The sequence below is a fragment of the Galleria mellonella genome, unplaced genomic scaffold (assembly GCF_026898425.1).
Source record: "Galleria mellonella isolate WM207_F2 unplaced genomic scaffold, CSIRO_AGI_GalMel_v1 utg310, whole genome shotgun sequence".
Classification (NCBI taxonomy): Eukaryota; Metazoa; Arthropoda; class Insecta; order Lepidoptera; family Pyralidae; genus Galleria; species Galleria mellonella.
This window is the reverse complement of record NW_026442071.1, coordinates 960,516-1,019,251: the sequence shown is the minus strand read 5'-3', so window position 1 is coordinate 1,019,251 and position 58,736 is coordinate 960,516. Positions and strand designations below refer to the sequence as shown.

General features: G+C 31.3%; 1 protein-coding gene across 2 annotated transcripts; it reads left to right on the top strand.

Moving 5' to 3' along the window:
• The first annotated feature begins 41,138 nt into the window (after positions 1-41,138).
• On the top strand, positions 41,139-57,553 carry LOC113523449 (uncharacterized protein DDB_G0271670-like). Of its 2 annotated transcripts, none has more exons than XM_026909430.3 (8): positions 41,139-41,275; positions 42,701-42,800; positions 43,250-43,298; positions 52,267-52,347; positions 52,944-53,003; positions 53,230-53,310; positions 54,465-54,566; positions 56,928-57,553. In XM_026909430.3, the coding sequence occupies exons 2-8, from the start codon at positions 42,727-42,729 to the stop codon at positions 56,982-56,984; spliced, it is 504 nt and encodes a 167-aa protein (XP_026765231.2). In that variant the 5' UTR covers positions 41,139-41,275; positions 42,701-42,726; the 3' UTR covers positions 56,985-57,553. The 2 variants fall into 2 exon arrangements, with proteins under 2 accessions (XP_026765231.2, XP_052751739.1); XM_052895779.1 differs by lacking the exon at positions 41,139-41,275 and adding an exon at positions 42,479-42,588.
• The last annotated feature ends 1,183 nt before the right edge of the window (positions 57,554-58,736 follow it).

Genomic DNA, 58,736 nt, shown 5'->3' with positions numbered 1-58,736 from the left:
AATAGAATATAATTATAAATCTTGTCATACAAACTGTGCGGTCACGTGATTGATTTAGGAATGTATAAAATATTATAAAACATTTCATACTAGTTGTATCTCGAACTGGGTGACAGTTAGAATATAACTTATGTATGTATAAAAGAGTAACGAAAATCCTTTCAACCTCACAAAGTTATTGCATTTATATTAATAATATAATTTCGATTACACCACTCGGGAAACGTTGTTCAGTTTCATGAATGTTCTAATATTTCGACTTGGTATCTATATACGACTAAACCTATATGCCACTGCAAATAAACAAACATTACGTTTCTTAAATAATGATGAAAAGTGCTATTGCAAAGGCTTTCAAGCAGCACACAGGGCAATATTGAACTTGGAATGTAGTTCACATTAATTTTCACTAGACTGTCCCGCGGCGCGGCCTTCGTGCGGTCCCTACATAAATTCCAAGATAACTTGGACAAACATGTGGAAGTCCAAATAAGTAGAGCCCTTTAGAATGTGCCCCAAGTGACTGACTCGTTTGTAAACTCCAATAAATAATTAAGCGACGTATATGGGGCAGGCATATTAGCACTAATGTAGATTGCTCTAACGATTCATAAATTAAAACTTAAATACTTAAGTTGTTTTAAAATGCTGTACTCAACAGTGTGTTACCTATTATGGACTGACGATGGAAAGAGGAAAGAATAGAAAGAGAATAAACCATTGGCGTTGAATCTAAAATCAGCAGGTCATACAAAATAAATCCTATTATGATTCGTATACAGTGGACTTGCAATTGATCCCAATTCAATAGCATCGAAAGTAAATCGAAGTTCGAGTATTATTATCACGTATAAAATTTACTGTTTATATATCTGTATAAAATATTTGGACTTTATTTATCTAGAGTAATCTAGAGTCTAGACTGAACTCGTTCAATAATTTCAACATGTCAGACAAAATTTCTATAAATTTTATTCTTATAGAGCGTGGACACAGTTTTTTCAACTATTTTTTTTTTTTGATCTTGAAGATCGAAATTATTATTTCTATATCACGTTTAGAATATGAAACACACTATTATACATTGTGAATACATAATGTTCACGACATTAGTTGATATCAACGTTCACAAATGTAAATTCGGAATTAACATTTACATGTCAATAACACATTTAGATTAGAAGATCCAATTATCTTAATCCCACTAATATAAAAAGTAGTTATATTTAAGCATATAAACATACAAATAATACTTGTTCCTAATTAAATTTTGTTACTGGTATCAAGTTCTTTAGCTAGTGAATAATTAAGTATGTATATATAGTGCAAGTTGTAATGAGTCAAATTCTAAATTCTAGTTCAAATAAAACTTTGGCTTAAATTATAGAAAATTTTCATCGCACGGTCATATTTCACGTAGATATTAAGCTTCGAGTTTGGAATTATTTTCACGTGATTGTTTCTCATTAGTGTGTGCAAAGTCGCAACTGACGCATAGAATTGTAGAGACAAAAGTGAAAATTCATAATTATAAATCACAGTTCATTTACCTTTAATTATATCACAAAATAAATACTCTTATAAATATTTATTTAGACCATATAACTTAGTTAAAATTCTAATACTATAAGAAATGTCGCTTTTATTTTTATATACTGGTTTATTAAATATTATCATCATATTAATCTCAGTCATTATCTATTTACTGCTGAACATAGGCCTCACCCATAGACTGCCATAAGGAACGGTTCTGAATCACCAGCAACCACTGTCTCCCTGCAATGCAATGTTGTTAAAATATAGTCTAAATTAATAATATAGACAAATTTTCTGCGTATACATTACTTATTGAACATGAGCTATTTTAAGTAATAAAAGTGTAAATTTATAGCAAAAGTCAAGTTTGGATATTTCAAGTCAGCACGAAGTCGCGAGCGGCAACGCCATGAAACACTATTTACGTAAATAAACTCGTTTCGTTAAGGCAGTCTACATCAGCGCAGCTTCGTTTAAACTTTTAATCGCTTTCGAGCCGTGATAAACAAATTTTAATTAAGTTTTAATATCACCGCGTAATTGCTGAGGCGAACGGCTATCACAATATCTTTGTTTATGAATATTTAGCTTTGGTTTTGATTTAACAGATTATTAAACAGAACGAATTTCGCTTTGTTATGATTAAATTATTTGTTTTCAAGCTATAATCTCAACTGCATAAAATATTTTCACAATCGAATAGACAATGTTGCGTCAACTGTCTTCAAGTGCAATAAAATAAACCACATTTAAAATATTTTGGAATATAATGACCGAAATTTTCTTCAATTCAAAGTTTTCGAATGTTTTCTTCTCTATTTGTCCCTTGGTATATTTTTTATTTATCAACTTAGATACTTTCTTTGTTTTTGTTATAGTCCTTGTTAATTTCATTATATTATGGGTTCACTGAAAAAGTTTTTATTCAAGATTAGCTTCACCACAAATTGTTGACTGCCGTAAAAAGGTCACTTAAATTTTTTGTAGCGTATATATTATCAAAGTTTTAAAAATAATTCTTATGACAGTGGATTTCATGGAAAAAAAGGTTGTTATTTTAGTACATCTCATTTTTTGTTTTCTAGAAATAGCGCTAATATTATATATTGTGATAGAAATAGATAAAATCGATCAATCAAATGTTTTTTATTTTTCTAAATAAGATAACATCTAGATGCCAATCGCCATGAATTTTCTCAATAACTTTTCCTTATACCGTTATCAGCAATTGAAGATAAAGAATTAAAATACTGTAAAATTCTTTGTATTCGCTGTGACAAGTGAAATCGAGATAATACTTCCATTTTTCATCTCGAGGAGTGTGGACGATGCGACGCTGTTCTGAGCGAATTGTACCTCGGGGCATGAATTTAATCTTGGAATCCGGCGTGTCAGATTCATAAGGACAGTCACTTTTCGAGATATTTGCGTTCCACTCAATTCACGAGTATATCGCGTATTGTTGTGCTACAAATGTGAACATTTATTGACATAATCAAGAAAATAAAAGAGGAATTGTTGATGTGACTTTTTCATTTCGTTTATAATTCTTTTGATTTTATACTGGTCCAATTGTTTTATTCATTTTTTAATAAAAATACCTCATACATGTTGTACGTGTATATATGTATGTAAATATAAATTAATTTTGAAATACTAAAAGTAGATGGAAATGCCACGACTTCGCTCACCCGAGACTTAATTGTTTCTAAGCTAAATCGTGTATTTATGAAAAAAAAAATTGTTATCGATTGATCGATACATCATAGATCGTACTTATATTTAACATAGCATCCGTAAGATTACAAGCTTTTTTATATAAATGCATTTATTTTAAATTGCTTAAACATGATGAATAGTTTCACAGCATTTTGATTGATATTTTTTTTATTTAATATAAAACAAATTGGGTATTTAATGCTCAGCATGCTTTATGTTCCGAGTTTCGCTGTGTTATAAAATTAATAATGACAAGAAAACCAAAGAGTGTTTTTAGTGATACAATGTAACTGATATAGTTCGGGAAAACTGACTAATACAACTCCAAGAACACGTGGCAAAAACATGTGGCGACCCCATACAGTAAACGTAGTGCTGGACTAGTTCTTATTAGATGGAAAGACAACCTTAAACGTATTGAAATAAATCAGTAGATGAAAGTTGTTCTGGATTGTTAATTATAACAGTTTATGGAGACTTTGTACAAAAGTCGATCGCTTGGGTACCTCTGTCTCATTCGTGTTTCAACCGTGAAGCAGTTGTGTTTGCATGGCTGTGTTTCGATTTGAAGGGTGGGATATGGCGTGTATTTACTGGGTACAGAGGAATAACACCTGAGTCCTCAGGAATGGCAACGCATGGGGGGTATCATGGGCGAAACAGTATACTCTGTTATGTCCATGGTACTGTTCATGTCTATAGGCGACGGTTACCATTTTCCATCAGGTGGGCCGTCAGCTTGATTGCTATTCTAAGTTGTATAAAAAAAAAATTGCAGTAGATAAAACAACTAAAGTAATTGAAGATCAAACACTAAACGAATATATTAACGTATATACGTTTCAAACAGTTTAATGAAACTTATTGTATTGTGTTGTTTCTAATATTACAACTAATATGTACCCAGCTTATATCACTGAGATAAACGCTTGTCGGCAGGTGACTAAGAGGTATTAAAAATCGGCGCTGCAGCAAGCATTTGATGCAATAAATCATAAGCGCATTACATAATGTACTAAAAGAGACGCTTCGTTAAGTAAAACAAACCTTGCTCACAGGAGCTACGGATTAATATTGTCTTGCGACTAGTTTATTTTGTAGTGAAGAAGGTTCTCTTCAAAGTAAAATTTTGTAAGGCAAAATTCGTTGTTAAAAATTAAGATATCCACTATCTTTTTCAGTACCTTATGACTATATGTTTCTTAGTGTGTTATATGAATGAAATATGAATGAATTATATTATTATAATATAATAATATTATATATTTAGTACTTTAAATAAAAATAAATCAATTTTTTCCAGAGTTTATTTTCTATAATAGTAAATAATATCTATGTAATAAGGCAACCTTGTGATCATTATTAGCAAACTATCATTTATAAAACAATCAAAGTATCATAAAAAATGGTTATTTTTGGAATTAGGTATAATTGTTATTAATTATCTATGTAATGCAATACAATAATTAACATTATCTGTGGTATAGACAGTTAACATGTTGGCAGCATTCCTTACGAATGTTGACGGTATAGACAACTCTAAGAAATTCTTCCTTCCTTTGCCTTTCTTACGTATACTGTGTGTGTAATGTTGTTCTGTTTTTATAAAAATACATCTTTCCTTTTGTTATTAAAATCTGTGTGTTTCAATTATATCCGCTTTAATTTTAAGATTTCATAAATATTTACCTATATTCGCACTGGGTTATATCGTTGAAAATGTATAATATAGATATACATTTATATATATTATACATTTGCAACAGCTTACACAAGTAGATAATTCAGAAGTGGATAATTACGTTTGATTCAGTCCTGTGATCAGTAGTAGATGTTATATAACTATTTATAAATAAACTATTAAAACTATAAATATACTCGTATTCGAAACTGTTGTTAATGCTTGAACGCCGAAGCTAATTTACTTAGTGACAATCAAAACTTTATAGTAAAAATTAAAATTTCATCCCAATCATCTGGACGAGTGGCGGTCTTCCACCGAGCATTTTTCAAGCCACTTTCTTCCACACACAACCATTCTTAGGAATCAACTTCCAGTAGCAGTATTTCCGAAACGATACGACATCGTAACCTTCAAGAAAAAAGCATATTCCTTTTTAAAAGTCCGGCAGCACACCTGCAATGCCGCTGGTGTTGTGGGTGATCATGGGCGGCGGTAGTCACTTACCATCAGGTGAGCCGCATGTTCGTTTGCCCCCTGCGTTGTAAAAAAAAATACTTAAAGTATAAAATGTAGGTATTTCAAGGACTCCATTCCGATTGCCTTTTTATTTTTTTATGTAAAAATAATCAAGCTACAGTGGCGTAGACAGGGGGGATTATAAGTTGCATTTCCATCGGCTTTAATGAATTCGAGGGGATTACCTCGCCGTTCGGGCGCACGGCCAATTACATAAAAGTTGCTTGACACCGGGAATCCCGCACGATACATTATCCGACATTCAGTGGAGTCAGACTGTAGCCGGACAAAACATTTAGTAAGTATTGTAAATAAGTAATATCGATGTTGTATAAAGATGGTACAAAACTGGGATTTCGTAGTAAAAAACTAATTAGTTATTAATAAATGTATTTATAATACAACAGTAGATGTGAAAATAGACAAAGAAGAATTTTCATGGATTTAAGGAACATGTACAAGTACTAGTATAGTGTTATAAATCTATTACCCAGTCAATAAACAATCATCATCATTTTCCTACCCTTAACCTAATTATTATTTGGGGTCGACGTAATATGGTTCTATCCATATTACTAAATGATTTGGCTTGTAGTTTTACGATCGACCGCCTGCTTGACGTCAACCCTCTTCGGGAATAGTCAATAAACAACGTAATTAAAAAAAGAAAACAAATTTAAACATATTCCAATTTAATAAATCTTTTCTTTGATTTGCATTGTGATATAAATAAAATTCATAATTCAACATTGGTAACAAAGTCAAATGTAGTTACTTACGTAGTAATTAGGTATTTATTTATTTATTAAATACAAGAAATTTACAACAGCGAGTACAATGGACCCCGCACTAGGCGAACCTGTATCTGTGTCCATAAGAGATTACCAAGACACGGTGATTTACAAATATAAATTAAATTAGTGAGCCAATTTTACGAAAACAACAAGGTATGTCATCAATGATGCAATATTGATATTTTTGACTGCTGTTAGATGTAGCAATGATATTCTGCAGATCTTCGCACTTAACAATCATCAAATATAGTAAATTTCTAAATTATGTTCCTATAATTAGAAATTCATATTTGAGCCTTGTGCAATTTATCAAAAAATATGTTATAAAGGAATAAAAAATTGTACTAAATATTGTTATCTGAACTACATTTTTTATATGAAATACATAAATTATATTAAATTTTGCAACAGCAACGATCGTAACATTAACAAAGATTGCCAATTTCTACAAAATATAATTATTAAGTTGCATCATGTTCTTTGATGTATTAGCAGTCTTACTTATGATATTTAGATACTCCAAAAATCACATCTTCTAATTTGTATTGTGCTACCTATATTTATTTTTTAAAAAGGTAAAATTCAATACTAAGTTTCATATTATCAGTAACAAATCCGATCTACGTGCCTTTGTATAATCAAGAGGATAAAAGAGGCGTGCTCATCTCATTCCCTCCAAGTTTATCTAATCTACTAAGATTTTATGAAACATTTTAATAAGTACTTAGCTATCGCGATGAAATTAATTTATTTCTTAGTCAACTTTATACGAGTATAAGTGAAACGATATTAATTTTGAATAAATAAATATTAAAAGTGCTTGTAAAATTTTGCTAGGTCTTTTTCTTTTATTGAGTTAATTTGTGAATAAAAGTCGATTCAAATTATGTTGTGGTTTTATTATAACTTATGTTTATTATTAACTTAATGTTATACCTAAACACATTCGAGAAAATGTGGATGGAATTATTTATTACAGCCGGAAAAAATGTAATATAATGAATATATAATAACTTTGGAAAACAGTTTCAGTCAAAAATAATAGGCAAGAAAGCTGATAGTAATTTTCAAACAAGCGTCGAATTTTACATGTTTATAATTCCGATAAAATAAATTAATAGAATAAAAATCAATCAAATCTAACATATACAGGTATATTATATGAGCATGGTATGAACTATCTACATAATTAGGTACATACACATATTAAAGTTAAAATAATTATGTGTTGCAACTTTATTTTATTCTAACATGGAAATATTTTTTTAACTTTATTATATTACTATATTATGCCCATTAATTCTTCTCTTTCCGCGTCTAGGGAAGGTAGATAAAGTTTTGTTGGAGAAATCAGTTCAGGGTACAATAGGACTGATATACCTGAAGAAGGTAAAAGCCCTTAAAACATTTAAAAAAAAAAAAAAAAACTTTATTATAGGTAAATTTGAATACATAGTAATTTTAGTAGATAATATTAATTTTATGATCTATGAATATGTATGTATGTATGTATTACTGTTTTACAATCCAAATACATGTAGGTAAGTAACATGAAAAAAAAATATCTTTATAATATTCGCAATTGTAATTGTAAATCACTTCTTTATATGTTTTAATTTTTTAGAGAACACAATAGATACTTAATCTTATTAAGGCTGACCCGGTACAAGTTTTTTTCGATATGTTGACAACAATATATGTACACACAATTCGTGACCGTACTTACACGAAGTTCGTAAAAGTCTGCCATGAACGCAGTCGGCAAGTATAAAGTTCGCAGGATGGCGCGGACCGCATAAATAGTTAAATCTACTACTCTAATACAATTTGTAGTAAACCATGATCCCGACGCTAAGGTCGCATTATCGGATTGGAAAAAACTGTTACAAAACCATTATGTAAGCGGAAAAATGAAACTTAAGTCTTAAGTTGTTGAGTTGCGATTAGGTTGTGAGCTCGGACGTGAGTACGAAGCAGAGTTTTACAATGTTCATGTGACGGGAGGACCTTTTTGTTGGGCCTTTTGTGCAGAGAATCCGCGATGCCCTCGGGGCCGTGGGGCACGATTTCCATTACACGAGAGAGTTTTTCAAGACCTTTACTTTCCGAAAATTTTACACCGCACTCTATTATGATTTTACACATTTCTAATCAATTCCAAATTTACCTCGAGAAAAGTTTTAGTCCAATGTTAACATTATATATATTCATTATTAATTTTAAAATGTTATTCAGGATTACTGATTCAGTTCAATTCTAATGTTTTCTATTGGTTAAATTTTTTGATAATATTTAATATTGTAATTTTTTTTCTGTAGATTTGTGATTCAGCATACGAGTATAGTATAGTCTACAGTTATTTATGATATTGATAATGGAAAACAAGTTGGAGGCCTACTTGATAGAAAGTGGTAATTATCGCCTACGTACATGAATACTACCATGGATATTAAATGTACCATTACTCGACTACTTTAAATGCATAATAATATTAAAGAAATAACGATTTTTAACTACAATTACTTAGTTTGTAGATTGTAATATAACAAAACCAACGAAGTGTTCAAAATTATATCAATATATTATGCACTCGTATGTGTACGGTGTGGAAAACGATGCAATATCGGTCAGTCACGTTTGGACAGTATTTCGCGCGAGTTTGGCACCATCTGCCACCGCCGACTGTGGCCTGCTACTCAGAACTCTGCCTCTTTGTTTCCGTCATAATGCATTGTTTGATTTATCAAGACTTTGTCTATTACATTAGTAAGATGTGTTTATAATTATTTGCAAAATGTTAAGCATATAGAATGACTCGAGACAACATTATTTTAATTCGTAGTAGATGATATTGTGAGTAAAATATATGTAACACTTTCTTCTAATAATAGTGGTCAGTGCTCAACACCTAAACACATTAATAGAAAACAATTTAATGAATTATTATTTTTTACTATCTTCTGGAAGTCAATAAAAAAAGAATCTGTAATAAAAGGTTTTCCGAATATAATTAATAAAACGTTATAATAAACAAGAATTTTATTTTTATAATTATAATTATGTTACATATAAAAATACAATAGAACTGAGAACTTCCTTCTTCGTGAAGGTCAGTTAAGAGATAGAACCTTCTCAATATAGATTTTTTTTGGTAGATGAAAATGGAATGGTAACCCTTCCTGCGCTAACGGGATACGCTGGCGGAGCACCAGTGAAGGGTGATCGATGAGAATGAAAACAGGCCAGTTAGCCCATCATGATGAATTCATCAGGAATTGACCATGATAGTTTCCAGGGGGAATCACGAGGAGGTCGACCTGGTTGGGTATATTGCTAGCAATGGGGTTTTTAGTCTCCATTACTAACAATCCCTTTCCCCCCTCAATATAGATTTATAGACTATCAAAAAATTTATTTTCAAATTTTGCCCTTTTTAAATAGTCGTCATAGATATGATTTCATTTGTGTTGGTATAAATAGACTCTTCAATAAATTATAGATTTATTGAAGAGTCTTTAATATACCTGTTATTATTAAATCACATAGCTGTAGAAGCTTCTTATCTTTCAAAGACATTTCGGTGTAATGATAAGCAACGGAAAAAGATATATAAAAATTAAACAGAAGGACTCCATAAAAGAAAAGTTAAGTAAACTCATGCGCGTTGCCTATTCAAAATATACGGCCACGGCCATAAATATAAATGTGATACAACGTGAGAAACAAAAATGTTTGATACTCTGTAAGTACACACACGCGAGAATACATGACTTACTCGGAGACAAAAGTCACGCAGAACATCTGTTAACCAAGTTCTTAAACTTTTGTGTAAGAACAAAGTGGGATGTGTGTCCTTAGGGCGTGGGGGACAGGCGCCGCGCTAGGCGCGCCAGTGCGGCGAACTTTCGGTATAAGGCCCACTCAATATAAAGACACCGACGCAATTTGTATTGTAACATGGATATGTCCCTGAACACTTGATTTGTTCTTACTACACTTTCAAATACATGATAATAATTGTGTGCAACTTAAATTTTTATTTATTCTTATTATTTGAAATATAACTGTGTCTCATAACTTATACAGAGTTAATCATCATCATATCAGCCCTAGCCGTCAACTTCTGAACATAAGTGTATGTGTGTGTGTGTGGGGGGGGGGGGGAGGATTTGCTAGTAGTCGCCAGGCGAATTGGCGAATTTTAGAGGGACACTGCTTCAGTAGCAGTGTCCCTCTAAAATGCGCCAATCTCTCGTCCTTCCTTAGTTGCCTCTTATGACACCCACGGAAAAGGAAGGGGTGGCTTATTCCACGCCGAGTCCACACGGCCAATACAGAGTTGATAATGATTCGAAAATATTTTTAAAATATTATTCGGGATAATTAATACACTACTTTGTTAATAACACAGTTAGCACTGTCTTTTTGAATGGATGGTGTTTTAGAATACAGTTAATATTGCCGTTTCTGTACTTGTCAATAATTATGTAGATACATTTTAATATCTTATTCTCAATTTTCTGTTCTTAACTTTCATTAAGTATTCACAAGTAATCAGTCATTGAAACAATTTTTACAGTAATGAAGCCTGTACAATAGTATTTTTTGAGTTGGAGAAATTAGCGGCAGCTTCGTAATTTAAGAGAGCAGGGCTTTTTAGGGTACTTCCATCTTAATTTTGTGCCTATTGAAGCTACCGTTTTTCCTTTAGGATATACGATTTCACGTTGTAAATCTAAATATAATTTCAATTAATGTCTACAAAATGTTTTATAGTTCATCGATGTGTTTTATTTATTTTAAAATATAAAAAGGGACATAAGGTACTAGTAAATATTAATTTTATCACGATTATAATTATCCTTTTTATTACAAATGTATTTATATTTATGTTATTATGCTAGTTTTTAGCTGTATGCATATACTTATAGGTAGCGACCTTTAGGGATTAGTATGATTTTTTTAAAATAAAATATAACCAATGTTAATCACTGATAATGTAGCTTTCTATAGATGAAATTTATAAATCGGTTACCTTTTATTTTCTCTTTGAAATGAATTTAGTTGAGTAAATTCTTAGATCGAGATACTTTTATATCTGTACTTTAATATCTTTAATTCTGTTTATGTTGTAGGACGACAGTTAATATTTGTTCGGCAATTCACCTGTTTACTTTGCATTCACGCTGGTATATAAAAATAGAAAAAAGAAAAAATATAGGTGCCTAAATGCCTAAGTAGGCGTCGCAGTAAAGGCAATATCAGTAGAGCTTCCCTCATAGACCTCGATCCGTCTTTATTACCGGACATTCCGACAAACTCACCAGTAACTTTCTACTGCCGCTGAGGACTTAACGCATTTCACACGTTGTCTTGTAAGATTGATTGGTTTTTGGCTAATTAGTGTAATTTAGTATCTACTATTAATTTTTCACATAAGACTTTAAATTTTATTGTTATTGATTTTATATGCCTTATTGATAGACTAAAATGGGAGCTGTCTCTAAAATATTATTTTTGATCTTCTTAACGAGATACTTCCAGATTGAAACGATTCAAGGGGTTAGTCGGATAGTGCGGTATTGTGATTCAACGATAGATACAAAGCTGAATATAGGCAGTGCAGCCGTAACAGATAACAACTGTTTTTATATTTATAATGTTATTAAAAAAATTACCAGATAAAGAAAGCAATGTAAAAAAAAAACCAGCTTAGTCTATTGACTCTATCGGATATAATTTGACAAGAGAACATTTTGACATTCGTTATTATAGAAGTTATTATGTCTGGTACTTGGACAAATGAGCCCATTTGTTGAAAATATTTTCGCTAGGGTAATGCCAGGTGATTCCGGGGACGAGGGCTGCCAACAATGCAGTAAAAACGCTTCGCGTAATTACCGTCATTTCACTTCCCATTTCATTAACGTTAACGCTGATCGGCAGTTTGCATTGTATGGATACGCTACATCTAGATCATATATATCTAGATGGAGCGTTAGGTATATAAAATGGTTCCTAAGTACAGTCAGCCAACTGTTGCCTGCCGCGTTTTTTTTATACTATACGAAACTCTTAACATATACTATTGATAATATTATATAATAGTTATAAAAAGGTTTGTGTAGTAGACGAAACCAACTATAAGTTTAAGATAAGGTTCAATTCTCTTGTATTTTTTTTAGCTTGTTATGTCAAAACTCCATATTTTTTTGTGTTTGTGAAACAATATATAATTGTTGTCGAAGTATTTATAGAGAGACACTCTATCTAGATAGTGTCTAGCTCTGTAAATTATTCTAATTTATAATCACAAATATATTAGTTACAAATTATTTCAAACGGTAGAAATAAAATTGAGTGAATTTTCTTTTCTAAAAGTTTTTAGTATACAACTGAGATATATGCATATTAATATAAATTTCTTTGATATAATCATTGTGACTTGATATACTTTTACGAATATCAGTATCACATTATTAAATAATAAAATTTAATATTAAAAGTACCCAAAAATATATAAAAATAAATGAATATTGTAATTAAATTATTCAAAGGATTAGTTCCTGGCAGACGGGTTGAGATGTAGGCAGCCACGTGTGGAACGAGGGTAGGAGTGAATTTTCTGCTCCGCCGCTCTGTGAGATGAAGACACTCTGGAAAACTAATGCTCACTAAAAGGCTGCAAGCTTGTTCGACGGCCATGTTTATAAGTATTTTTGTATTTATACAATATACATTCAAGTTTTTTGTATTGAGCCAATTGGCGTTTCAATAATTCTACTTACCTATTGTAATGACAGACAGACGTGAACTATATATATATTATATATGTAAAATAAGATAATTATTATTAAATATTTGACAACCACCATAGGGCAGTGATGAGCACGTTGCTTTGCGGAACAAATGAGGTTCTGGGTTCAATTCTCGATTGGGCCAATTTAGGAAACCAACGTTTCGTAATTAACTCTGGTCTTGGTGTTTTGGGTTGTACCCCTCAATGTTCGTTGCCTGGCTCTTAAACACAGGGTATTCTAGCTTGAGAAACAGGCAATGGGTGCGATTGTGTGGCATTTACCTATATTTTAAAACTTCTAGGTATGATCACAACAAAAAGCATAGTCATTGAGCTATGTTACGTCACAATATGGTGTTTGTAACGTAACGTAGCTCGTCATATTTGATATTATAATTTCAATTGCTCTTCTTTTTTTGTTTTGTAATAGTCCGTGACAATATAGATAATATTTTCTATTTATTAATATTAATAACATTTTACAATTACTTCCCGCGTTAGGCTTATTGTAGTATTTGTGGGAAACTTGAAAACTACACAATTATACTTATTTATTGTAGTTTTTTTTTATTATTATTTCAACCGTTAACTGTCCACTGCTGAACATAAGCCTTCCCCGTAAGGAAAGTATTGCCAATAGTTGCCACGCTTGGCAGGAGGGTTGGCAACCGCAGTTAAGTTTTTAGAGATGTTTTGAGAGGGTCACTGCTACCGATCCCTCGCCCTCTCTTAGTTGCCTCTTACGACACCCACGGGAAAGGAAGAGGTAGCCCATTCTATGCCGGGGCACACACGGCAACATTCATTCATTGTATATGGAAACTAAAATCAACAATAAACCATAATAATTCACGTTATTTATCTAATCAGCAAATATCACATGACTATTATTAATGTACGCTAGTTCGAGTTGATCTATATTCATATTATGAAGCCAACTATCCAATTAGCCTTTTAACGTCCCATTTAGTATGAGTCCAACCGATCGACTCCACCAATTGTGTTCTTTATAGACGCTTTAAAATGTAAATATTTTCTAAATTTGTACGTAAATCTTTTTCTTTATTCTCTTGGCATCTTAATGGTTTAACTAATTTTCATGACATTTTTTATACATTTAATATGTGGGACCGGAAGGAATCAACCAATATACCCTGGTCACGTGAATAATATTGAGGGAAATACTATATACGAGTTGAATATTTTTAAGTGAGAATTTTTTATATTTATATTACCAGTTTATATATATAATAATATACTTAATTATATATTTTTTTAAAATAGCCAATTAGTAAAAATTTTTAGTTCTGTACCCAATTAGTGAAAATTTAACTTTATCCGTACGTAACAGCAGCATAAATTTTGTAGTTATAGTCAATAGTTGTTCAATTTTAATGAAAGATGCCAAACCTCACTGACATAATGTTTAAGTATTTGTATGAATAAATAAATAATCTTACGACTGTAATCCTAGGTATAACAGGCATAATCATTTGTAAAAAAATCATTGTCAAAAAAACTCATTTGTTTTTTTTTCAAAGTTTTTATTATTAAAAATACAACTATAAATCCAGTAGTAGATTCTTAATATATGGTAGATACCATTGAGAATTATAAAATCGGTTTTGTCATAAAATAAAACCTCATTATATGATAAAATAATAGAAATAAAATAAGGAAAAATTACTTACTTTTGTTAAGAACTTTTTTCATTCATCATCATCATCATCATCTCAGCCATTATCCATACATTGCTGAACATAGACCTCCCCATAGACTGTCATAAAGAACGGCTGTGAGCCCTGCATCCACTTCCTACAATGCATTTGAGGTTGTCATTACATCTAGAAGGGGGTCGTGTAAACTGTGTTTGCTTGTACGGGGTCGCCACTCAAGAGCCCTTCTTCTGTATCGGTTGTCGGATCTTCGAAATATGCGACCAGCTTATTGCCACTTCAGCTTGCTTATCCTTCGGGCTATGTCAATCACTTTGGTTCTTTTGTAGATATTCTCATTTCGGATTCTGTCACGCAACGAAACTTTTTTTTCATTATTACTCTTTAAATACTATCAATCCAAAAATAGTATTATATCTTACATATGACAAAATAATAAAAGTTAATATACATTTCACAATCATAATCTGTAACAGTTAATATTTTATTATTCTAGTGCCTGCCTACAGTATGCATGCAGCCCATCATTCATTACAAGGGATTACACACAACTGAATGCCCGACGAATATTTGCGTACGTTTCAAATTCTCTACGCATTCAGACTCGAATGTTTCACCTGTCATAGTTTATTACCTATTCAGCGAAATCGTACAAATAAAATTGTATAATGCATAAGCGAATGGCGAGTTTGATTTACGAGCCGGCGGCTAGCGCGCCCCCTAGCCGCCCAGTCACGCGTTGAATAACTAACATAGGGCCATTTAAATGCTATGTTGCGATGCGTGTAATGTTGGATTCAGCTGAATGTTTCTATTTTCTCTGTTCTAAAAACAAATATTTAAGTTACAATAACACTATCGGCGTCAGTATTTTTTAGGTAATTGATATACATTTATTTATTTACCAGAGGGAGACTTTGTACAAAAGTCGTTTGCTTGGGCACCTCTGTCCCATTCGTGTTCGAACCGTGAAGCAGTTGTGTTTGCATGGCTGTGTTTTAGTTTGAATGGTAGAATATGACAGTGAATTTATAGGATACAGAGGAATAACACCTGAATCAGGAATGGCAACGCACGGGGGATGTCATGGGCGAAAAAGTATACTCTGCTATGTCCATGATACTGCTTGTGTCTATAGACGACGATTACCACTTTCTATCAGGTGGGCCGTTAGCTTGTTTGTCATTCTAAGTTGCATAAAAAATATACATACTTATTTTTTTTTATGAAATAAATACTAACTAAACTCATACTGATGAAAACAAATGTTCGTATACTACAGGAATCAAATCCGTGACTATCTAAATTGGGTTACAGCGTGCAAACGGTGTTTGATGGATTAATATTGTTTATTAAATTTAGTACAGTAGGTATAACTGATAGGGACTCCTTCTCAGTAGATATAATTTCACTAGCATCCATTGTTAAATTTGAAACGCTTGTCGTATGGTCAAACCTTTCAGTTGACCCTCAGGATGCGGTTACTTAAAATCCCCGAAGGATCGTACTACATGGTTTCGCTTTCAGGCGAACGTTATTAGAAAATTTTAGTCTCGGGCTTTACACGAGATAACTGAAGTTGTATCGTGAAATAACAAGAAAAATACGGCAAATAAAATTTTGTTCATATCTAGATAGATTTGTAATGATATCATTTATTATTTTGTAAACAAACACAAAAATAAAATTTTAATGTAACAACTGATCAAGAAAGCTCGACTAGTTTCGGGACCACTACGGGACTCTTAATCGTGAGCGGCTTGACGCAAGCGCAAGCTTGACTGTGCACTTCAGTCCGTTAAGGGCGTTCGCGGTACCGTTACAGATAAGAAAGACAGCGTTCGGAAATCGGATAATAAAGGCTGGGCTGCAGCTCCTCTTCAGAAGAAGCGTTTGCGCTCAGCGGGCCGAGGTGCGTAGTTAGGGTCACCGCCGCTCACGATTAAGGGTCCCAAATTGGTCCCCAAATTAGTCGAGCCTTCATTCTCTAATGATACGTAAGTTAAACCGGTAGTTATTATATTAAAATATAGTTTGTGGTTACAAAACTTTAAACGAATATAATTATTATTATTACAGTATGATAATTAGGATATTAAAATATCATTTTTATTTTGCATTGTTATTCTGGAGTAGACACTACAGTAGCATAACAAAGCTCGGATTAAACTCCAAACGCACAATATAATTTGTACTTCTCTATATAGATCTCTCTCTAATCATATTAGTATTTTCTAATTAAGGCTATGGATTTAAATATATAACTGAATTACATGTACTTTATGTGTAGTTTTTTGCCTTAAGCTATAAAAATTTAATTAGGAAAAAGAATTACTTGCACTCTGTAATGTAAACAAAATAATGAAAAAAATTTAAAGGATTAAAAAAAAAACAGTACTTCAAGCGGTATTTTGGATACAAAAAGAAATACTAATAAAGAATAAATTCTAATCCGTAATGTTAAATTATCAGATTGGTTGATTCAGTGGTTAACATACCTTCTTAGTAATAGAAACATTAATGTGATCAGAAAGAAAGCCAATCAGCTAATGGAGTTAGCCGAGGTGCCGTTACATCCATGAAGATCACAATCTTGCTACACCCACCTTCAGATTTTCGTGTTCGCACATATATTACCTTATCTCTTTATCAGTTCGCCAAATTGAATATGTTATTTGTAAAACTTAATGTTGAACCTTTCGCTATTTAAATACAAAATAAGGAAAAGTAATAAATGCGGAGTGCTCTGATTGCATTATTTTGGCACCTAGGTACCTACCTTCACCGGGGAACGGCGTTGAGTTTCTAAGTGCACATAAAAACGTAAGCAATCAAGGGGCCAGATGTTTTTGCCAAGCACATAAACGCGAACGGCGTAAATTGACAATTAAGCTCGAATTTCGATACCTTGAAAATATATGCAATAAAATTTATACTACGCGCTCGAAACAATAACGTGGAAGAGTATAAACTGATTCAAAGGCTTTTCATGGCTGATACAAAGACTCGGCCGGCTGTAGTTAGAATTTGTTTATTCAATTTATCTTTTATACGTTTGCATATTCCGTTTGTGGTACATTTGTATATACATTAGGATATAAGAATAAACTTTTAAACTACTGACGTCTGTTTTATTGTTTATATGTATAACCTAAGTTACTATTTACTTTAATGGAACTATATAATTGTAAACTAAGTTGATTTATATTCCGCTGACCATTTATATGCTATAAAACTTATAATAGAAGTTAAGTAGGAATATAAAGTTTTAAAGTACTTACAAGATCTCTCTGAAGAGTATCTATTGACGTGTACTCATTATTTTTTTAATACTGCGCAAGTTTAGCTGGTATTATAATAAAGTCTAATTAAAATATAAAGATACATATATGTATATTTTTTTAATATCCTCACAATTAAATATATGTATATGTATTGTATAGACAATATAAAAGTGTTATATTTTACTAAAAGGATTTATTATAATTATTTATTAATTTTATTATTCTACAATAAAACAATTTAAATTTTTATTGTGTTTTCTACACGTAACCAATTATTTTGGGATCATTTGTTTCATCTTTTGTAATAGACAAGAAGGGTATCAATTGTTGGCAATCTAACATTATTGTCGTTGAAGCACTAAAATTTTATAACCGATTTATTTTTCTTTGACATCAGAGATTTCGTAATGTTTGTGTTTTTATGAGCTTGTGAACAGTTTGTGTAATCGCTCTTTGATAGCGGCTATTTATTTCGGGCCCGCGCCAAAGTAGCGATAAAGTGTAATGACGTTGAGCGAGCAAATGTATTAAAGTGCTTTTGTTTGTCACTTATGTTTCATCTTCGTTCTTTTTATGTGCCTCCAAAATTATATACGTCCATCTTTATTCTAGACAAAAGGTGTTCGGCCACGAAACGGACACAGAATAAGCCGCTGCGTTGCCAAAACTTTGTGGAAATGAAAACAAATTATTATTGTCTGGTGCGTGTTATTTTCTTTCGTGCAACTAAGTTAATTGAAATAAAACGATGATATTTATTTTGATTGTACTGAATTAACTAACAGAGAGACTATGACAAATATTTTGTCATGCACTTTATAATTTCTATTTAAAATATAATATGTATATATACAAACATTAATATGTAAACTGAAAATAACAATGTTTCTTACAAATGTGATTAGATAAACAGTACAAACAGTCTGGGAGCAGATGCTAACCCGCTTTCAAAGAAAAAAGGGCAACATTGTGCTAACGATACTCCAAGGAAGATACAAATACTGTAAGAAATATTTATGGAGGTTTTTCGCAATGGAATCCCTGTGGATAGCGGGGTGCGACGCCTTGGCCTCTGAAAATAGGGGAAAACACGTTTCAAATCCCCCGCCACGCATAACTCTTAATACTGGGATTATAGAATGGCTTCTTAAGTCTTGGGTGCCAAAAGAAAGATAACAAGCAATTAGGTTACTAAATAAAGACATATAAGTATGCTCATGTTAAGCTTTTTCTTTACCTTATTTTTAGAATATTCTAAGACACGATTAAGGTATGTCTCTCCTGAAAATAATGTAAAAATCAACTCCGATGAGGTGCTTACTTTCGTTTTTTGCGTTCACCTGGGCCTCGTAAATATTGCCAGCGACCATAAAATGCATTAGTAAAGTCTGCCTTTGAATAATGCCAGTATCGCGTTCTTTCCTGCGATGAAAATAACATGATTCAAGATCGTGATCTAAGCGCTTCAGTACGGGCTTGATTTTATAGCGACGATACTTGTGGATATTTGATTTAATAAAAATTTTCACATAAATTATTTATAAAACAAAATTTATTTGGATTGAAATTAATTATTAAAATAAATTCTCTTCAAATGTTTTCATATTACATACATGAAGAAAGGTAGGCTGGTAGGTAGAGTGTACCATTAGTATAAAGCCGTCTTTTGTATTACCTTTTATTGACGAATAAAGTTTATATCAGTAAGGTATAAAGAAACAATACGTTGTTATTTACTAAAAATTAATACTATTTTTTAACAGAAATCTATAATGCATTGAAATTATATTTTACCACTGTACCACTAGGACATGGATACGTTGAGTCCAATAATAATTAACTAATAATTTTATTTTTGTATCAAAATCTAATATTAGACCTAATGTGTATTCAAATTTAACGTTGAAATTGAATATTAAAAGAAAATTATAAAATATTGTTTTGATATAATTATACGTAAAACAGCACAAAAATGTCATGTAAAGTATTGTGTAATAAGAGAATGAAACGTGTACAGAACGTGTTTTCCTTTGAATTCCAATGCATATTTGTGATAGACGCGACGTAACATCAGACAATGTCAGGAATGTTTTACCTTTATGTATATTAATATAAGTCTGTGTACAATAGCTGCAAATATTAATAACTAACAAGCAAATTATAGATCCTTCTAACATTAAATATGTGTATGTTTGTAATATTGTTGTTCAATCACGCTTATTGCTGAATAGACTTTAATATAATTTTATACACGGACAGATAAATGGACTGATATAAGAAAGAAAAAGTTGAGATAAACAACTAGCATTGTCATATTAGGCCGAGTAGTACCGGTATAGAATAGGCTACCCTTTCCTTTCCCCTGGGTGTTGTAGAGGCGACTAAGGGAGGGCGAGGGACGGGTAGCAGCACCCCTCTTAAATCGTCTTCAAAGCCTAACTGCGGTTGCCAATCTGCCAGCCAAGCGAGGCAACTACTGGAAAACTCCCGAGGGGTGGCTTCTATTCAGCAGTGCACAATTAAGGGCTGATATGATGATGATTGTAATATTATACCTTTATTTTGAGCATAGCTATATCCTGTGTAATTTAGTAGACAATGTAATTACTCTTTGTGTAAATCTGGAATATGATCTTCTAGTGTATCAAATATGTCCAACCATTTTAGCATAAAATAATTGAAACTTTTACATTTATAATTATAATTAGCATGATAATAGAAATAGGATCACGTTTGTGACATAGCCTAAAATGAGGCACCTACATACACCTAATACTAATTAAGTAATGGAACCCTTGGGAGACATCGGGTCGGGTTCGTCTTAATTAATTAATGACCATTCAACCCTCTCAATAACTTTGAAATGATGACTTTTAAGTCTGTACGAGTTATTTTCGTTTCTGATATCGAGATTTCATTATTGATAGATGAAGTTAATTAAATTTAATGGGCGCGTATTCAAGTAGGTCAAGTAATTAGTATCTGTATTAAGTAGTATGTATATACGACATGTCTACATAAATATGTGGCGAGTACATTGATATGCTATATCGATATTACAAACCAAATAATAAGTACCTTTTAATACCAATACTTCTAAATGACCGACAAATTACGTAACGTTTGTACCCTGACTCATTTCTTTTTAATTTTATATTTGTTTAAATGAAGTACTTATTTGTTAAGAGAGCTATGCAATGTGTACTATGTACAAAAATATAAAATTGCTATTTTGCTTTATAACAAATGACTATAGAATTGAGAACGTCCATTTTATTAATGCATGCAGATTATATACGTTAAGATCCTTATTATATATGTATAAATATGAAAATGAGTTTGTTTGTTTATTATCTATTAACGATTTAATTAATAATCTTGCAATTTAGTATATATTTTCTATATGAGATGGAAGAAGGATACAGAATACTTTTTATCTTGGTCAGAGGACATATCTCAATCACGCGGACGAATTCACAGGTAAAACTAACTATATAATAACTATATAATCAGGTACAGACCGAGAAAATATATAAACGAGCGTACGTTCTATAATATTGTATGTAACGTTATGACAAAACTGAATATATAATTTAATAAAAATAAATAATTTGTAAAAATTATTTATATATAAGGGTTGTATCACTTGAATAAGATCACCATAAATAAGTACCAACTCGTATATAGAAGTATTACATGATTTTATAAAAATGTGCAATTGATGACCGGAAAACCATATTAATACTAGCATAGCTAAAATATCAAAAATAAATAAACAAATAAATAAAAGGACCGAACATTGTCTATATACGTATATATAACTCGAACACACCGTATTTGTCGTTTCCGTCAATTATTTCAACTACATCCGGAAGTCTTCTTCAGGAGGCGTACGGTACTTTGCGTCACAGCGTCTTGACTAGCGATGCGCGAATCCGAATGATTTTGTTATTCGAATTATTAGTAATTACTCATTTTATAATTTGACTACTAAATTAGTAATACACTAAATTCTGTATTTGAATGACTTTACTAATTAGTAACAAATGACAAGTCCTTTTTCTGAATATATTTACTACTAAGTTCATTCCACAGTCTGTATCCATTACTACTACATTACTATCTTTGCAAAAACGATGACGAAAAAAAATTACAACTAATTTAATTAATATAATTTTTACTACATGTAAATTGGCAATACTATTATCCATCAAAAATTAAGACATTCCAACATTTAAATATAAATTTTAAAAATAATATAGGATCAGATGTGTTTTCTTTTCTTGGTATTGATTAGCAAGACAAAATTATGCTTGAAACTTTTATAAACTTACATATACGTCAGTGTAGATACGAGTATAACATATAGGTATAGGAATTTGCTTAATAATTAATAAAATTTACCGTTTCACTATTAATGAAACTGTCAACCGATCTCAAAAAAGCAGAAAGTTATATTTTTATGTTTGTTATATCAAAATACCGTCATTTATATATATTCCAATTTCGAAAATTTCTTTTTATCTATCTAAAAGAATATACTTTAAGTTTAGTCTCATCGAAATTTTATAATAACCAATACAGTAGTTTAGTTTTTAAATGATACTAATTGGCTTCGCCGAAATTGAAAATGGTATTTTTTTTGTGAAATAAAATCTTAAATTATTTATATGTATATTGTTATCTTCAAATTTTTTTTTTCTTATATTATTAAAGAAGGTTTATTCTTTTAGAATATGCCACTCTCATATGCGCAACAATGTACAGAGGTTTATATATTTAATTTTTGTCTTTGCTCCAACTTGAGAGATACAATTGTTTTTATTCCGATAAAAAAAATAGTCAATAGGTAACAGTAGGAGCAAAACAGCGTATGCCGTGTCACTTAGTTATATTATAATTTCTTATAGGTACTTTATAGGAAATCAACAACAGACACGTGAAAAACCTGATCATCTTAAATATGACAAATGTCGAATTCCATTTAATATTTCCATTACGCAGTAGGTGTATAATCTGATTAAGATTAAGATGTCGCCATGAATTTATTCCCTTTTGTACGCGATGCAAAACAAAGCGGTGATTGCGTAACGATGAGAGTAATTACATGGCTCGTAAAGAAACTTGTAAACACGAGCGACGAGACGCGCCCCTTGCCAATCTTTATAAAATATATAGACGCAGAAGGTTCACCCCTAGTAAATCCCATTCATTCTCACATCTAGATTACTCACAGAGACATCCTTTTACTTACCTAATTTAAAGTTATGTTCTGTTTAGAGGTTCATTAAGGTTTGATCATACGGTTTTGTATTTAATCTTCTAACTTCCACATTAGTCGTCTCTTATTTCTGAGGGTCTAGTAAAATTATTTTACTTAGAAACCAGTCCTCAATATTATTAATTTATTAATTATGATTGTTGTGGTTACACAGATGGTATGATTTCCATTATTATTTTAACCTAAGTTTCCACTGCTTACTTCAGCAAGTATAAGACTTTTTAATGAATTTTGTTTTAAATAAAAGATGAGTAAAAATATAGTACACATGAGTTGCCTACTGTAAACTGACCGAAAGGAAAGGTAGCTAACATTTAAAGTTTTGTAAATCTGTACAAATAGGCTATTACGTTGTCTATTACTAAATTTATTTCTAGACTAAATTTACAGTAATTTAGTTCATAAGTTATTAAAATCAAGACAATGAACGCTTTGGTCAAATTTATAGACATAAAAAAATCCTATTGCATTTGACAAATTGAAATACATTCAAATTCAAAGATGCTTTGTTGAATCGTATAATTTTTATGGAATGGACTGTCTGTGCAATTATCTAGTTTGTCTCTTACATCGTCTGCTAAGCGCGACCGAATCGCTACGAATTACGTCTCGCTAGACGGGAATCAAGTTTGTCTTGTGTGGATATAGCCGGTGATCACGGTAATGTCCCATAAAAACGCAATAGAAAATGTGTACTAACGCAGTATTATATATACATACATATTAGTACATACATATGTATGTTTAGTGTAATAAATAAATTTACTAATAACAGTTATGTTATTAATAGAATTTACTAATACAATTAAAGTTTTCACGTCGACATTTATAAAAATGTGTCATATTGTAAAGTATCATGGAACCATAGTGACGGATATTATTTCATATTAGGAAGGAAGTGATACAAAAAAAATGTTCTCTTAGTATACGGGTTGAAATGCATCTTCATTTTATATTCATAATGACTACTAACATTATTTTATTAAAATGAATGATTCATAGTCATAACAATTCTTGAATCCTCTCTAAAGGAAATTCAGAATGGTGTCGCATAAAAATATTGTAGACGAATCAAATATTATTGCAAATCAGTTCGTGAGGAAATATTGAAGAAGTTAGATTGAGGAAGTGACGACATTGTTATTATCGCCTCAATCCTTCGAGATCTGAAACAATCTTTGGCATTCGCTGCGATCGGATGCCGGGTTGTAAAATCTTGTCTGTTATGCGTTCCTTCTACGAATATTATCTTTAGATATTATTATTACAATTTACAGAGGCGGACAAATCATTTAAATATATACACAATAGAATACAATACAATTATGAAAGTATTTTGGAAGATAATTGAATAATTTTTTTTTAATGAATAAATTAAAAAGTTGATCTAAGACTGATTAAATATCGTTTTCATTTTTTCAATCAGATTGCTTGATTTACTTTTGTGAGTTGGTACATATTTGTAAAAATACAGCTGTTCGCGATTTTTATTTTTGACAAACAAAAACAAGTTACGTTCGATTGTTCTGTTGTACCATTTGCTCTTTTAACTACTGTGTAATGTTAAATCTATATTGGTACTCTAATTTCTTTAGGAAAAGTACATTCATATTTAATGTAAATATTACATAGAAATAATCAAATTTCTCGACAAGTTCAAAATAAAATAGAACGTTTCTTAATTTCATTTTATGTACATAAAATAACAATTCAAAGATGACAAGTCCGTAACAAATAAAATAATAAAGAGAAATAGTGAATTTATAATGTTGAAAGCATTATATCATTATCTCGTTTGACTATGGAACCATAACAATGGCCCAAAATAAAATTCTTATACAATTTCTTTGTAAAAATAATATTTCTGAGCGAAACAATTGGCCGTAGTTTAAACACTGCTTACTCACAACTCAAGAGAGTGGAAGCTAAATTTTAGCTTTTCACGACGAATTTTTTTGTCGTACTTATTCCTAAAACAAAGCGTAATGACCCGCACGGCACGCATTTGTTCCCGAACAATCCGAATAGGCCATTTTTCATCTCGAACAATTGAGGGCGGGGCTCCACACAATTGGTAGAGTATTTTGTCAAGCATTTGTCGTGCCAGCTCGAGAGCACAACATAATAAGTGCACTCCAAACACCCATTCAGTGGAAAAAGAGTTATTTACCTGTATGCAAAACAAACGTTTACATTTTTACCCAGGTGAGCCTTTTTTATTAGTATTTTCCTAATGAGGTCCGTAAGTAATTCTAAAGTAAGAGCATGAATTTGGTTGAATGGTTATGTAGATTTACAACGAAGTCCTCTGAACAAAATAGTACTTATAAAACTAAAAAAAATATAGGTAAGTAATAATAGTCATATAATTAGATAAATTATTGTGTTATGTTTGTAACATTTGAATGAATAGAAAATTATAGAATGGAATTGAACGGGTTACGATAAAAAGATAATTTATTGCAATATAGAATCATTAGTCAAAAAAAGGGTATTAAGGTTTCTTCAGATTCGGCAACACGCACGTGACACCCCTAGTGTTGCAGGCGTCCATAAGTTACATTGACCCTTTACCATCAGTCGGGCTATATGCTTCTTTGAGACCTTTGTAGTATAAAAAAGTCATGACTGTATTCACAACATATATAAAACATAGCAGATTCTTCTTCACTATTACAGTTGTTATATATATATCCACTAATGCATAAGGAACAATCCTGAACTATGTACTTGCATCTATTGATTCTCTGTAACATTTGAGGTCATTACTCCTTCTAATCCAGTTGTCCTGGGGTGAAGGTGATTGTTAGTAATGTGAGTTTTGGAAGCATTAATAGCCAAATAAACCACCATACAGTACGTCTTGGAGTATGTGTTTACTTCTTAGTGATTTCGCCACGAAAAAACGGACCTGATTTTATCCTCATCATTTATCCTTCAATGGTACCCCACCGTTGTATAACATTAGTTGGATGAACCATTCTATCTTCATTCAATAAAAAATCTAGTTGTTCTATATTACGTTTTCTTGTATAGATTGCTTTTCCAGAATTTTCTTCTACATCTACTGTCGGTTCTTTGAGCTATCAGTATATCGCTGGCTCACTCTTGCTTGTCCTTCAAGTTATATCAGTTATTTTTTTCTTTCTAAAGAGTTTTTTCAAACTGAAAAAAAAGAACAGAATGTTAATACAATAATATAAAAATTTTAGAAATTAATTTGGGTGTAATGGTGTCTATATAAGAAGCTCATATTATTTGAACCATGTCTGAAGCCACGCGTTGGTTTACAATGAGATCCGCATTTCAATAAATATTTCCTGAAATTAATTAAGACTTAATGTGTTAATGTTTTCGACGTAGGTAAAATCACGAGATAATATAATTACCGTATTTTTTACCTGAATACCAGGATATTTAACGAACATTATTACAATGAGAATTATTAATAGCATTAGTTTACAGTACCCATCAGTCTTAATTTAGTGTTATTTCTAGTCATCCAAGTTGCATCTATGTACTTAGTAATTTCAGTGCAAAACTAATATATAGTTTCTAGAGTAGGATAGGTCTATTTAATATATAGTTATAACACACAATTGCTTGACGCTAAATTAATTGGTGACCTAGGCAAACAACTTTGTACATAATCTCCGTCAGCTAGTGCAACATTAACTATATTGCAATAATAAAAGGAACAATAAACAAATACATTTAGTATTTATTGTTTGCGTTATTAATCACCTGGCGAGGAATGGTGCTCGGCACGATGGCCGTAAAATCTCGCCTCTTATGATTTCATGGCGGCGCGGGCGGCGGGCGTCGGCGCGAGCAGTACGTTGGAATTTTTCGTTTTATTTTATGATGGCGCGCACTGTCGCGGAGAAATATTGGCTCAGCGGAATAGCTCGTAAAGAAAGCCGTTTTCTTTCTACGGGGTTACGCACCGCAACTACATCGCCGCCTTATGCTTACATTTATTATTAGGCCTCATCCACGTTTTATGTTATTTTTCATTTATAATTAAGTTTATTGTTTTTGGGTATGGGGTGTAGGGTACTTTTTATTATTTAGCAACTAAATTTTCTACTCTAGGGAAGTGTATACTTATTGGCTGTATCCATAATTACTTCGGCGTAATTGAAACATATTGATTAGGAAGTATATGTATAAAGTTGTGAATAGCATGCTAAATTTTATACTATTTTTATTATGGACATCATGACATTGAAAAGCTGTTAAATCGTTAAAAGATAAGAAACAAACAAAATAAACTCGCTTCCGTGTTTAATACAATAATAATAATGAGTTAATAAGTATATTATCCTTCTAAATATGAAGACAGTTTTGTTAAATTTGATGACAATTGATAAACCCGTATAAAATATTAGTATCGTGAAATAAAAACATACAAATAAACGAAGGAAACTCTTTTTCACATTTCTAACTGAAATGTAATATCTGTCGCACCTTTACTATTTATAAAATTGTATTTTTTTAAATAATTTTAATAGAGTAATATATTTTGAATTTTGGATAATTATGCGGTAACCATTCCTATATAGATGTATAAGCAAAAGTTTTATGAATTACTATTATATTCGTCGTTTCCGACAATTGTTACGACTTCATCCGGAAAGCGCACGGCGCTTTGCGTCACAGCGTCTCGTCTCGCACTGCGGGCTGCAGCTCGTAGAGCCTTTGAAGGTGTTGGTACCGACAGGGGTGGGGGTGAAGACGGCGGTGGCAAGAGTTAATGATTCCGTCGGTGATGAGTGGCTAAAACAGTGTCATAATATAAAATAATAATATGAGATAACCGTTAAATAGATTTTAAGTAAAGGGAAACTTAATCGGTAATTATAATTGATATATAAAATTTGGTGATTGAAACTTATAACAATTTAACAATGTTTATTTAATTCCATTGAAAAAGACTAGTTACATATACTTTTTTAGATCGATTACATACAGTTTGAATCGTAGTTTTACTTGCAAATTCATCACAGATATAATAGGCTAACTTATGTGACTTCATCTTCACTTATCATTTCTCATTGGTATCCTAACAGTGTTACTGTATGTCAACAGTACAAACGGGGTTACTTACCTAATAAGTTTTAAGTCACAGGGAAGGGATTGTTAGTAATGCGGACTATCAGTTCCTTTACTAACAATATACCCTGTGAGGTTGACCATGCTAAATTCCAGATGTATTCATCACGTTGGACTAATTAACCTGCCTTTTCATTCTCACCTATCATTTCTCACTGGTGTCAAGCATTACTGCAGGTGGAGTTACCATTCCATTATCATCTATTAAAAAAATGCATTTTCAGTAAAAAAGTCATTAAAATTAAGTAAATTACATTATCGAATAAACCTTAACTATAACCATACTAAAACTCATATTGTTGATATTATTTAATTTTTCATGCTCAAATATAAACGTTGATCAATGTTTATACAAATTCAAATCTTATATCTATCTTACAATGTACCCGTATTATTATGTATCATACTAACGGCAGAATAATAAAGTCTCTGAAAAGATTAAGGTGAATTCAGTACACATCGAAAAGATTAGAGTAATGTAGCACCTTTTTCTTTCGATCAGAAAAGACTCACGTCGCGCCGTCTACATTAACTTATGTAGCATTTCATTCTAATAAATTTTATTGAAAGGGATGATTCGCCTATTAAATTTGAGAGGTCATTTCATCTGAAAAATTAATAAAATTACTTATTTGAAATATTGTATATTTCCTTATTAATTTAATCAATGATTTTAATTTTTTTTAAATAATAAAAATAATAAACAAGCTGACGGCCCACTGATAGGAATTGGTAACCGTTGCTTTAAGACATAAAATACACCGTGGTCGTAATTCACTGCGATGCCGATGGTACAACTCATGTGTTACCAGTCTCGAGAACTATGGTGTTATGCCTGTGTACCTTGTAATTTAACTGCCATATTAACTGGAACACAACCATAGAAGTAGCTGCTTCATGGCAAAAAGGTGACAGATACTCATGTAGACAACTTTAGTACAAAGTTATTGACTGATAGTTGTTTTTATTTGTTTCAGGTGAAATCATCGAGGGAGTAGTGTCTACAATAAAGTGTGTCAATATTCATAAATCTGTGTGGATATGAAGTAAGAATACAATATGTCACTATTTTTTTTATTCTTTCTTTCATTTTTCTCAGGAAATTGTAAAAAGCAAGTAAAGACTGTTGTTTATAAATTATCTGCCTAAAAGAAGGAAAACTCAAAAGAAAACATCTAAATCCTTAATGCAGCAGAGAGACAATGGTGAGTCAAGTGAGAGTATTTTATATGTGGTAAGTATATTAAAAACATTAATTAAAACTCATAACAATGATCGATTATAAAAATATTTTGCATTATAATTAATGAGATATGTATTTTTTCTTAAAATTATATTTTTACAACATTTTATGAAGATATGTTTAACTTTTGTATAAATAAATATAAATAATATATATTAAAGTAAATAAACAAACTATATTTCTTTATTATTTTTATCTGATTTTATTTTTGTGAAGTGGTCAATTCATTCGAAATAATTTCGGATGAAATGCCACTAAGACTGGGGCACGCAGCGGCGGTGGCGGCAAATCGCGAGTCCCTGGCATTTTGCCGGTTCACCTACCCGATCCTTTTCCTCTTACAACATTATTCAAGTTAAGTGGACAGCCCGGTCACGTTAGTGGATGGGTAACAAAAATTCAGGATTTCATATAGATACTTAAGTAACGCAAATCGGAATTGAGATATGAATTATTAAAATACTAGATTTTAGAAGTGATCGCGTCAGCGCTATCGGGATATATCGAATGACCGTTATAAAAAAGATATTACGTCTTTTATCCTAAATATTACGTAGGTATATGCTAAATTTCGTGATGATTAATTACGTCATTCAAACGTCAAGAAGTAATAAACAAAGGAACAAATATTTTGCATAATATTAATATGGATTAGCTATATTCAGCGAGATTTTCTAATCGATTTAGACAAAAAAATATCCTATTTCTTCCTATACTTATTTATCTTATTTATCTATAGGTCTAGGCTTTGTTAACTGTGCATTTTCTAATGCAATATCTTCCATGCATACCCATGTTTTAGAATCAACCCAATATTTTCGAATTGAAACGACAATATAACCTTCATATACAGAGTATATTCCTTTTTAATGCCTTTTCAATTCCTCCGATGTTGCGAGTGTTTATGGCGGTAGTTACCATTAGGTGAGCCGCATGCTCAAATACCCTATGTATTATAAAAAAAATTTCAAACTCATTCAGCTTAAAAGTGTATAACAAATATAATATCTCACTAACATAATAAAATTGTAACTAGATATTGTCTGTACTTGGGAGATATTTAAGATAAAATGATATTAGGGTTCTTAATAAGAGCAATAAAAATTAAAAGAATATTTTTTTGATATATATCTGTCTGTCTATTTGTTTATCCGTCTGTTTGCTCTGGCATCACGCAAAATATACTACATCAAATTGGATGCGATTTTCACAGTTGAATTCCTAAAGGTCTAACTTAAAATGTGTGTGTGTTTTATTGTGATATATCACGTATTACGACAAAATACACACGTTTATATATTTATACACATACATACACATAAGCACGCACGCACGCACGTGCGCGCGCGCACAATACGTATACGAAGTAGCGGACAAAAACTACTAATAAATAAAATAATAAATATCCAAACATGAAACTTTCATATAATGTTAAAATTATAATAGTCGACTGATTCCAAAACTATGACCGTTATTTAGATTAAGTTAGGCATTTTTACGTAAGAGACTGAACATTATTAATACATTTTTTTACTGTTATAAGGAAATTGTAAGGTACATATAATATCATGAACAGGAAGTCTTATATATCCGGTTGAAACTATTATTGTATAAAAGTCGACTATCTTAGATTAGTCAGGCCAATTCCTGATACACAGCAGGAATTCGATAATCTAGATCGGTTTAATCGGTCTACATAAAGTAATTAAACAAATTAATTATTTTTTTGACAGTAATCCAGATTATTGTATAATTATATTATTATCGAGGTCGGAAATAAACCAATTGACGTTTGATTACTATCGGAAGAACGAAGGAAAGTACTCAGGAAGTGATTTTTTAAAATAAAAAAATAATAATTGAGACTTAAGATGTACATATATTTTTCTCCAATTTACGTGGAAACAATGAAACAATTCGAATAACAAAGTTCAAATAAAACAAGGATAACTGAATATTCATCATCATATCAGCCTTTAACTGTCCACTGCTGAACGTAAGTCTTCCTCTTGGGGAGTTTTGCTTGTAGCCACGCCATGCTATGCTATGGTAGATGGATTGGTATCCGCAGTTAGACTTTGGAGATGTTTTAAGAGGGACGATGACCTATCCCTCGTTTACCTTTAGTTGCCTCTTTCGACACCCACGGAAAAGGAAGTGGTGACCTTCTATGCCGAGACCACACGGTGAGCAATTGAACATTACTGACAAATAAAATATATTTTCTTTTTTTATGCAACTTAGAATGGCAAACAAGCTGACGGCCAATCTAATGGAAAGTGGTAACCGTTGCCTATAAATATGAGTAGTACCATGAACATAACAGAGTATATTTATTATATTATATTATTATATGTTTATTTATTATAGAGTATATTAGTATTTTCGCCTATGATACCCCCATGCGTTGCCATTTCTGAAGACTCAGGTGTTATTTCTTTGTACCCTGTAAATTTACTGCCATATCCAACCCTTCAAACCGAAACACAGCCATGCAAACACAACTGCTTCACAGTAGAAACACGAATGGGACAGAGGTGTCCAAGAAAACTACTTTTGTACAAAGTCTTCCTCTGTTAAAATAATATATACCTATGTAGGTCGTGTACCTAAAAACACCTAATTTATCTTAATATATACTTTAAAAACCTTGTTAGCAAATCAAAAGTAATTAAAAATAAATACTCATCATTTTATTTTATTTTCCAATAGAGAATTTCTTTACGTTATTTCGTTGTGTACATGTGATGTTAAATAGCTAATATACAGACATATTAGTAATCAATCGTTCTTCTATTATACAGAAGAAAAATGTTCTTATATGGAAAAAATAGTATGAATGAAATTTACTAATATTTTTATCATAATACGGTAGTATAATAAAGATTATTTCTACATGATAACTCGCTACTTGTGTTTAGGGAAAATGCGAAAAAAATATTTATCAATTCGCGGAAATTGCGATCATTTACGATATTGTTTTTAGCGGAAAACTTATTTTAATGTTTTTCAATCGTAAATATCAGGAATATATTGAGTAGACAAGCAGTTATATGTTCCCCAAATCCCGGCGCTGTCACGCTGTCGGCGGGCGATGTGGCGGGCCATTTGCGAAAATTCAACAATACAATTGAATTTCCCGCGGGACCCCTCCGTAATGGGTGCTACGATACAATAATGGTACTCCGTTTGATGGAATAGTTGATTAAATACGATGACTTGAATGATTTATATCACAGTGATGACAGAATATTATGCCATTACCTATACTAATATTATTTTATTATTAGTACATTTGTAATACTATATACTCATAATGTGATGGACTTAATTATTGTATAAGTTAATAAATCTTGTGTTTATTGTATTTTTATATAGTACACGTTTGCTTTAAATAGTATAAAACTAACCTGTCTGCATTTTTTTTTTATATACAACTTAGAATGGCAAACAAGCTGACGGCCCACCTGATGGAAAGTGGTAACCGTCGCCTATAGACATGAGCAGTATCATGCACATAACAGAGTATACTGTTTCGCCCATGATACCCCCCATGCGTTGCCATTCCTAAGGACTCTGATGTTATTTCTCTGTACCCAGTAAATTCACGCCATAACCCACCCTTCAAACCGAAACACAGCCATGCAAACACAACTGCTTCACGGTTGAAACACGAATGGGACAGAGGTACCCAAGCAATCGACTTTTGTACAAAGTCTCCCTCTGCATCTAGTTTTTCACTAACTTCTTTTAAACAATGCAATAAATTTTGATAATATGGTATTTATTGCCACTTAGATATATTTTGTTAAAATTTTGAACATTTACAATTAAACTTTTAAATAAGTATATACACATGCGAAGCCAGGGCAAATTGTTAGTTAATAATAATTAAAAGTAATAAGATGTAACTCTTTAGGTATAACATCTTTTGGAATTTATGATAATAAATGTGTATTGTTGAACTAATATTGTAGAAATTATTTAACTAAATTTAAGTAACAAAACAATAAAAATGTCTTATGTATTACATTTTACAAACGAATTCGTCCGCGTAACGGGATATATTGATTGATCGAGATAGATTTGTCTTTTACCATCCCACATAGTATCTACGTGTATACCAAACTACATGACGAGTGCTTGACCTGTTAAACCGAGAGGTGGATAGAGGTAACAAACAAACAAACAAACTCACTTTGACATTTAAAATATTACTAATAATTATAATACTCATATTTATCTCCATTGTGTTTATCAGCTTCAATGCAATTCATATATAATATTATTTAATATAATATTTATTCTGATTTGAACATTGTTTTTTTTTTTGTATAATGGTAACACGAATAAAGTCAACATAAATGATTATATAAAAATCCTTTGCATAATCATGACTACTTTAATAGGTATCTTGTAAGAAAGAGATATAAGCGACAAAAAATATATTTGTTAAAATATTATATTCTGTTATTTTACTGAGCAAACGAAAAATTATTTATTACTTTAGGGCGTTAAGACAAAATACGCCATTATAGCCAATGGCAAAAGAAGGGTCATTCGTGGCCATTAACGTAATGTTTGCCGCTGACTTGAAAGATGGCCCACGTGCCTACTGAGACGTGATCACATAATTAACGCACTAATGAATGTATAAATGTTCAAGTTTATTGCCCAACACGCTGCACTACCTCTGATGTTTTTAATTCTATCTATTTATCTATGAGTATCACGCAAAGTGCTTTGTAGGGTAGACAGAAAGAATCGAGTGTTAAGGCTTCTATCCTCACAAACATTTCTCGTTTCATTCGCTTTTATAACTAACTACCGACCCGCCCCAGCTTCGTACGGGTAAAATATTTGTTTGTGTAACTTTTAAACTGTTAAACACATTTTAGTAAGGCCGGTATTTTGGCGTGTTTGAAAGTACTGTACTAATATTCTTTAATTTTTTAAAATTACTGGGTATTTAGTAATTTGATGTGCATGCGTTTAGTTTTCCCTCACCTTCGCGGCCCGCCTATTATTCTCGCACGGCGAGAAGCAGCGACATCGCAATAATTTTACCGGATTATTATTTTTATTTCTCATTATCTTCTGACCAAAAAGTAAACTATACCACTATGATATTTCCGTTTTGATTTAGCTATTTGTTTATCTAAGAATAGAATGTATGCAAAATTAATTTTGTAAAATTAATTTTACTTTTAACACAAAAACCATTTTTTGTCTGAAATATTAATCTTAGATATATGGTGTCGGACTTTTTTCTAAAGATAAAAGTAATGAATATTTATACTATAGATATATAGGCAGCGCACGCCATATTATAGAATTTTTGTCACCTTTTTTTACATTACATTTGTTGTGATTAGTTACAAAAGTTTGAAAGTATATATTTTATAAAGTAAAAATACTATAAAACTCAAGGATAATATATATACCTTACTAATAGTGAAAGAATTTTTAAAATCAGATCAATAGTATCAGAAATTACTCGGAACATCCAAACTCACAAATTTTACCTCTTTATAATATTAGTATCGATTTCATAAACCCTGATTTCGGAGACGAATCTATCTATGAAATGGTACATGTCCTATCCAATCATATTAATAAGTCAGCTAAGTCTTACGGTACCTGCATCCTCCCAATTTTGCTTTGCATTTATACGTTAATGACCAATCAGTCCATAAGACGGTGTTAAGTATTTTTATTTGCATTGATATCATTCTTATTATAGATATACCATATTTTATAAATATGTTACTTGTTTTTTTACGAATATTCTGAAATGACAAAATAATGCGCATGGTATAATAATTTTGCTATTCATTAATATAAGCAGTTGTTTTTGCGGGTTATCCTAACGATTTTCAGGAACGAATAAACTTAAGCCCAGGTTTACGAGAGCTCTTTTAGTTAATTTTCTCTACTTTTATCCCACCTATTTTAATACTATTTTACACTGCGGAAATAAGTAGAATAGTAAATTTCGACACGATTATATATTGCAATAGCGACGCCCCTCGGTTTACTTTTATACTTGTGTGGCTTGTTGTAAATTTATGATTAATTTTTGAAACATACATACTTGCATATAGAAATAATACAGGTATAGTTATATAAAAGCAACGTAGAGTTGTATCGTGTATTCTGTAGGATTGTTTTCTTTTAATTTCTTTTTATAAGGAAATATTGTATTTTACATCCTTTATCTAGTGATATAAATACACTGTAGGTAATTATTAATATGATTTTCCTATGGGAGTTGTCATTGTCTAATTTCGCTTTGGTTTTTATGAAATTAAGAAAACATCTTTGAGACATTTCACTACGGCCCTATTTATTTTTAATCTAAGTTTTAAATTGGCACTTTAACATATATATAACTTGAAACTGCATTTTGATCATAAACACTACAAATTATTTACGATCTATAAACGTTAATTATGTCTTAACTTTAATAGCATTTACGAGTTCTAGAAACAGAATATCTATAGTTTAAATTGATACCGATAAATTCCGTTTCAGGGCGAAGGTTTATTCGTTTACGTAAACTTTGAGATTGGCTCTAACAAGGCTGGGAGAGGCGGAGTGCGCGACGGTGATTTCTACTCTTAAAATCCAATTTAAATGCATTTCTCTGTGGCACAGGAGTCCCGCCGATACGCTCAGGGGGCCAATTAACTTATTCATCCTTAACATTTCATTGCTCAACTCGAATACTACTTTTATACTTTCCTCAGTTTACTTTCCCCGCTTGACATTTTGTGTCTATTACCTGTAACTTAAATAGGACGTGATGTAATTAACTTGTTGTATATTTTAAGTTGAAATAAACTTGTTCCTATAAAATTACAAGGATTTTATATTATATATATAAGTATATATATATATATATATATATATATAATATATAATATAATATATAATATATATAGTATATAATATAATAAAATACGTTTTTTAATCACGTTTGAAAATTAAAGAAAATTTATACAGAAATTAATATAGACTATTTAGTAGTATAATCTACACGGACGAAGCCATAATTAATGATTCATAATTATGTTAATTGTGATTGTAATAACATCATTTAAAATACCTGTACATGAAAATATTACAAGTTGACTTGCGCAGTTCTGGTTTTCTGAAGTTGTCTCAGATTGAGAATTTCCAAAATAATTTCCAAGTATACAGAATTCGCAAATCAAAAATATGCGAATTCTGTATATCTACACACACTTTCTTTATGAGCTGAATTTGAAGTTGTTCATTTCCCTCTAAGTATCAACAAAGTCATTTAAAATGCAATTTGAACACCCTAATAGAAACGTTCTCACTAAGAATTGTTGCAAAGTGTAATGGGTTCAGGTGAAATTAACGCAGAAAAATAGGAAAAGTTAGAACGAGTTTCCCGAAGGTTTTTTGCCTCAGCCAAGTAGCGCTGTGATTGTAAACTGCTGAATTTATAATGCCATTTTCGAACTCCACTTCATCGGGAAGTTTTAAACCGGTACCTAATTTTACTCGCAAGTAATACGTTTTCCATTCATTTCGGGGTGAATTCAATAATTTAAAAGTTATAATATCGAGATGAAAGATTTCTTTGAATCTAACTTGGCTTACTTTGGAGTAACTTTTGTTAGTGTAATATAGCTCGAAGCACGCCTTTGAGTAAAGTAAACGCTGCAACTGTTGAATCTAAGTCAAATATTATGTTGGAACCTATTGTCTATAAAGAATAAGTAAATACTTTTAATAGTAATGAACTGAAAGCTTTAGCAGACTTTAATTTATGTCATATACTAGTAATAAATAATTATATTTGGAGAGGTACAATTTTATTAAAACGAAAGTGAGTACCTGAGTAATAATATAAACATGAAAATAATGATACAACCTCACCACCCCCTTTCTCTCATAGAAGCGTCAATATAAAACTGATAGCATCGTAAAACGGTTTATTTATCTGATCCAATAGACCTTCATAGCCCTGCTCGATTATAGGTAAAGGCACAAAGAGCTTAACCCTCTACTATCTGCATTTCTTTGCAATCGAATTATGAAAAAAATAAACGTCGCTTTTTCGGACCCTATTTATTTGAAAAGGATGCGATGACTCAAGCAGATTTGCAAGATATCTGTACGCCTTCTGTGGATTACTTTGCAAGTCTTTTATACGAGCGAAGGCCAGTATCATCACTACTTAAGGATATTAAAATCCCTTCTATTTGTGTAAGGAGCTTGTTTTCTCGCTGACGGCAGTGGGCGTTTATCGAATAATCCAGATAAAATAGAGTGAATTGAGCTGGTTATATCCAAGTAGTCATAATAGCATCTTGTTTTGTGTTTATTGATTGTTTATATTTGTACAAATGTTTTTAAATTATTATCAATTAAATTTATATTATTGGACAGTTAGTTAATATTATTTCCGTGTTCAAAAATCATTATAATATAATAACATAACTGACTGCTTCTATCAAATATCAACCACTATTACGACACTAGCCAGGTGGTTTAGGCAGTTTAAAATTTGCTTTTATATACCATCGTACCATAATTAATACTATTCTAAATGCGAAAGTGAGTTTTCTGTAAATTTTCATATAAATTATTTGGGCTCCATTCCATTTATGTGAAATATTTCATTTCAGCTTACAACATATCCCAATTATGCAAACGAAAATGCGGATAAAAACTAATATACAATTTTTTCCTGTTCTGTATTATATTTCAATTAATTCCAATATCAGTAGAAGAGTATAAAACTATGTCTCAATTTATTATTTTAATTAATATATTCAAATGAAAGACAGGCGCTTGTAAATCTACACAAGAATATTTTCATCATTTGCATCTAAAATCAAAGCAACCACCAGAGGCATAGAAAGAGCAGATGAAAAACGTCGATGCTTTTATTTTCATCCGAATAGATTTTGTAACTGGAAGACCTAGATTTTCTAATGTTTTTAATTTACACAGATATACATGTAAATATATTTTTTCTTTATAGAATTAATATAGTAGGTATAAATTATAATATTCTTTTTATTCTAGATGGTAATTTTTTTGTGTTAAATTCATCCTAAATAGATATTTCTTTTGGTAAAAGTGCTATTAGTAAGTGAAATGATAGTAAATAATGAGAATCCAAGCCTATTAAACTTGACTATTTGCTGTAGACAAAACATATAATGTGAGTCTGTTAGTTTGTTTCGATATTTTCTCAATTTACCTCGTATTTGGTTTATTGTAAGTGGGATTTGGTAGTGAAATTATATGGTACGCATAATACCTGAGTTCTCAGGAATAATAACGTATATGGAGTACCAGGTGTTTACCTGTTTACATACCGTTCATGTTTTTTTTTATACAACTTAGAATGGCAGACAAGCTGACGGCCCACTTGATGGAAAGTGGTAACCGTCGCCTATAAACATGGACATAACAGAGTATACTGTTACGCCCATGATACCCCCATGCGTTGCCATTCCTGAGGACTCAGATGTTATTCCTCTGTACCCTGTAAATTCACGCCATATCCAACCCTTCAAACCGAAACACAGTCATGCAAACACAACTGCTATATGGTTGAAACACGAATGGGACAGAGATACCCAAGCAAACGACTTTTGTTCAAAGTCTCCCTCAATATATATGTAAATCTAAATATTTAATCGTATACCTATATATTATGTAAATATAATATATATAATTAAATACTTAGATGTAACAATTGGCACTAATACTAAGTTTAAAGATTATACTGAAATATCAATTATATGTATTCTAAAGTTAACATACATTTTGAAGTGACTACATTATATTGCTAATTCGTAGACCATGAAAATAACATATATGCCACTATGTCAATTAATTTTAATTTACTGTATAACTCCTTAGGGTGATGCTACTAATTTCAATTAGTCTCGAAAGAGCCAAAAGAACTCAGTTTATCTTAGTTTATATATTACTACTCAAATTATCTAATTTCAGGCCGTTTCGCTGTTCTACCAATGATCACTATAAGTCATGTCAAGTTCTGATAGTGCGATAATTATTTCTCTTATTTACAATATTAAAGCAGAATATACTTTCGATCTGCCATTCTGACCTAATTACCCGAAGGCACTATTTAACACGAGGTATACTCGTACATAAGACGATGTTTGCATAGAGATCCTTCGATTTTCTTTGGCTTTACCTTTATAAAACGATTAATTTGAAAATATAAATTTTTGCCTTCAATAAATATACCTATACGCAAAAGAACTGTTACAAAGTGGCTTCAGCAGCTTAACCATGATGAAATTGAAAAATAAATTCATCCTACCTCCTGAAGTTTTTATTATTTGTTATTTTTTTTTTATTTTTGTCTTTTTGTACATAATTACTCTGCCTTACTAATGCATCTTTAATTTTGACCGATTGATAAATAGACAGTTAAATTTTCCATAAACTAACCTAACCTAACATATTTGCGATGTGTGTATATGTTAATGTATTTGTACACGTGTAAGTATGTATGTATTGTAAATGTATCTTCCTCGCTCACCAACATATTGCTCAGATACTCTTAAGAAGTCTTCAGATTTCCACTGTAAGAATAAATTGCTTCATCCCAGGGAGGGGATTGATAATTTGTGACACGGGTTTTTCAGATACCCAGTTTAAGCACCGGTTCTTCACAACTTTGTAGTTTCTATGTATATTATTAGTAGTATTAGTTTAAGTGTCTCATTGTACTCAGAAAGTTTAAAATAAATAAATAAATATTATTATACAATATATACAAGTGATTGTTACCTTTTTCTTTCAAGTAGGTCATTAGCTTGTGTGCTATTATAAGTTTCATCAAAAAATATGTTTAGCTTCAATTAAATTTAATTGAAGCCTATATACTTTTTAGCTTTGTGTGCCCACACAAAGCTACAAAAAGTAGCTAATATTATAAAAATTGATAGTTAAGATAAAGTGTTTCATTATATTATTCTTCATGGATGCAGTCAGCTTCATGTCACATTGTTTCACAGTTTTTTTTACAATGTATGCTCATGTATATCTAAAATAATAAAATGAATAATTCAAAATAGAACATAGACAGTTATCGTAAACTTATGTATTATAAATAATTATTATAAAAGTGATAAAAATAGTTCAAACAAGTTAGTTATTACATATCAGCCCTTAACTGTCCACTGCTGAACATAAACCTACGATAAAGGGGGGTTTGCCAGTAGTTGCTACGCTTGGCAGACGGGTTGGCAACCACAGTTAGGATTTGGTCATCATAGTCAGATATGTACTTACATATTGGTTACAAATGAAAAAATAATGTAAGAAAATGTTATTTAAAATTATATCCCCACATTTTTAAGACTAGATTTGCAAACATGCATGTCACGTATGATTTATTTATATTGTTTTATACTTGTAATATTAACCTAGTGATTCTGTTATCGATGTGACCCTATAACAAATAGACCCCAGATGAATGCTCTGAGTAAATCTGTTATCAACTATGCCCAAACTCAGTCAGTGCTAAATATTGAGACGATCTGGTTCAGTAATTATAGTAAAAAACAAAAACAAAATATTTTACTGATTTCATCACAAATTGTAAGTATTTTTATATTGCAAAATATAATAATTAATAATATTTAATTCTAAACCTAATTTTATATTTGGCTTTAAACAACATTTTTTGTTGAATTTGTTGTTGATGAAATTATATCAATATTAATAAATTTGAGTCAAAGTTCAGTACTCAATCATTATTTTTATGCATAAATTAATTGGAATTAGAAATGAAAAATTGAAGGTCCCTTATATAAAATATTTTTCTTGAAATCATTGTCGTTTACCCGATGACTTTAAATCAAGGAATATAATATTTAAAATGCTGTAAAAATAAATAAAAAAAAAAAAATCGACTCCGTTAATAGGAAACGCCGATAATAATGTAACTTTATCTAAGAAACGAATTAAACTCATTTCCTGCATGTTATATTCAAATACTAGTATTATTGTTTATTTATTATTGAAAGAGGTGTTTTTTTTCAGACAAAAAAGCCTAACACTACGACCTTTTTTTTAATATACAAATTATAAATACATAAGTTGTGTTACATACAAAATTGACCAATATTTCTTAAATTCAATTTTATTATAATACATTTATCACATTTCTATAGATACAAACAGCATATATATTAGTTTATATATATAATTGCTTCACCGTAATAAATTCATCAGGAATTAAGAAAGTGTTTTGATGCAACTTAGAATGATAAACAAGCTGATAGCCTACCTAATAAAGTATGATAACAATTATTTATAGTCGCTTCAAGGGTATGGGCATACCAAAATTGTAATTTCTGGGGACTAACTACACATATAACATATAATACGCCTCCATAACCTGTAATTTCATTACCATATCTAACATCACCCTTCGAACTGAAAAACAACCATGCAAGTTCAGCTACATTGCAATAGAAACATAAGTAGGCTATAGCTATCTAAAAAGACGACCTCTTTACAAAGTATCCCTTTATTAATTGTAAGTTAATCCCGTTGATTTTTTCTTCATTTCTATGTACAACATGAAACTCGTATGGTAGATCTTGTTAATTAGGGAACTAATTATATATGTATATCTAAACAGAATAACCGCTATATATTCATAATGTTGTATAACAATAAACAATTTATTAATAAACGTTATTAATTGAATAATTATGAATTATAATGAGTACATTTTATCTATGTTTATCAGTTGTGTATTTCACATTCTGTATGGTTGGTTTTGTGATGACTGATTAACCTTAAATATTCGATTGTGGAATGTAATTATATAATACTCGTATAAAGCTGTTTGGCTTTGGTTTAACATACATATATAATTATATACCATATATAAGTTGCTACAGGTACTATTATTTATGAATATCATGGATTATTTCATAATTACTACGTCCTAATTAAAAGTTTAGTGTTAATTTTATTATTAACGTTTTAATTAAGTATCTGTATTCATTTCAGCCAACAAGTTCGGATCTACGTCAAATATGAACAAGACTCTATTTATATTTTTTATTGGAATTGCTTTAATAGCACTAATTGAATCAAAGCCCTGCTCAAGGTAAGGCCGAATCAATTAAAAACTTTATATAACTAGTGACCAGCACGCATGTATATTGTATGTACGAGTATAAATCTTTTGTAAAAAATGTATTGCGTGGTTTAGAAGAGTGGAAATACCAGACGCAGACAACGATTTCATTTTATACTATTTTAACTATATATATATATATATATAGGATGAAATAGATAACCATTTATAGGAGTTATGAGTGAGAGAGAAAGAGAGTTCAAGGAGTTTATCTGAGTCTGCAAATTTTGAGTAATGAGTCACCAAATGACAAAAAATATCTACCATAAACAAGTTCACAATTGTACGCGTGGTGTTATTTGTTGATAATTACAGAATTTAGTTTATGTTATTAAAATAAAACAGTTATATTTATTAATATATATTATTACACTGATTTTAACATTATGATGATATACTATTTTTTTTTCACATTACAGGAAAAGTGTCCGGTGCGGCAAGACAAAATGTACCCGAGATAATGATGAGGTATTCATTTTTTATGATCGACCAACTGAGTTATATGATAAACAAATTAAATTTGTATCTTGTGTAGCATATGAGATACCATGCTAATAATAGTTTTTTTTTTTAATATGAATCATGAATATATATGGAAATAAGTACAGTTATGAACTTAACCAATCACCTGTACTAACTAAATATTTACAAAATCGTATAGTGTGCATACGCAAAAATAGAGAATAATTGAGAATAATTTCCTTTTTTAAATAATTTTGGTGTCTATATGTGTGTATGTTACGTGATATCTTTTCAATTTACTACCCGATTTTAGTAATTACTTTTTCAATTTATAACATTTATTTCTGTCTTAGTTCTATAATATTATATTAATTTTGTCACTAGTATAGTGATTATGTTTTTGGCATGTATCCTGCTTATGCTAAAACAATCTATTTACTTACTGCCACTGTATATAGATCCATATATATATATATATATATATGGATCTATATAAATACATAATATTATTTAACACGTCAATAAAATGAGTTCATCGAATTACTTTGGCTCAAAGATAAACATTCAGTACAGATCAGAGGCGAAGGTATTGTTTATAATATAGATGGACAACTTAATCTATGCCAATAGATATTGTGATAAAGAGGTATTATTCAATTATCATAAGCCATGTACTACATACATTACACTACATGATCAATCATATATATTATTATGTCATCACGTAAACGGGTGTAATATGATTTTAAATAAATTTTTCATTGTAATTTTATGCTTATAGTTAATTTACAAATAGATATTGATTAGATAGAGAATTCGACATCAATTAGGCCGTGTTTTTTAATACTAACTGATAGCCGCTGTTTCGTATGCGTAAAACTTTTAATGATCTCACACCATTAAAACATGAGTAAGTTTTCATAATATCATGTTGGATAACGTCTAATCTATAACTTTGAAATTATTTCAATAGTTTATCTGTGAAATTACTAAATAACGTTGCGTAAAAGTTACATTACATTAAAACAATTGTCACGAAGTGCAGTATACATTATATAGCATGAAGAATAAAAGAAAAGAAACTACTACTTTTTATCTCAGTTAATTAACAAAAAGAAGTACACGGATAGACCCAATAAACAAAAATATCAACCAATTTTAATATTAATTTTCTAAATGTGTGATATTTGTTATAACTTGAGTGATAGAAAAAAAAGGAATTGGTAAATGACGGTAGAGAGAAAAACAAAGCGTTCCGGGTGTTTAGTATTTTCAAAGGTTTCCATTTTGGTTGTATTTTTTACGTTTAATGCCTCATGACTCTGTCAGTTCTATACGTATTTGGAAAATTATTTTTTTATTTAAAAGGATACACTTACAAATTGATCCCTCAAAAATTTTGTCATAATCTGTTTAGTAGATTAGTTTTTAGATCCAAATAACTAGTTTTGTCACAGTTGAAGTAATAATAAATAAATGTTAGAAATATTACTTACAAATACAGGCTAGCTCAATGTATTACTCCAGCGGACGAAAACGCGGGCGATACGCGATCCTCTGACCTTCTCTTTACGGCCCGCGACTGTTAATATAAGAAGTCTTACCATTATATATCATTTAATAGTTAAAGCTGTTAAGAATAAATCTCCGAAATTTTTGTGAATGTAGCTTATATGTTAATTATATTATAGGTTTTTTTTTTAATAATAAATAAATAAAAAATAATTACGTTGCATGGGCGCAAAATTTAGCGTGCGAGCAAGCATGAGTAAGCTGGAGCGTGTGACGGTTCGCCTATAGTACAATAGGTTTAATACCATAAGTACATAAAAGTAACAGGGGTTCCTATGGGTGACCGCTAAGAAAGCTGAGCTATTTAATATAAACAAACTTTAAAGTCAAGGTTCACAATAGTGTACAGAGAAGACGTTACCATATATGAAATATTGACACAGAAGGGAAACTCCTTTGATGTGTTTCCAAAGTGTAGTGGATGTCACAAGAAAATTAAATAAATTAAACAAAGGTATATTATATTTTATATATAACCAAATTATAGTTTACCTTTTTATCATCAGGTGTAAAAAAGATACATACAACACAGTTTAATAAGGTTTATGAGAGCCTTTAAAGTTTTATAAATTCGATAATCAATTTAATATAAGATACCAAAATACGTTAGCGTATAATTAAATTGAATTTAAAGAGAGGTTCAGTTCGAATGATAGGCTAAATCTGATTATTGAAATGTCTGCCCTTCGGTGACATAATCTATGACGTTATTAGAGAAAGAATAGAAAAAAAAAAGAAAAGGAGGGACGGCGGATCGGCGGGGGCGCGGGAGTCGCTTTTTAGGAATTGCGCAATAAAAAAAAGAAAAAGAAAAAAAAAGATGGCGCGGGAGTCGTGTTTTAGGAACTGCGCAATAAAATAAAAAAAATAATGGGGATATAGATCTAGGAGGGACCGGATCGATGAAGGGGTTTGAGATCTTAGTGTATCACTATCGATTAAGTGTGTGAAATTAATCAATAGAAGACTGGAGAATCCGGTGAGCTTGTTCCATTTATTACTACGTAGTTAGATTTTTGACTGTGATCACAGGCAAAGTCTATACTTAATATTTTTCCCAACAACTATTAAAATACGTATTTAGTCGAGTCCATATACCTTTAGGTAATGCGTATATCGTTAAATGCAATCACATTTGAACAAAGTTTACATCAATATAATTTACGTACTTACGTTATTCTACTCATATACAAAATCCAATTATATGGTCGTTTGATAGAACTTCATCAATTAGATTCAATGTTCTAATTGTCCAGTTTTGGAAAATACTTATTGAATCAACTATTGAACTATTACAATACTAACTAGTTTCATATCTAGTTATTATAAAGTATTTATTTATTGAGGATAATAGACTAAAGTGACTATGGTCTGGTCTCATTGCTGGGGAAACAGCCATTGATGAGAGAGAGGGGTTATTGAGTGGCGACCCTGTGAATGCAAGTGCGGTGTGGGCTACCTCCATTGTTTGGAGTGACTGTTTTATGTGTATTGTGGGGCCGTTCCTTGTGTCAGTCGGTAGAAATTGCCTGTGTTCAGTCGTGGGTTGGTGATGGTTGAGACGATGATGATGATGAAATATTTGTATTTATTACACTACTACAGTGTTGGTTTAGAATATCTATTCATACTTAACGCTTCATGGTGAAGTGTTTTCATACCATTACTCGGTCGACCAGACTAATGATTCTTAGTCTATATTTGATTATCCATGACTACATGTGGGGATTTGTTTTACACCAGATGTACAAAGAGACAGCTTAACTGTTGTAAGTGATTTTATGTGGATGTAATACTTTTAATACATTATTGTGTTAGTAAATAAATTCATGTGACTGTGGGGTGTTTATGGTAAACAAGCCTGTATTGTGTAAATAGATAATTTGTCTTGATTTATTATAAACTTTAATATTGATTTTATTGTAGTGAGCAAGCTGACAATAACAACTCTTTGTATATTACTGCTTTTAATAATATTTAATTATATTGATATTATAGGTGTGGATTTATTTCCTAATGGTAATAAAAGTACTAAAAGATTCTCTGACTATAGTTACTCTTAACTAGGTATGAGGTTCAGTATAAAATTGGTACTGTATGACACTTGTGAAGCTATGTATTTTACTCATATTTAGAAAGGAAGTTGTCCTGGCGATAAGGTTTGTATGTGTGTTGTTTGTTCATGTTATATTGACTAGACAAGTTCAGACAGGGTTAATATTAGTGAATATTTACTGGATTTATATTTAATATACATGTTTTGAATATTTTATGGGAATAGTATGGAGATATACAAGTAGTAAAATATAATATTAGTATTTTATAAATTTCATTATCGAGTTAGTTGTATATGTTGGGCTGTATCCAAGGAGATATGAACCTATTAATATCAAGTTAGGACAATTACTTTAAATATTAATAAAGCAAACACTAACACTGATTATTCACTTCTTTAATAAATTTACATTAGAGGTTAGGAATCAAATAGATAGCATATTGGGAAAATCTTCACCACACATGTATTTGAGGAATGTTCTTGATAATTAGTACTGTATGTATATATTATTGCAAGTACAATTGCAATAAGAATGTTAAACTTCTAATCTTCTGTTCATTCTTGAATTTGAAAGTAAGCTTGGCTACTGATATGAATATAAAACTGCAGCATTACTGGATACTATTAATTATTTCTGGTGTAAACCATGATTATTTATGTCACTGATAATTTAGTTGTATATTACGGTGATATATGATGATTTTATATTTAATTATATTAAACAAATACAAATAAACAAACTTGCTAGTATTTATTACGTTGACAGTTGTGATAGATAATCAAAATTCAATTCAATACATCAATACGTCATTTAATACGTCATTAATGTGACAGATGTCAAACAAAAGGAGATTATACACGTTATGATTCTATATCTAAGTCTATAGAAAATTTATATAATTTTCTGTTATTTTATAATAACTGTAGGGGAAATATTGGAATTATTTATATGAGAAATTTCACTTAAATGATATGATAATTATTTAAAGACCTAATTTCTTAGGGATTTAATCATGATGATTTAAACACTAAAACACTTGTTTATCTGAGAAATCCTCTTAGTAAATAGGTTTACTAAGACACTAAAAGGAAGTAGATATAGTATAACTATAGTACAGCTACAATAATTGTATGGGACTTACTGTCCTTTCTATACAAATATATATTTAATCTATATCTTTCACATTATAATTATGCAATATATTGCCTCTACTACTACAACATACACAAATAGGACTTATTGTCCTTCCTATATACCTATATATAATAATTGACCTGGCACTTTAATGTGTAATTTATCAGTACTTATGACAACAACCAATTAGGACTTATAGTCCTCTCTATAAAGCTACATAATTATTTAATCTGATTATTTCACAATGTGATTAATCAAACCTCTACAAATATTACAAAAGATCTCTATTACTCTCAACACAATAATAGCTTGTTGGACTTAGTGTCCTCAAACTTATAGAAAACCCAACTGGTTATTTCACGAGACGTTGTTAACTTGTGATTAATCAGTGTCTTTTAAAGGACTTATAATTCCTTTAGATATATCTCTCTGAATAAATAATTGGTTAATTCACAATGTGGTTAATCAACAATAATATTATATATAATTGACTGGACTTATAGTTCATTCAATAGCACTCATTACTTTTAGTAGCTCTCGACCTATGGGTTGGACTACTCGTTTTTAGGCTCCGGCCTAATCAACAGATTTAACTTGAACCTTGAGTATTCTTGGTATTAAGTAAATAATATTAAATTGACAATGCTATGTTATGATATAGCAATTATCAACATTATATGGCTTGGCCAATTCCAAGGTGTGGAAGGTATCCCCTATCACACAAATCTTCATCTCTATCGGACTGTCTTCACAGGTGATCTCTAATGTCACATTATAGGGCCGAAGGGTTATGTCCCAACAAAGTAAGTTCTGGTGTCTGGGTGATCTCGCTTCTTGGTCTGATCTCTTGTGGAGCCGAAGGGAAACCCCCATTGAGTAAGCTCATAACAGAGTGACGCTGGGAAACAGTTTCGTACTGTTAGTGGGTGATCTCTATGTCGCCATATAGGACTGAAAGGGTCATCGCCCATGAGTAAGCTCTCGTGTCGGAGTGATCCTGGGATTTCAGTTCCGATCCTTTTGCCTCTGGCAAACACCAATTTATACTGGAAGCATCGTGGGGCTGGTGGAGCCACTGTAATGTTGAAGTAAATGTACTTATGTTTGGTTTGGAACTGAGAATACTCATGCCCTTATTACCATCAGAGTGCATTAATAAATAGTAATACCCTTCCCTACCTTTTAGGAGGAAGAGTTATAGATAGTTGGAAAGTCTTCCACTGGTCCGGGCGTGTGAGGGGCCCGACCGCTCCCCCATTTTTTTATTATTACAGTTATTCTGTAATTTACTATTAAATTAATATATTATATTCTAACTTCCTAGTTACATGAATTATGAGTATAATTCATTAATTATTCTTAATCCTTAAATATTTATCAATCATCTTCATTATTTAACTCCTATCATATACCAATTAAAGAACCTTTTGGTTATTACACACACAACGGGTCCTACATTACTAGACGATCACACATTTATTTATCTGGCCAAATGATCAAGTGTTCTACTATAAGATCTGTTCAATATTATGTGTTTATTGTAAGGGTTTATATGATTCATAGGATGTTTGGGGTGTATAAGGCAATATAGGTATGGGGTTATATTGAGGGTGTTAGGCCATTCTTTAGGGTAGGTTTTCACTAGATTTTCATGGGTTTTCATTAGGTAAAGCCTTCGTAGGCTTTTCTTAGGCTTTGTAGGTTTTCCACGTGTAGGTTAGTATAAGAGGGTAGTTATTATAAGGGGCGCAAAGGGGGGGACCATCACAAGCGCGAGCGTCAATCAACATTGGCAGCCTGACAACTTACCATTCTGCAGTCATTCGTCGGTGTATCATTTTTAATAAATATTACCTATAATGCTTAAATTCTATAATCTTCCTTTTCCGCGTGTGTCGTAAAAAGGGGACTAAGGGAACTTAATAGTCAAGAGATAAGCAGCAGCATCCCTCTTTAAACATCACCAAAGCCTAATTGAGGTTGCCAATTCGCCCGTCGAAAGTGGCAACCCAGTAATTGCCACGCTTATCAGTGTATAATCTCCTAATAGGGGAAGGTCACAAACTGTCGGGGGTAAGGGACTGTTAGTAATGGAGTCTAATTGACCCATTGCTAGCAATACACCCTATCAGGTCGACCGCCACGCGGTTCACCCTGGAAACCATCGTGGTTAATCATAGTGGAATTCGTCACGATGAGCCAACTGACCTGCTTTCATCGTCACCTATCATCTATCACTGGCCCCGCCAGCGTATACCGATAGCGCAGGCGGAGTTACCATTCCATGATAACCCATTAAAAAAAAATAGGGGAAGGCATATGTTCAGCAGTGGACAATTAACAACTGATATGATATGATAATAATACTTACATAAATAAATAGGTACCTATTACCAAAATTATTTATTTATCATATTTTTGGTGAGCTTTACAGATTTATCAATGCACTTACCAAAAATCAAAAAATCTGAATAAATGTGGCCCGGGTCTCCACCTCATTTTGCCACTACGTGTCCATTGCCTGTCAAATAGTTGCCGACCGCTGCATTACTCAGTAGTTACGAATCATATCTTCCTTTATCAATAATCCCAATTACTTGGAATCGAGTCTCTCTAATCTGTAGTAATGTGTTTTCTCCTTTCATTCGCATCTTTTTAATAAATATTTGAATAATAATAATAAAAAATTTGACGAGTGATTTCATGATGATAAAAATTGTCCTTTAATCTACATGTGAATTAAATTGTGGCTCTTGTAAATATAGATAATTTGGTATTTAAGCAATTTTTGGTTACAATTTAACAAAAAACTTTTACAGTCACAAAATAAATGTAAAGAAATAGTTTTCATATTTTAATAGGTATATACTGTAACAATTAACATAACCTTTTCCTTAAAACTAGTGCTAGTATTCATTGATACGGTCTCATAAACATTATTAGTATAGAAAAAAAAACATTACCAAAAATTCAAAACTTAAAAAAAATCGAAAAAAGATTAACCTATATCTGTTCCAATGGCACAATTTAATAATAAGTATGTGTGTGCTCTAAGCTTGTACTATGTAGGGTCAAAATGATTTTAAATAAGTAACTTCATTCTTAAAATGAAAATATGTCTAGTATTTTTCCACGAGTTTATATTTATCATATTACCTAAAGGCGTTGCGGCTTTACTACTTGATAAAAAAACATAACTCATAAAAATAATTTTAATCCTAATATTTTTATATGATAAAATTAATAACTATGATAAAAAAAGTAAAGTCTACCAAACACCATACCATAATATAATATATAGAATTAAGAACCTCATTCTTTTTGAAGTCGGTTGATACCCCTTCATCACGCTAGATCTTATAGAAACGATGTAGATGAATTGGAAAAAAAGATTCTGATATAAAAGTGACAGCTCTGTACTCTATCGTACCCATACCTTTCTTCAAAAATATGAAAATGGGTCTACTGATTTATAAAATATGAGCACAAACCATTTAGAAGTTTATAATTGGCCGGCTTGTGATAAACCCGTGACTATCAAAACAACTGAAAACTAGATAGAAAAATTGTCAAAATAATGATAGGAAGAATTACTGTTACTTAAATAAATACATAAACAATAGAAGTCATAGAAGGCAGCTAAGTTTTGAAGTCGAAGAATTGGCCCTTCATTTAATCCTAGAATGTGAGCTGTACACATCACAAAGTGTATAAATCCTTCATACAGTAAGGTCACTCCGCGAAGCCTATAAAGATATCAGGAAGCTTCTGTGCTTCTGCGCGGAGTGACTCTCACGCAAAGTGGTCCAAATGAGGGGCTAAGTGGAGAAAATGGAGTCCCAAAAAATGCAATACTTATCTTGATATTTATCCTGTTTTACTAATAGAATAATAAGTCCATATAATCCTTTTTTAGTTAATAATAGTATTATTTTATCTCACTCTCTCTCTCTCATCATGGGGTCATTTTTAAACGACTTCCAAAACTTTCTTCTTAATTCGTCTGTATTTGATCTTTTGGCTTTACTTTTGGCTGGATAACGTTACAATTTTCAGTACGTGAATCAAGCCACTTATACCGATTTTTTTTCTATTGTTCTTCACATAGTTTGAGAAATTATGTTAGATCAAAATTTCATTGCATTTGTGGCCTTATTGTTAACCTCACATTAATACATGTCATATTATTGAACATAATTATTAACTTTTAGAAATCCGGCTGCGACAACTCTTCGTCATCATCGTCATCGTCATCATCATCATCTTCGGAAGAAGATAATGATAAGAAATGTGTAAGTTTTAACTATTTATAACATTTTTAATTGTTAATTAGTATAGTAAAATTTTATGTGAAAAGATACAAAAGACAGTGTTGTCATAATGCAATCCCCTCTTGTTAACCTTTTGCTAGATAACATTAAGAAAAAAGACAAAGGGTAGAGGAAGACTTTGTACAGAAGTCGATGGCTTGGGTACCTCTGTCCCATTCGTGTTTCAACCGTGAAGCAGTTGTGTTTGCATGGTTTTTTTTCGGTTTGAAGGGTGGGATATGGCGTGAATTTACTGGGTACAGAGGAGTAACACCTGAGTCCTCAGGAATGGCAACGAATGGGGGTATCATGGGCGAAACAGTATACTCTGTTATGTCCATGGTACTGCTCATGTTTATAGGCGACGGTTACCATTTTCCATTAGGTGGGCCGTCAGCTTGTTTACCATTCTAAGTTGTATAAAAAAACTATTGTACTATATATATATATATATATATATAGGCTTATGTTTAGCAGTGAACAGTTAACGGCTGACCATCATTTCACCACAATGGCAACACAAAAATTAATTAAAAATTACAAGGAAGAAGATCTGTAATTATATTTCTTTGTTTCAGGATTCTTCATCTTCATCGTCGTCATCATCATCTTCTTCAGAGGAAGATAATAATGGATGTGTAAGTAATAAACGATAGGGTCAACATATATATATATATATATATATATATATATATGGTGGGTGATCATGATCATCACAAAACCTGCTACATTTTTGAAATATCGAAATATGTGTTATAAATACATATTTAAATTTAATTCTTAAAATTTGTTGATTTCAAAAGTACGTAAACAAACTACGCACCAAGCCTATTTATTTATAAGAAAATATTTGTGTTTTTACAGGGTCGTAGCAAAAGTAAAGATAGTTCGTCTTCGTCATCATCATCTTCGTCATCATCAGAGGAAGGCAACGATATAAAATGCGTAAGTTAATTTATAAAACCCCTCTTTTTAAATATTACACATAAATTGTGCAAGTGGTGCACTTTATGTGTGAATATATTTTCCCTATGAAATCAAATAATACAATACAATGCACGTTACGTAAATAATTAAAACCTATCAATTATAATTATGTGATCCTGGCATAAAATAGGCCCCCCTTTTCCTTTCCCATAGGTGTCGTAAAATGCGACTAAGAGAGGACGAGGGATGGGCAGAAACATCTGTCTTAAAACATCTCCAAAAGCTAACTGCAGTTGCCAATCCGCGTATCAAGCTTAACAGCTACTGGCAAAACCACCTAAGGGGATGTTCAATACATATGCTTGGCCTTATGTTCAGCAGTGGGCAGTTAAAGGCTGATATGATGAATTGTGATTATTAGATTAATTTTGACTTATTTTTATTTTATTTTTTTATCTTTATTTGGTCTCCTAGCAATTGTTACACTGATAAGATTTAATATTAAAATTACTGTCTATTTATACTTAGTGTACAATCATTTTAAAGGAAACACAAATAAACAATAATATGGTATAACAATCTCTTGAGCTAATCGTTTTATTAGCTATTCAAATTAACTGCAATGCTTTCCTATAGAAATCCCCTTCTGTATCGAAGTGAATATCCAAGTGTTGCTTGCAATCATTCAACAGCTTGCAAAGACGTGGTACAGTAGAGTTGGTACCAAGAACAGTTCTACGGAACGGCACGGACATTGGACTGATGTAACTACGGGGATAGTGTACAGGCAATTGAAAATGAAATTTGGCAAGAAGCTGAGAACAGTGCTGAGACTTCAAAAATATCATTCAGTAATAGCCTAAATGTCGACCATCTCCCCACCTTACTGTGACGTGCAGAATATCGGGACTGTAATATTATATTAACAACCTAGGTGTTTCCCGCAGGCTCGCCGGCGTGCGTCAGAACATAAAGTATCCTATATATTAAATTAGAATATAACCTATTTTTGTATTAAATTTTATTCAAATCATTTTAGCCATTTAAGCATAAGTGCGTAATAAATATACAGGCATTATTACAAACTATCATTTTTGTTATATTAATAGAATTAAAAACAAATTATTGTGGTACATACTCGTAATAAAAGTAAACTTTCAAAATTATTCTAGGGTCGGCGCAAGAGCAAACATGATTCCTCTTCATCATCATCATCGTCATCATCATCATCAGAGGAAGATAATAAGTGTTCTTACAAGCCCCGAGGGCATCATGTAAGTAAAAAATTTCATAATCGGAATAAATAAAAAAATATGCAACTTAGAATGCCAAACAAGCTGACGGCCCACCTGATGGAAAGTGGTAACCGTCGCCTATAGACATGAACAGTACCATGGACATAACAGAGTATACTGTTTCGCCCATGATACACTCCATGCGTTGCCATTCCTAAGGACTCAGGTGTCATTCCTCTGTACTCTGTAAATTCACGCCATATCCCACCCTTCAAACCGAAACACAGCTATGCACACAATTGCTTTACGGTTGAAACACTATTGGGACAGAGGTACCCAACCAAACGACTTTTGTACAGTCTCCCTCCTGATAGAATATAATTGTAACTTTAAAATATCGATGTATTACCTTTTAAATAGTTATCTAACTGAGGATTAACAGCTATAGATACTTGGACATACTGCATTGCGCCTGTATTTTTGTTAAAGGGCGATAATTAAATGGTAACGCCGTATGCGCTATCGATATGTGTTAGCGAGGCACCAGTGGGAGGTGACAAGTGATGATGAAAGCAGATCCGTTAGACCATCGTGACGAATTCCATTAGAATTAATCACGATAATTTCCAGGGCGAACCGCGTGGAGGTCGAACTGATAGGGTGTATTGCTAGTAATGGGGATAATAGACCCCTAGAGTTTGTATCATGGTGTCACATACAGATTTTTTTAAACTAGTTATTTGCACTACCTTTTATAATACAATCACTTCGTTAAGTAATCTATTGTTTTGTTATAGAAAAACAATAGTATAATAAAAAATTGTGTCCCACAAAAAAGCCGACTTCAATTATGACAAAACCAGTTATTTTGATTTAAAAACTAAATTGCTAAGCCGTTTTTTGATAAAATGTCTATAGGATCAATCTGTAAGTTTATCAATTATAATAAAAAAATGAATTTTCAAAAACAGTTTAAAAATAACAGTTATGAGGTAAGAAAAAAAAAACTATCGAATCGAGAACCTCTTTCTTCTTGAAGGTGGTTGAAAACAATTACTTTGATCACGATAAAAATGATTTGGTGATAGGTAACCTACCTAGACCTTAAATTTTTTATGTAATTTAGAATGGCTAAAAAACTGACGGCTCACTTGATGGAAAACGGTAACCATCGCCTATTTACATGAACAGTACCTAACATAACACTCATGATACTGCTCATGCGTTGTCATTCATTGTTTTGCCATTGTTATGCCTCCGTACTCAGTAATTTTATTGCCATGTTGCACCTTTTAAACCGAAACAGTCATGCAAACAACTGCTCCACGGCACAAAAACGAATGGGACAGAGGCACCTTGACTTTTGTACAAAGGCTCTCTCTGTCGAACCTACCTACTTGATAATAAAAATTTGTTCACAATGAATAAAGATATCCCGTAATATTACAAAAAAAAAATACAGAGAACTACTACCTTGAAATAACTTATTTTAGTGCGAATAATTGTAAAAAAAAAATTATTATATAGAGCGGCTTAAAGCGATGTTATAGTACATAAGAAGGCTTTTCTTGATCATCGTCGTGGTCACTTGACATTGTGTTCTAAGCTGCACATGTGGTATGAAATATGAGTGTAGCACTAAGTAAACACCCTGGAAATCGAATCTGAACATTTGTGTACTTCAATGGATGATAATGGAATGGTAACCCCGCCTGCGCTAACGGTATACACTGGCGGGGCGCCAGTGATAGAAAATAGGTAAGGATGAAAAGATCTGTCAGTTTGTCCATCGTGGTGATTACACCTGGAATTCAACACGATGGTTTCCAGGGGGGGGGGGGGGGCACGAGGAGGTCAATCTGATAACACTTGTGACCTTATCCTGTACACAATGCTTTTCACTTCTTTTTACCAAACAAATAATCTCAACAACACTGGCGACCATGGCGGTCTAACGGCTACTGACAATAACTGACTTTTCGATTGACGCGAGTTCGATTCTAGCAAGCATTTGTAATCATAAGAACATCTGTTTGAATTGCTTTTTTTATGGATAATATGTATTAACAAAAAAAGTATTTTAGACCAGTAATTTATATTACAAGATAGAAGTTTAATTTGGAACTAGATGGTAATGTGTGCATTTTAATTTTTGTTACATTAATTGAATACATATCGAGTTCGTGATAAACTGCCATACCTGTAGAAAATTTGTACAATCTGATAAACATGTAAAATAATTAAAACACAATTTATAAATATCTTCATAAACGAGAGATAATTAAGCGAAGCTACAAAATTTCGTTAAATTAATGTTATGTAAATATTGAATTATATTAATAAAATCAATTAAAATTTTATTCGTATTATATTTATTGTATTTTTTTTTTTTATTTTCAGAACAAGAAATCCAGACATTTACGAGACTTGCGGTCCATAAATAACATGCAAATGTAAATTATAATATTATAACTATTGTAGTTTTAGTATTACTTTAATAAAACTATAATTAAAATATATTTTTGAATATAATATCAACTACCCATTGTTATATTGTTAACTGATCAACTTACACTGCCCTTGCGAAATGTATTGTATGTAATGTATGGAAATACAAAATGTATTCAGTGTGAAATACCATCACAACAATAAATTATAACTTACTGTATTATAATATTACATATAATCGTACATTTTCACACTTGTAATATTAGTAGGTTAGAATTATGTACGTATTGTTATAAATTTAAAGTCGAAGCCCACTATTATTTCGACTTATAGACGGCAAAATTTATGGGTTCCAACTAATTCTCTGGTGATTGAAAACACCGATAACAAATCAAATTAATTCAAGTGACAACGGTAGACTTGCCCTCTAATAGCAAGCTTAGCAAAAAGTGAACATGTCGAGTGTTACGTTCACCACAACAGTCTATTAATGCCTATAAATACTATGAGAAATTAATCTCGAGCCATATTTGCTTTTTATTCTATTTTTTGTAGTAAATAAAGTATTTGAGAACATTTTCAATGTAGTCTGATTGAAAACCTTTTTCTAAATATTCCTATAATTATTACATACTTTCTACCTATAGGTGGCGTACTCAGTACCTAAAACATAGCAATTTGTTTCGAGAATGTTTGCGTTATGCTGGGTTTCTTCGAGCGAGCCTCGATTGCGGCTCTAATGAGCAATAATGATGGAACTGTTCGCTAACTTTACGCCTTGTTATTTTAAAAAGCTTATTTTAAAAATAACTTCAGTTTATATTCATTCTCTTAGTATTTTATACACTTAAATTTATGTTACGTAATATTTAGTGCTTTATAATTATTTAAAATTTAATATAATTAGATAAAGATCAAAGAACAACCTTTAAGAGAACACTAAATAAATCCACCCTAAAATTTGGAATTTGGTATAAATAATAGTTGACCATTATATTATTATGATATTGAATAAAAGTATGTTAATTAAATATTGTTACGCCGAAGCATTTTAATCACGAAATACCTGTCTCGGTTACTCGCTGTTTCTGGCAGTTTTAGTACATAACAGGGAGATCAAAGGCTGTATATAGATATCTATTTGGAGCATAAATGTTGTGATAAAGCTAGTAATAAAAATACAGATATCTTTTTGTAATATTTAACAGAGTCCAAAAAGGAAGTGGCTAATGCGTGTGTAAGGTATACAGATTTATTTGTTATTAGCTTTTATCCGCGACTTCGTCTGCATGACTGGAATATGTTTACTTACCAGGATAAAAAGTAGTCTATGTCCTTCTCTATTCCATAGTACTTGCACGTATACACCAAATTTCATAATAATTGGTTAAGCCGTAACCAACAAACTCACTCTCACATTTATAATATCAGTAAGGATTTATTTATTTTACACCTTATATACATATGGTATATATGAGATACCTTAAACAATTTTATAGCATACCATGTATGAATAAATAAATTACAATACAAAGAAGCATAACTAATTGAAGTACAAATTACCTCTATATGAATCAAGTTTCATTAACTTGGTAGAGTATTTCTCTGATTTAGTGCAAATAACATGTACGTAAAATTTTTAAAGAAACTATTTATTTATTTATTTGAGGAACACCAACAGCATATTGCATTATAACATATAGGTATAACAACATTAAATACAATACAATATTAATGCACATGCCTATTATAGGTATTCAC

What these genes read in the sequence shown, in the direction of transcription:
- LOC113523449 (XM_026909430.3), top strand. Translation starts at nt 42,727, where the DNA reads ATGAACAAGACTCTATTTATATTTTTTATTGGAATTGCTTTAATAGCA. An exon ending in AAGATAATGATAAGAAATGT is followed by an intron (nt 52,348 to 52,943) that starts GTAAGTTTTAAC and finishes TCTTTGTTTCAG; the next exon opens with GATTCTTCATCTTCATCGTC. An exon ending in ACAAGCCCCGAGGGCATCAT is followed by an intron (nt 54,567 to 56,927) that starts GTAAGTAAAAAA and finishes TTTTATTTTCAG; the next exon opens with AACAAGAAATCCAGACATTT.